The sequence below is a fragment of the Varroa destructor genome, unplaced genomic scaffold (genome assembly GCF_002443255.2).
Source record: "Varroa destructor unplaced genomic scaffold, Vdes_3.0 BEIS01000003.1, whole genome shotgun sequence".
NCBI lineage: Eukaryota > Metazoa > Arthropoda > Arachnida > Mesostigmata > Varroidae > Varroa > Varroa destructor.
In genome coordinates, this window is record NW_019211456.1 from 17,152,841 (window position 1) to 17,224,929 (window position 72,089).

General features: G+C 41.6%; 1 protein-coding gene across 7 annotated transcripts; it reads right to left on the reverse strand.

The window, feature by feature from the left end:
* Window positions 1-27,995: 27,995 nt before the first annotated feature.
* On the reverse strand, window positions 27,996-53,554 carry LOC147756596 (uncharacterized). Of its 7 annotated transcripts, none has more exons than XM_086982331.1 (9): window positions 52,906-53,554; window positions 48,308-48,424; window positions 40,819-41,181; window positions 37,464-37,646; window positions 32,703-32,820; window positions 32,095-32,309; window positions 31,794-31,915; window positions 30,577-31,064; window positions 27,996-30,396 (listed from the first exon to the last, which is right to left on the reverse strand). In XM_086982331.1, exons 3-5 carry the CDS (start codon window positions 40,910-40,912, stop codon window positions 32,771-32,773), a joined length of 327 nt encoding a protein of 108 aa, XP_086838457.1. In that variant the 5' UTR covers window positions 40,913-41,181; window positions 48,308-48,424; window positions 52,906-53,554; the 3' UTR covers window positions 27,996-30,396; window positions 30,577-31,064; window positions 31,794-31,915; window positions 32,095-32,309; window positions 32,703-32,770. The 7 variants fall into 7 exon arrangements, 5 of the variants coding, with proteins under 5 accessions (XP_086838457.1, XP_086838456.1, XP_086838455.1 ...); XM_086982330.1 differs by having other exon boundaries at window positions 30,577-31,337; XR_015322858.1 differs by having other exon boundaries at window positions 30,577-31,915; window positions 37,464-37,729.
* Window positions 53,555-72,089: the final 18,535 nt, after the last annotated feature.

The window sequence follows — 72,089 nt, forward strand, 5'->3', positions numbered from 1 at the left end:
TTTCCTAGGTCGAGTAGGGGGGCTGTGGTCAGTTCGATGTTTTTAGCGAAAGAGAAATATGCGTGTGTACGTGAACCCCTGAACAAGATATAACGCCAAGATTGCTTTCTCACAGCCAGCTAAAATATGTTGTCAAAAATTGGTATTAATTCACCTGCTCTATTCGGTATGTGCTCTCTCATATGATTAAATTTCTTCAAGTTTATTCAAATAATTTTTATTTATCAATAAACAATCCTATAATCACTAATTCCGACGTCATATTTGTATACTGTTACTACCAATCTAAAAGAGCAACTGAAATAAAATATATGGTGGATTGATCTTACACATTTGACCGACATTATCAGCTCTCTGGTATTCGTTTACTAGTTCATTGATTAATCGAGTACGATAGGTTACGCAATCCGAAAATATTCCTCCTAGATTTGCGTCGAACAGTCAGGTGGCCTAAAAGATTCGTGCTATTAGACTCCTCTACCTAAACGCAATACCCCCGCCTTGTCTCATAGTCACATAAACTGTTTCAGTTCATTTGGCATCGCCACGGCTTCCAAACCACTGCGAAACTAACGAAATAGCAAAATCAACTGTATGAAGAGGCCCGGTGGAGGGAAAAAAACAGATATTTTTCTAAATATTTACTCTAAAATTGCCGTTTGCTCATATCACTTCCTTCCAGGCGCATTATTGCAGTTTTGAGAATAAAAAAAATGCTAGACGGCCCTGTCCAGCAAGCCAATAGCGCCAGGCCAACTAGCGGGCCAGCTGAGGAATGCCGTTTTGCGTTGCGAGGGACAGCGCGATAGTAAGCGCGGCGAATACCGTTAACGCAGTACCACCGCCAGGACGGCAAAACGAACAGCATTGAGTATTCTTCCCAGGAGCTACGTATCACTAGCGGCAGCAGCATCAAGTTCGAGCCTTCTCTGTGGACCGGTCGAAGTGGACGAAATTGTATGAATGTCCTGCAGCCGCTGTTGGTGGTGCCGCTTGCTTCTTGTTGGGAGTTAAATCCAATATCCAATTTTTGTCGCTAGGTTGAGCAGATCTGACCATTGCGGTTACAGCGGCTGCGGTTGTACAGCCGGTATCACCGTTGCGATTCGAAAAGCCGAAGTTAGTTGAGTCGGCTCGAATCGAGTCGAAGCCAGCAAGGGCAGACGGAGGAGATTTTCCGCGTGGGCAATAGCATCACTGCCAGGCTGGGTGTCGTTCGTGGTGATGACGACACAGGCTTAGAACTGGCACTCCTTTCATATGATAATACGGCCTGATATCGGAGAAATATCAGATTTCCGCCTCGACTGGTGGCAGGAGGACCGCCATTGGCCGCCATAACGACGGCCTCCCTTCAGCGCTTTTCGGCCAAGCGGCAGTTTTGCTTGAACAAGGAAAATCTCCCTCTCTCTCATTTTACGTAGCACACTACGAAAAATGTCCACGAACTCCTACCGTCCCTTCACTTACTCGCACTCAGGATTTCACCCTAGTTTCGTTTATATTTTGACACCGAAACTTGTAACGCAATTGGTTCCGCTACTTTTATCATGTAACGTCTAGAGAATGGGATTAGAGGGATTGAAAGTGACGAGCGCTCTAGGTTAGACCATTATTCTCAAAAGTAACCACACTTTCCAAATAATTACCTGCCATGTGGCCATTAGGAACTAAAGTGCTGCATCCCGTAAAATAAAGCCAAGTACAGAGAGACTAATAATTATCGATTATGTGGGCATAGGCAAGTTATAAGGTAAACTCTGTACTTTATTGGTATTATAGATTCTAGACATGTTTAATCCTAGATATCCTACAAGATATGATGTAGACTATCTACTACTTAAAACTTAGACATTAATAAACAATGTCCTACAGCGACTGATCGTTTCCTCGCTGTTGAAGTGTCGAAATTAAGCTAAAATTTGACGTCAAAAATAACGGACCTGAATGTAGATCAAGCGCACTTGCAGGTCCTTAGGTGTCTGGTCCTTTCAAGTTTCACTTTGTCAACGACAGTCAGTCTAATGTTTATGTCATTTAGTGCTTCTTACGCCTTCTGCATTAGGTCAGAACAGATTGGCTGTCTTCATGGACATCGCTTCTTGCTTCCATCCATCCAACGCTAGTACAGCTCACGGTAGGTCATTGGTAAAAGAACAAATGTCTCTCTTTTTATTGTCTAATTACTCGTTGAGGCTCCTTGGCGTCACGGCCTTTAGTGTATCGTCGTCCACTTTCATCAACCACTGCCGAGTCTTAATGGAAGTACTTATAATTCAGAGGGGGCAGCTTCGCAAAAATCTAGTTAAAGAACTAAAACGCAAAGCTCCTTGAAAAATAGCTATGTGATGCTTTGAAGGGTATTTCTAAATTTACTGCGCTCAATATGAGTCACCCGTAATAATCCGACACATTTCAAAAGTACTCACAAACTAAACTACAGTTTAATTATAAAGATAAAGTTGCACTTATCTAAATGGAATACAATTTCAGTAAATGCAAATCCTAGTTCTGTATAGTCAGTCAACTGAGAACAGCATCAGGTAACATTTTAAATACATCATTAACGATGCTCTACGCTATTTTGGCGAAAGATCATCATATAAATACTCCATTTAATCTAGGTGCGTATATAACAACAAAAGTTTCAAAATCACAAACGACGTAGCAAATAATACAACTATCATCATTTCATATTATAACCAGATTCAAGGAGATGTGATCTGCTTGAAAGAGCTAATCTTTGCTCTAAGGATACCAGTATACACGATTAGCTTCTAAAATTGGACCTATCCTATAACTGACATTTACATGTAACAAAAGATATTTTACCTTGGCCTTTTACCGTTTCCATTACCCAACAGCCACTCCCGGCAATATGTAGTTGCAACGAGTCCTATGAAAACCCGCTGACGATATGTCCTCTTTCATCTCTCTGTCCTTCTCTTTTTGAGCAGAATAACCATGCGACGATGTTATTGTACGGCGATATCGCGTTCAGCCGTCATACTGGTAAAAATCACCCAATCGACAAAGTTGCTTGCGTCAGCTGACCCGTAAATCTATACTCAGACGTGCGCTTGCCCATCTGTTCTCCTGGTAAACGCGCTCCTTGTCTTACTGCGTGTCTGCTTAAATTTGCCACTTTATCTCTCTCTTTCCCTCTTTGTCACCGTTTCGCCCCTTGGGATGCTCGCCACGGGTAGCTCCAAATTGACTTCTCCTGGCTCAAAAGTAGTCGACGACAACTTGGCCGGCTGGCTATGGTAGCGTCAATGACAATCTTCAAAACTGTTATCTTCAGTGGTCAGTCATATACAAACAAAATAGTTGACCATAAGCTTTTTCTCTCTCAATAGTTTCACTCAGTACTTGTATCGTTGAAGTCTCACTTCAGCACGGCACACGCTAAGAAAAAAACCAGCGGACTTATATTTGAGGATGATAGTATACCAATAGTTTCAAAAGCTCAATAAGGTCAAAAGATGCAGAGAGGCATGTAGGCCACATAAAATCGTCTCAAATCTAGCCTATAATTTTTGTTAAAAAATTGAGGAATCATCAGAAGCAGCTTTTTTCGGTGAATTTTTGACTCATTCAGTTTAATACTTATTTTAACTTTGTCTTACGATAATTTTTGTCACTTTTCTTGGAAGCCATAGAGCAATTGAACAAAGTATAAACTGTCGATTTTATGACTTTATGTCGTAAAATGGTCGTCCAGCGCCAAGAGCGCGCGCTAATATTTTTTTGTGTTCAGAAGACGAACCTCTTGTCACCACCACGATGAGTTTATGATTTACTTCCAAAAGGTTCGCTCTACCACGAAAGATAGCGCATACCCCCCCCCCCCCCCCAACAAAAATAGTTAGCTAAACCGTGTCGCAACTTCAGCTCACGTTGATAGCAGTGCCATTATTTTGTATCAACACGAATAGGATTTAAGCCGTAGAAGGGGTAGAGCACAGCAGTCGCGCTACCTATTCGTTCGTCTATACCAAAACCACTGTCATCCCTTATCGGGTACTGAACCGTTACTATTTCGAGTGTATTGCACCACAGCTAGTTATGAAAATCATATTTGTCGTCATTGATATTCTCTCTTGTTTTTTCTTACCATTTTTATGCGTCGGGTTGATTCGTAACAATTTGATTTGGTGAGCGGTGCATGTGGGAAATCGCTCTGATCTCCTCATCGGGGATCAAGCTCAGTGAGTCATGACGGGAGAATTTCAATCGAATCAAATTGAGCCGCCCGTGCTGTGGCCGCCTGGCGTGCCGAGTACCATTGCTGTTGATAGTATTGTGGCCGCCTAAAGGAACGGGGAACTCAGAAGGAGGGGCTAAGGAAAAGAAGGAGAGGAGATCAAAGGGGGTCGACGGAGCGTATAATGTGCTTTCCGCTGACCGAGAGACCGAAAGCGACAGACAGACATCCGATGTTCCGTCTTCCTCTATTATGACCGAGTTGCACACCATGTCGCGCTCATCATTTCCTTACCTGCCTGTCGTTCCTTCATGGCTCACTTCACCGCATCACTCGGAGTATTTTCTAGTACGCACGCCCTCTTAACATCGTAGTACACGCGCATCGTCCCTGCTTCTTTCCTAGATGCGGTAGACAACAACAGGCTTGTTAGCGGAAGCCAACTGTGTAGGCTGTATTTCCAATCGTATAATAAGGAAACTGGACTTCTGCATGGAAAGAATTTTGCAGTTTTGTAATGACCACTGGAGTACTGCGAAGAAAAATAACTATAAACATCGCAACTTCTGCGTGTGCGCTACATTAGCTGTCGTCTATAAGCGATTACAGGCTGCAGCTGGTATAAAATATATTGAATAAAAGAAACTGTGTGAAGGGCTTTTGGGAAAAGAAGCGCATTTGCTTAAAAAATCAACGGTATATACTTATATTTTAACGGCTGTCGAAGCAAGCATACTAAGTCGCGCTGAATTTACCGTGGATGCTTTTACGCATTATAAAATCAATACATTGTATTTTGTCATCTGCTTGCTCTTTGTGGGTAAGCGCTGAACTTTTTTATAGAACCAGACAACAACTGACCTTGACTACACTTTCTATGCAGCTAATGATAGGATCTTCCACTGACTTTCGAAAACTCTAGGTGTGCAGAGCAGTTTTACCGTGGAGAAATTTTATCCGAAACTCAAAGCTAGAAGGACGTCTTATCCTCGCTCATTTGGGAGATAACTTTTTGATACCACGTGTGGAAAACGTCTTTAGGGTGCTGTAGTGTCGTTTAACATCGCTTCTAATGATTCCTGACCGACTGCACCACTTGAAACGTCGAGGTAAAACTTTCCACTAACACTGGAGTCGCCGCTTTGTGATTTCATGTCCTCCCTTCCCCCTACCCCCCAAGTTCACCGTACGAAGGAAGCGGTCCCTATCCATTTGGCCGTTACGGTTCCTTTATCTAACCTCCATAGAGATCCTTTGTAAATGCATGTTGTATTGCGTCCGACGCACCGACCTAACATGGCTAAACCGTAAGTGACCACGCAAGTTCGCAGCACTGACGACCAACAATTAGTCGAACATGGTAAGGTCATGCATTATGAAATTGCGACTGTCGAAAAGTGTAACTCGACCTTTCTAACTGCCGACATCTGGCTATTCCACATTGTTTGGACGATCAACCTACACAAAAACGAATTGAGGGAGTGACTACTGAGCACAAAATAAGAGGGCTACAATCCCGTTCATAGGCACACACGTCCCGTGCGTTTGCCTTACAAAGAGCTCTGCCAAAAGAATTATGTATGCTACAAGTGCACATATACCAGAGGCTGGACATGCGGCGACCACCCGTTGCTACATGCTGACGACACACAAGACGCCGGCGAAGTTTGTGTTTGTACACTGAACGGAACTACAACTATGATGGAAAGCTGAGGTGGTGCATAAAGCTACCTTATAAGGGTAATTACGTACATTATTGTTACATGCTGCATTAAAAACGTACATAACGGTACCTTTGCTAGGCTGCGCTGCTCTAAATGAAGACACTTAGTGGCAGTACAAATAGCTCCAAAAGAACCAGCGTGTTGTTCCAATTAGCGGTTCTGCCTACGCATACGTAACATATGGAGCATGATAGAAATCCTATTTTGCGGTATAGCTGCTTTAGTTGATGTTGTTTCGTGCATTCCCCTTAAACTAGTATTAAGATTTCTCTGGGTATCAAGTAATTTAAAATTGTTACCTTGCTCAGTACTGAACTATTTTATCATCGTTTCCTTTTCTAAAAGGTTAATTATTACTAATGGTGCAGTAGGGGGTTTGTAAATTAATTTTAATTTTTTTTGCTACATTCTCAACTCGAGGCAAGCCCTAAACAAGTGCCTCTTTTTCCTTAATTATTGAATACGTAAAGTGCTTTCTTTCAGATATGCAAAACATCCAAGCTACAACAAAGATATACTAAAATGACCAATGTGTAAACTGCGAATTCATTCCTGCAGGTAAAGTATCCGGTAGGCTTTTTTTTTTTTTTTTTTTTGTTAAAAAGACAACTTTATCCTTGCGATTTTGATGTGAACAAATAGTTAAAACTGTTTTTAGTTTGGCTAGGGAGTTAAAATGAGATATCCAAAGGTTCCAACGTTTACCAGCTAAGACAGTCATTCGAAGCTCTAACATACAGGGATCGAATGAAATTGATTGGTCCCTTCAGCGGGTGAAACCTTGGACTTCATGGCTATAATGTTTAGCACCGCTATGAACATGCTAAGCACTCTGCTTCTCCTTCTGCTTCTGATCAAAGTGGCAATCCATGGAGACGTGATTGCGCAAAACTGATCTCAATTTCCGCTTGACTTCGAAACCAATCTAACACAGCCATGGGTTCCGTCGTAGAGCTCTGCATTGCCCCTGACACCATACACACTCAAAACGTGTCTATAAAGTTGTGAATCTATTTTGATTCGGCCGATCTATCTCCTTTCGCCTTTCTGGCCCCTCAGTGCTCATCGCGCACCTTGAATCTCTCCGGAACGTCTAAGTTCATCTAGGCTTTAACAACCGTTTCTCCATCCGTGATCTGTTTCCCACGCCTGATTGGTAGTTCAAGCGGACTGTCGATTATCACTCCCTTCTTGTTTCTGGGCTCGGACGGGGTGGTCTTGCCTAGACTGGCACCTCCTTTGGCGGTGTTTAAGCGAATACAGCGGACTATAACGCCAATGCCTTACCAGGCTACCGATTTTCCAACCCTCGTCGCTTACTTCCGCGCTGACTGGCTCCAATGATTTGCTCTTTTGTTTTTTTGGGCTTGTCGGTGGTTGACTCCTATAGCGCCTTCAGTCAGAGATCCTATTTGTGATCCAGGACAAGCGCTCAGCACCAGGAAATGCCGTCGGCGGTAACTTTCTCCTTCTGACAAGGGAACAGTTATACAAGATCATTCTTCCTCGTCCTAGAGTCGAATAGGCGCATCTCGTTTTTCTCCTTGTATGAGTTTACAATTAGAAAAAGAGATTCGTTTGTGAACCCAATAGTAAGGACTGACAAAGGCTCAACTGAAATGAATTTAAATATTTCAAATAATAATGTATCAGGTGGCTTTTTGGTATAATCATATGGACATGTACATTACAGTCAGCTCGCCTACATCTATTTCTGCGTACGGCCTATAATAATTATAGAAGTACAAGAGTTTGATTGAAATAACTAAGTTTCAGCGATACCGTTAGTTATTGCCAAGTCATTTATCTGGAACTGGTTTGTCACAAGATTATGTTTCTACTATTGTTAGCTTATTCCGATCTCTTAGCAACTAGTGAAAATCTGTTTACGGCGTTCTAGTTATTGGAACGTCGTACGCTCACAACATACTTATCTCATGACGATCACTGTAACGGTGCCTTTGTAGAAAATTCGTTGATAATTTCATTGTCGGCAGCTAGCCCTAGTTTTTGTGGGCTTGATCTTCGCCAGATAAGGATACCTGAACGAACACGAGGTAATCTCTCGAAAGATTTTACAACGTACGCAACAAAACAAAACCACTGGCACAACAACATTCAAACTGTTTAGGTCTACTTTTTTTTCTGGCTAAAAACACAACATAGATCAGAACGTTCGCCCTTTGTACGAAGTTCAACTCTCAAGGTTCACCTGCTACGAATCCGTAGTAATTGCGTCGTTTGGCCTACGTGTTCCAATTGGCTTAAAATATAACGCAAATATATTGGACTCGAAGTCACTGCGGAGAGATTTCCTGTGGTAGCGACGGCCGTGAAGTGACGCAGAGTCAATAGCTTCAGATCTACTGCATTGTCAGTAACTGCTGTTAACGTAGCTTATGTTGAGCTGTCGCTATGTCCGTTCGGCCTGTGCCGTATATCGGTCGTAAGGATTTCGTTCGTTTTTTTCACCGAATTTTTATTATGTGTGTCAGCTGTCTATCGAACATTTTACGAGTTCTGTTTGCTTTTCTCGACGTTGGTTAGCGGTGTCAAGTTAGAATCGCTAAGAAACTTCGTACAGCAAGCAACATGGGGTTGCCCGCCTCTTCTACGTAGTGTTCCGTGTATTTCTATAATCACACAGTAATGAGTTCTAGATCGTATGTGGTGGATATGTACGTAGATGTTTTCTTATTAGATCTTCTCAGCGGGCGATTTCGAATCGCAGTTCGATTTCAAATGGTCTTCGCCGCCTTTGGCACCGAGGAGGAGGCAACATGTACCGAGGCTTTTTTTCAGTTGCAATTAGAAAAAACGACAATATTATATATACACACATATATAATAGTATGTAGTAGCCGCATAGTCCATGAAGCGGAAGACACATGTCGTCTTGTAGTAACGCGCGGTTTTCAGGAAGAGTGGATACCTGTTGTGACAGGACGTAAACTGAGAATGTGCTCCCCTTATTTTATAATGCGGTCTGCTATGCAGATGTTGTTTCTGGTTGCCTACAACGGATACGTATGGAGCCAAGGAAAGCGCCTACTCATTTGTACCCCATGGACGACCGGCCACTTTACAAACACGCCGTTTACAAACAAGATAAGCGTAGTCGTAATGTCGATCAAAGCAACAGTAAAACCATAAACAATGAAATGGATAAAACAAACAGTTCCAGCCAAGCTATTAAGTAGACATTATATACATTTCGTCGTGCGAGTTACTTTGGCAACAGATATGAGGATAATAGTTCTACTGTATAGGGAAAACGTTTCCGATAGAAAAAGCTCGCTTTGAGACGTAGCCACTGTAAGTCCGAGTGCGCTTTCTATTCTTAATAATTCGCTACCTGGTTAAAAATAGCAAACATGACCAATTCGAGCTTCTTGATACGACATGCACATAAATTGAACAAAAAAAAAGTTTGCCAGATAATAAAGAAACGGCAACGTCGTATATTCCTTTGACAGTATAGGCGACAAGCTGTGCGATGTTGAGTGACTTTTGCTCAATAGGATGGCACGGGTTAATCGTAGGACTGAAGAAAACAAGTCAATAGTCTGTACGAAATATTTAATTAACGAACTATATATATATTAAAAATGTTTGAAAGGCGCAAATAAAATGATAAACCCTTAACATTTTATACATCAAATAGTTGAACGTTTATCTCTTGGGAACAGTTCAGCTCTAATTAAGGAGTTCCATTCGCATCTACACAGTGCCGCAGCCTATTCTACCATAAATCAATCAAATCAGATCCTTTGCCTCGATCGGTATTTAGTAACTAACACTAAAATTATGAAGGCAGTGATGCAAGCATAACAAGCTACTATTTGATACTCGGTAGAAAGGATATGCCCCGTTGGCTAGCTCCAGGCGATTGCCGACGGGCCGGAGATTGGAGAAAAGGACGCGTCGTTCAAACTTCGCTTATACGAATTATGTGTTACTTAAGAATGTAGATCTGGCGGGTGATGTAAACGCATGGGGGTGCGATCATAAAAATAACATGGTACGTTTGAATTAATTCGATATCTAATAATGCGATACATATACAGGCGGAGCGACTGCGTTGAAGGTATGCGAAGAACAATAGAAGTTTAATTTGATTATCAACCACTCGAGTGTGAACAGCGAGGCTAGCTTCATGTAGAAGCAATGAGTTATACGTTTAAAGCCGTCAAAAGGCCTCGAAAACGTGGCACCATCATAAATGCAGTATGATTCATTTAATCGATAGGAAATACATAGTACAATAAGGATCTGCATAAGCAAATACAGTGTTCGTTTGGTCCCATCTGCTCACAAAGGTGCTGGACATGAGAATGTCCTTAGCCATTAACAGAATAGACGATGCCACGCTAGACCGTGCCGTAAAATTGTTTCAGGGGAGTCGTGAGTGTCAACTATGAATTTGGCCTTGGTTGGCCACCTTCGTCCTGCTAAAGACGCTAACTGTGGAATGGAAGCACTTTTTTTGTAAGATGGTGGTGCGTCGACAGATGATTCACATCCTTAAAGTAAATGCATGGAAGGGAAACTTCCCTCAGTCGATTCAGCCTCAGTTTGCTACCCGCTATATCTCTTTGGGTTCTGATTTGGCAAATTTTTCCTGGCAAAGTTTTTTTTTAGCTGGTTAACGCTTATTTTCTTTCAGACTGTTTCGATCTTCAGTGAATATCACGGTATCCGTAAACCCGGCTCCGACTGCCTCTAACCAACCAGGATACTTCCAAAAAGAACCGTGTTCGATTTCTGTAATTTCGTGTCTTTTCCCAAGAGGTCTGGTACACAGGAGCCTGGCAAGGATCGCTGATATAGTGAGCTTAAGCAACTTGAAGACTGTAAAGCAAGACGATTCGTGCACCAAATACCAGCCCCGATACGGCTACATCGATTTCAGCGTAGAATTATGCATATGCTAAACGAAGCTTCTTCCATATCTTCCCTGATTTTAAGATCAGAGCGGCGAGCTGTAGTGAGGGTCCTGTATGTGGGCTATATTTTGAGATAACAACTTGTCTAGCACTTAGATACAGAAAAACATCCAGGGTAGATGTTGATTCAAGCATAACGGAACTACCAAGATTATTGCTTCTTCCGCCCTTTTTATTTAAGTGCTTCCCTTTGCATATTGGACCTGGTATTCAAGATCGATCGAGTGAACGGAGTAAAAATCTATGTACGCTCTTTGTGTACTTTTATATAACAATGTTTCTTTAAGAACATATGTTATAAATAGAGTCCTATCCATTATTCTTTAGCTATAATAAGTCAATCTCTTTTGCTTCTATGCCACTGCCAAATACAACATCCGGCATCGGCTTACGGCTCAGGTTAACATACCAAGAAATGTCGCTTTGGCGAGGCGAACTCCTAACTTTAAACAGAATCGATTCCCATGTGTTTTCTCGTGGGCCCTCGAACGATCTTCAGTTTGTTTTTGTTTAGTATTCCAGAATCTAGGCTTCATGTAGAGATCTATAGTTATATTACTCTATTACCGGTAATTTCTGAAGCCTTAGTGAACAGCAATACGGTCACATAGTAGAGGATACATAATTATACTAAGAACACACAGGTCTTTCTGTCTACTCCGAAACAGTAACAATAATGCATCATCAGATCTTTTTTTGTTGTTGCATGTCTTCGTCTGCTGATTTCTCGCAGATCTGTCATTCTCTTTCCTTCTCATATAAATCTCAACAGACGCGGTAATGCCAGTCCAATAGAGGTCCGACTACGATCCTATGTCCTTTAATCGTCAGCAAAAATAAATCAATAGGCCAATCTACCGTTCGACGTGTGATATATGTGAAGCGATCTAAACCGCCGAATTGAACAGGACCTCAAGAACGTTTTAAGCGGACGTCCCTCCAATTTGCACTGTCATAGCAATACCTGCCGTACCAACAAGCCGTACTTGATCTGTTTGCCTGCCTGGTGATGGCCGACTTCTAAGGGAGGCACATTGTCACGTAGAGAAACTTGACATTGGTTAACGGTCGCTGCGCGAAACCTTGTCGGCTGACGAAGTAGCGACAACGTCCCATGGTAGTAACTTTGAGAGACCAACTCGTCCACAGCAATAGTTCTCTGCGAAGAATAGTTAAAGCGATGGAGACGGGGAAGGCTGAGACGACGGTTTCTATTCGCTGGGGGGACGCGAGTCGATTGAATTTAGAAGCAAGAGAAAATATGTTTGCGGTAGTCAAAAAATGGCCATAAATTCAAATTTAAAAACGACTGCGCAGAAGTCACCGCTCGCCGGCAGGCAGGCAGGCAGACAGTTGCATATCGGCTACGTTGGCGGAGAGTTTTTCATTCGGATCTCGCAGAGAGCCGCTCTAGTGACTGTTACGTATGGTGGCAGTAGTATATACCGACACCACTCAGCTTGCGGTCGCCTGCAGACTGATAGCTTTAAACTGATAAAAGCAAACGAAAGAGAAATTAACTTGATTGGAAATTTGCTAAGCGGAAAAACGTGCCTCCATCCTTAGCTATAACGGAACGGATCTGTGCAGTAGCTACCTTTTGAAATGTGCTGCTTTGTATGATAGAAGACCGTTATACTCATATACGTAAAATATAGTTAAGTGTACTCTGTCCGATATCCGAGGTTAACCAACGATTGAGAATTGCGGGTGTTATGAGAGAAATGGTTTTCTCATGCATTTTCCTATTTGTTAAACACCAAATTTTGGCACGATCTGATTATACCTCACTTGAGCATACTGGGGATCCCTCACAGGCTTAACCTCTTTAGCGTCTCATTTTCGAAATGTCTCATGATCGTGTATTGTATTCCAATTATTACCGCTGTCTATATTTAGTCACTCTTACGTGTTACCGACCACAAGCTACTTATGCGGCCTATAATGTTCATTTGTTCGTCTCAATAAAAAGTCATTTCAGCCAGAGTTTCAAGATGGGAAACGGAATCAATGTGTGAGACGCATTTACTTCGAATTAGAGCATGTGTTTTGTACCATACAAAATCAACTTAACAACCTGTAACAATCAACCGTCAATTCGTGAGGTAACAGCTTCGCTCAGACTTCTCTTTGCAGATTTACTATTGGGTGTACGTTGTTCGAAATAGGTAATACATACAGCATGTGATATCATTCTAGGAAAGACCTCATTATGAAAGCATTATGAACGGCTAGGGTTTGCTTGACGCAGACGAATTAGTCTTTGACGGCAGCGACGGGCGGGTAGATGCCCAAAAACCCATGACCACTTCTAGTTCGAATCTGAAATCGAAACGCTTTGTTTCACCGCCCTAACTGATTAAGCATCAATCAGACTTCTCTTGAACGTGCGAAACAGGCAGGACGACCAAAGGAACCCGCGAATATGTCTCAACTCTGCTGACGTCCAGCACCTTGTAAAATAATAATATGGCCAATCAGGCTTTTGCCAATAATAACACTATGCGATATTATTGGATTGATTGGAGTGATCTTATTGCCTTCAGCGGTGAACGAACATAGCTCGTTATCATCAAAGCAATTTGTTTATGTATGTTATAGAATAGATTGTTGAATTTGTTACGAAAACTCTAGGTTAGGTAGAGGAAAATCAGCGGAAGGTGGTCGATGTTTATTGCGGCTTTGAGGAGACGCTATTGTCCGAGCTGCCTGGATCCTATCTAAGGCCACGTTATTGTGAATAATAACAATTCTTGAGAACTTAGAAGTTAAACACACATTTATGTATCCATTCTAATTATTGTTGTTTCTGCCATTTTCCATTATAGAATAATTATGCGAACTCAAATATCTTAAGCGTAAAAGTTTGTCCATATTTTCCTCGGAAGAGCGAAAATTATACAAACGGAAACTCCACTATTTATAGCGCAGCTAAAAACAAGACTCATTGTAAAGTGATCCCTATAGTGAACAAAAATTATAAAGCTTGATCCTGAGTCAAGGATCAAACATTGTATACGCAGATAAACAATGGAATACGCCTGGTAAGCATTACGATACGCTGTATCACATTCATTCTAGTTGACAGATGTCGGTCTTATCGCTGGTCAAATGCTAAATGTAATGCTGGCCTATCTATGCGCATTACTGTATATTTTCGATTTTCCAATCCGTGTCGCGGTAATTGTGAGTTCTCTCATCGTTTCAAAATGGTTATAACAGCGATGCATCTATAGTAGAAATGTTTCCAGAGTTTAATATTGCCAGTTGTTACATCATAATAGGAATTACGACTGTTCAGGCTGAGTAAAATTTACGCCGCATACAAGTACTTTTTCCGGTTTATTCCGCTCAACGAACACAAAGTTTTCTTTTGTCTATCCCAAACCCGACTCTGGAGGAAAGCGCCGACGCTTTGCATACGTTATTGTACATGGCAAAGATAGCGAGGTGGCAAGAACGAGCCTGCGCATGATGATAGCATCAATCGTATAAAGAATGTACGACCATATTAGGCCCCAGCATAATTACACAACAATAGAAGAATATTGTCTAACTGACACAAGTTCGATGGGCATCCGTCACTGTTCGCAACAGGCTGTTTATCGATATCTTCCTGCCTGTGGTATCAAGCGACCGCGACGCGCTGGGTGGCTTCTCGTAGTCGACAATCGCACAATGAACGTTTGTGCATATAATGAGAAAATGGGGAGTGATCTTATTGCCTTCAGCGGTGAACCAACATAGCTCGTTAGACCGTTAACATTTTGAGACACATCTGGCCATCTATTTTTCGCGACCCAGCATTCGCAGCCGCCGCAGCTGCACATTATTAGATAGAGGCCATACTATCGGCTACGATTCCTATCACTGCATAATCTGATGTATCCCTGCGTTTCTATGTGCGTCTCCTGGCCTGTTCTGCGCCCACAATATTCGTATCTGTTATGCCCAAGTTGAGCGATTATTGTTGACTTTGATCATGTTTACGTAACGATTTTGCGTGAGAAGCCTACTTTGTCATTGTGGATGTTGCTCACTCGTTGCCATTCGCTTGCGTCTACTTCGGAATTTGAAATTTGCACGGAATATTTCAAGTCTCTTACCAGGGAGATTGAAGCTAACAAGAACAAGAAAAGAAGCCGAGGGAGAGAGAAAAGGAAGATACCCCTTTTTCTTATAGTCGTATATATTTAAAGAACGCATGAATACGCAGTGTTTGTGGAGCAGCAAGTCTCGATGAATACGGCCAACGAAGACTTCTTCGATCTGAACTGAGGTAGGCAGTAAAATTTCTCCATAACAATGCGTGAAACCTCGAAGCTGAAATGGTTCTAAATTTGCTTTCTGCTCACTCCTCTCAGTACGCAGAGTATCTCTCTTACGTCTCCTCTTTCTTTCTCACTCCCCCCGCCTATCCTTGCGTCTACCTCAATGTTCTAATGCATCTTTTATTCTCTCTAAATTTCTACCTATTGAGCTTATTCATCCGGTCATCGATCACGCCTCGATCAATACACGAGGCGTGAGTCGGAAAAGCATGGCTGCACCGGAGGTCCTGCATCGTGCTGCTGCCTTTGCTGCAACTAAGTAGTCAGATCACTCCACCATTATTGCTATGGTGAAGCAGATAAAGACCGCGACAGTCTGTCGAGCAGTCCTCTGATCTGTTAAACTCTTCGGCAACGTCCAGACTAAGCGGCTTTGCAGTGGCATTCATACGCACAAAATCTAATAACTTCTGACTGGCTTCAGTTCGAGAGCTGCGAAGGTTTTACACCTACGAGGAGCCCGAATAGGGCGCCCCATATTGGCATAAGTAGAGTAAAGCATGATGATGACGTTTCCCATCCTTCCAGGTATTTGGCTACCGTCTCCCCGCCTATGTGTTAAAAATTCAAAGCGAGTGTACGACAATCGCATGGGGCTGGCCGAAGTCTTTTTGTGAGCTCTATGCTCTTGGTCGTCAATGAGGACCACAACTATCCAAAGGAGATTGGCTCAATGAGGGGGTTGGCCAAGGCGTGAACTCTTAGCGCTTGTCTTAACGAGGGCCGTATATATGGACGGATAGAAGGATTTTTGGGAGGAGCAGCCGAAGTCGAGACTCAGATGGAAATTTCGCTCGATAGAAGTCCTATGAATAGATAAGTCACTGTGTAGAATTGCTCAAAGTCAATTCGAAGGAAGGACTTCAGAATGGGCGTTGATTTGTCGCTTTGACATTTGTCGCCCCGAAGAATGATTTTACTGAATGAACAATTGTCAACGCTACTTAAACTTCAAGGACAGCCGTGTCTGATCTATCTTATGTAAAGGCGTGTCTAGTTAAGGCCCTTTATACCGCAGCAGAGTAAGGTATACAATCGCAACATGCAGAAGTTCAGTCAGTAACATCAGTAGTAGCAGTAGCTTGTTGTTACAAAAAGGAGGTTTAACTCAACGCGTATGACAGAATGTTGAGGCGTTCCGAATGTGACTTATTCTATAAGTGTACATTGCTTTAACGATCCTGAACCGCGTACATAAACGTAATAAAAGGACCGCCGTCAATGCATAACATTCCAAGCGATGCTTTCCACAGCTGATCCACATCCCCTTACTTTGATAAATTATGCCATTAGCTACTTATCCAACTTACCCGTTACCGTACGAGCGTAACTTCTAAATCAAACGCACTGAATAGAATAACGTATAAGATATAGACTAAAAACAGCGCTTTAGTCGAATAAAAGTGAACGCGATGCGTGTTTCCCGCATTTCTCTCCGGTGTTTCTACAGTCTACCGCATAATCTGGAAAATACATTTGCAGCTAGTATAACTTCACAGCATATCTGGTGGTCACCTAGGATCTAATTTTTTCCTTGTAGAAAATGCTGATCACTTATGTACAACCTTAATCCAGGGCGTTGGTCTCATACATTTTTGTAGCTCTACAAGATAGTAATAATAAGAGCCATGTTGAAGGTGATAGTATAAGCGCCAATGTTTATAATATCAAATAGATAACCTTTCATCTGAAATCAGGCAGGGTATTTCAAACAGCTGTACACTAATTCGCAAACATTTTGTACAAAAGCCGTCTTCTAGAAATAGCAATTTATCCGAAAACTCCCTATAGTCTCTGCGTGTGCGTACGAATGAATCAAGCAAGAAGCATTTAGTTAATCCTTATTTTGTTCGTTGATCGACGATGAGATTATAAGACTGTCACAAATTCACTGAAAAGTGTAATTTAGGCAAAATCTTAACTAGGGTTCATTTCTATGCGAAAATTGACTTTCTGCCGCTGTCCCAACTTGTAGGATACTAAAACTGCCATCTGTCTTCTCTATGAAAGCTCAAGCAGAGATTACGTTTGGCTATCGTTGGTGGTATCGTTTTGACAGGGTGAGTATGAAGAAAAGCTACCGCATCACCGCTAACATATGAAATAACCTAAGGTCAGTGTGCTGTGTGTCGGAAGACCTGAAATCGATTGCATCCGCCACTTGAATATATGAGTGTACAAGGAGTCGGTTCCCAGCTGGATTCCGACATCACCCCAGCTTCTTGCAGCGCTAGCCAATCTTTGCCCGACGAGCAGCTAAGTGAAATAAGCCTTGAAAACCACAAGTGTCTCTCGGCTTTGACACACCTGATGTCTGCAACTCGACTGTAATCGCTCTCTAATAGTATGACGCCGGCGTCATCAAGCCATGAACTGTAGAACAAAATTTCAATTCTACATTGTGAATTGTCGCCATCCATTCAATTGGCTATGCATTACCTTCAAATCCATCGCCATTAGACCGTTTCCGACCAAGTAGGTTTTTTTTGATTGGATATTTTAAAAGGGTAGGCTAAGAGTCGGCACTCGACGTAGTGCCTTCTTCATCGCATCACCTGATCGCACTTTTTCGGGCAATGCTCCACGAATTTACAAAGCAGACTAACTATTACGAAAGTAGATCAGTCGAAGAGGACATTGCTGCTTCAGTGATCTAGACGGAATGTCCGAGGACCTAACGATGATTCCTGATTGGTCTACACTTTTCAGAGACGAACTTCTAACATATAGCCGCATTGTACTGCGTAGTGAAAGACGACTCTAAATCAGATAGATCATTATGCCTCTACTCGAGCATCAGTTGTCCTGTTCCTTCGGCTGATTTAACGTAAACGTATTTTCTCATCTTTCCATATAGATACATTAAAAATAGTTGCCGTAGTAGAGATTCAACCATGGGAACAGCAACGACACGTTTTAAATCACTATATAAATTACCAATAACTTTATTGATGGTAGAAACACTTGTTATTTTTCTAAACAGCAGATTTTTTTGGAAGTTTTCTTTGGAAGAAGAAATCTTCACCCCGATGTAAGCATGACCTAGTTGGGAAGAGTTATGAATCTGTCTACAGAGGCTATAGCCAAAAGTCACCTGTCACACAGGCTGGTAGGGGAAACTTTGCCTAGTACAATGAGGTTTACAGCAGGCATTAATTAACGACAAATAGTTTTATGTAAACTACATCAGTACGCAATTTCAAGGATCGATTTGATAATGTACAGTCGCTCTGAAAATATCCGACGGAGGTACCAATGTGGAAACCGCATTGCATAAGGAGCATCTGAATACCTAGTTTGCGAAATTGTCACTTAATGAAGAAGGAACATAAGCAAGGACGTGTAAACGGCTAAGAAGACTATGGCAAATTTTAAAACTACATATTGAAGAGAGAGAAAACCTGTCTTAGCGCAACGGTGACAATGCAGAAAAATGTGACAGGGGTAGCCCAACACCTGCCAAAGGTGAAGTTGGAAGAAACGGCATCTTGAGCCATTGACGTAAATGCGAGCGTTGCAATGTCATTCGTCAGCCATACGGTGGCAGTCGGTGAGCTCGTCGTCAGAAACACCGTTCAAAAATGTGCTGCCATTCGCTGCGTATGGAGAGGTGACAGTAAAGCCATTGACTGCTTATCCGGGATCGTTCATTGGCGAAACCAGTAACAAAGGAGAGCTTACAAATGAGAGAAGTTAGTTAGGGAATTAGTGATCGTTGGATTCTTCTCGCTGCAGACCAGTATCTAGTGGCTGCTACGGACAAGCTTACCAATGTAAAAAAAACAAATAAAAATATCTTACCGTTGAGTGTGCCAACACGTTAGTACACAAAGCGCATGTCATTGACCGCGATTTTCTAATGCAATTAGTTCGTTCGCGGAGCAGCAGCTTTCCGCAAAAACTAACGGATTTAATATCCTGTGACTGAACATTTCAGAGTGGACTGAAGGTCAGTGAGGACTTATGTGAAGCATTCCTTTCATGCGAAGCTTAAACAAATATTAGCACCCACGCATTTAAGTAAGAGGGATAAGAGTGAGGAGAACGGTACTCGCTATTACTGCCTCTAAGACTGACAATCTGCTGCCATTGTTGTAATTCATCCAATCAGGTCTAAAGTAATGTCCGAATTTGGCTATGTGTGTGATTTATTTATCGGTTTGGGCTTCAAATTTGCAACATTTGCATTCTCAGCAGTTTTGTGTTGTTCGACCGAAGATCGAAAAGATTTGGAGCTATGTTTTGGTCACATTTATCTTCGTCGCTGGAAATCATGCAGCTGAAACAACACCAACGAAAGGAGGAGACTGAATAAAAGTTGATATCAATAGTTTCCAGTTTGTGATCCGTGTTTGAATTATAAACTACGCTTTCGACGACCGTACGAAATAGATTCGGCGATTTATAAGCCGTACTGCATTATCATTTGGTTGGGCCGCCTCGAAAACGCTCTGAACTGCTACGAGTTCAGCGTCAAACTATTGTTTGCGTGCAGAAAAACAATGGTCAGATTTGGGACAACCCTTCAACCCGACGAACTAGATGATGTGATGGAATCTAAAAGAGGTGTTCTACTATAGGCTTCAATACAGCTTCTCATTGATGGAGGCTGTAAATTTTAACTAAGTCTTAGTATTAAGAACGTAAGGGCTCGTAATAGGTGAAGCCAGCAACGGGAAATCATTGTTTGATTGAATAACAAATGGCGCTGCAATAATTTGGCGACCGTCAAATACTGACAGATTTTAACAATAAATTTTTCTGCGCTCAAATTGTATCCGAGACGATACTTCATTGGATTTCAACTGATCGGATCCATGGATCTCTTTCACGAATACTTTTTCTGATTTTGTGGTGCGTTTCTCTTTGCAAACGGTAGGGAAGATGATAGGAAGCCAAAAAGATAACATAATTAAAACAAGTTAACTTCTTCGAAACATGGGCAGCATTTGAGCAGTATAGTAAGTTGAAAAATTAAATTGTCGCTGTCGCTTACACGCAAGCCGTGTACGAATCATTGCCAAAGGAAATTCAATCTATAGAGTGAGATATTTTAACAGTTTTATACATATGTCAATTGAATCATTATATGTATGTACGTATTGCACAGCCTCTTTGACGGTTTGTTACGAACTCTCCCCAGACGTTCAAATAGAGGCTTTGCCTCTGGTAACAACGAAGCGCCCCAAGACATGTCAGGTATTAGGTATGTAAAGAGGCTATATTTAAATAAAGCGAACAAAATTAAGGTGACTTTCGTTAGAACTCTAATGGTGAATTCACGTTTTCTTTCTGTATCTGGATAGCACAATTTTCAAGCTCTTTAGCCACTCTGCAATTCGAGCCTTATGCCCGGTATCGCCTAATGCGCAGACGGCTGGCTGACTCCTATGCCCGGGTTCAAGTCTGGGTCACAACGTATCCCTAAAGTATAATGAAACTAATACTAATTAATCCCCAGCATGAACCGGCTTTGGGATCCGCACCAGCGTTTTCGTGGAAAAAACTCTAACCAAACCCATGTTAGCGATGCTCAAAACCCGCATTTCCACGCAAATCAATCAGTTTATATCATCCTTACTCACATAATACTGGCTAGCTAGAATAATCAGAAAATTAATTACGTATATACGTATATTAGCATGAAATAGCATGCCTAGTCGCCAATAATGACGATACCCATAACATTGGCATCTGGACGATGAGCAGTAACGGTCAATACGGCCATGTCGTTTTGGCACGGATGGAATACTGTGGTAGTATGATAAGAATCTTCTTTGTCTTTCTTTTGTGGCGTTGCCCCTTGGGAAGTGCCTCCCAAGATGCTTTGACGAGGAGAATACACGGCTTTTTTTCGTTAAGTGGGGGACGTGGAACTAACGAGACTACCGCAGCGCAGCAGGTCGCAAGAAGGCAGCTAGGAAGAGATCGGCAGCCTAGAGCACTAGGAGGTTTGTGCGGAGGGCCTTCTGTCACGAGCAGGCCCATAGGGTACCCTAACAGAGAGAGGACATACAGTCTCCTGCGCGGACGAAGTAAGATGAAGCTCAGCAAACTTAGCCATGTCATACTTGAGAGTGCCCGCCGATTCAGCGGCGACAACGACAACCCCAGCATCCACAGTAAGACATTGCTGGCCGGCGGCTCCCAGCTTGCGGGGTGGTGAAAATAGCCTGAAGCCATAGCGTGACATTATCCTCTGCGCCAGGCTGCGCTATTGGGAGGTCTACATGCTTCTTTCGTGTTCTATAGATCGTGCCTGGCCGTAATGCTATAAAAGAAAATGAATGGTGTTACTCAGCGCGTTCCGACACTTTTTCTCGCTCTATTGCCTTCCTTCAGTGGTCCTTCCTTCGTTAGAGTAGCTAACAAATATAATAACTTTATCTACATAACTATTTAATAGTGTGTAGTGTTTGTTTTCTGGCTGGGCACAAGGCCCTAGTGAACGGACCCATGCCGTCGTATAGACCAGTTAAATGATTGACTTGCTGCCAACAGAGAGATAAAAAGCGCTGACAATTGTTGACGATATGCGAGATTGTGTCCATCGTTAAATTTTTCCTCTCTCGGGAAGAGATGATACGCCTGTTTGTTTGCCTTGGCTGATAGAAGGATAATGCCAGATATCGATTAGGTGCAATACATGACTATAAGGCTCCTCTAGCATCAGTTGGTAGTTCAGTTACATATTAACGTGTTGGTTTATAAGCAGGAGGGAAGCGAAGTGACCGCTGAGGGTAGGTGAAGTCCACTTAATTGTAATAGCATAGTGTCCTAAGGGATAAATATGTAAAGGGAAGTAGGTAGAGGCAATATTCTAAATAGTTTTCGTTGATACTTGCCGGTTGCATTGGATTAAATCCCTGTTTTGTTAAGCAGAGATAAATGCTAATTTTAAGTGTGGTCGCGTATGGAAATAAGGGCACATTTATCGCATATGGCTCTTTTCGTATTCGCTGCAACATCGATATGTCGAGAGGAAGTAGTTAACAGGTAAGCTTGAAAGCCAATATCAACAACGCTATCGCTAGATAGATAAATATGTTTTCTCTCCAGTTCTCGCCAATTATAGCCAATGCCAGTAGCAAATAAAAAAATATGCACATTGAAAACGAAGGCTATCGTACGTTCATGGAGGTCACCTGGCGTTCGATAAAAGCAACATAAGATTCTATAGCAGATATGTATGGCATATAGGCATGCTCCAAGGCAAGCATTCCTAGATTCAAGGCTTATTAGTCAATGTGCGTCATGTTGTACGATACTCTGAACACATAAATTTTGGGCAAATCAAACCAGATGGTGGTGGTAAGTTTCGAAGAGAGCTTCAGCTTTAAGGTAGTGCGAACTTATATTAATGAAAGCTACTAGAAAATGCCAAAAACACTAAATTAGCACAGCTACCAATCAATATTCCAAAGCAGATCATCTGAAATACTTCAAACCTTTTTTTTTTATTGACAACTGTATACTTGTTGCAGTTCTAATCTTCCCCATAAGCATCAATCCCAGCTTTTGAAATTGTGCCATAGAATGATGATTCCGTTAACGTCATTCTTTCGGCTTCAGATTATTCAGTCAGCCAAACACGCAATTTCGAGTAACAATAAGTGTTTTATTATTTATTCAGTTATTCAAATGCGGTTTTTTGTTTTCTTTTTGCTGTTGATTGGAGTTTTCCTTTTAGTTTGCTAACCTATTGTGAATACTTGCATAAACGGGAAGTATACGGACCAGTTCCATATCTTTTTCAGCCGGTGTTTTTCCTTTCGACCTAATATTTTTGTAAGCTGAAGTACAATTTAATCAATGCTCAACAGTTACAGTTTTTAAGGCTAACTTCATCGCCACAAAAACAATCGTTAACTTCATCACTAATCAAGTGGTTTTATGGGTGAGTCGTCGAAGAACGTAACTCCAGATACGAAAAATCTGAAGTTTTTTGTAGTCCATAGGATCGCACATACTCCGCACTGCCTCCTATTCAACTGTGAATACTTTTTATCCTTGTCCCGAAGCTACACTCCTCGATTTCTCTATTTATAGCATACATAATCCGTACGTATACAAGAACAAGCAAATGCCCTAATCTAATTATAGATCAATTACTGTGGTGTGGGGAATTACCTCCGAAAGTTACTTCGAAAGTACATCTCGTGGATCTTCGCCTCGTCTGCCAGAAAGGTAAATATAAACACTGCCATTACATTATCTTCAGGGGTTAAATAGAGTGACTACAGCATATTCAATTATAATAATGAATATAGTCAATAACGTATAATACGTAATAATTATTACACAAATTAGTGAATATAAAAACAAGGCAACTACTGAGTGCTGACCGATGCATCTTAAAAGAACACGAGTTCAAGGACTTACTTTTTATTATGAATCTATTGTGTTTGACGAAGTCGCTACCCTTACATATACAAAAATGAGTGCTCTGTGGAACGCTATATTTATAGGGAAGGTCATGCACTAGGGGCGCTCTTGTTAGGCCCAGTATAACCTTTTAACTATATTAGCTATATTTGAATACTGGTGTCACTTCGGTATTGATATTGGACGATCCGTAGTCCCAAGAAGTTACTGCAATATTCCCTTAAGCAACACATTGGCGTCTCTTGACGAAAAAGATCCTTGCCGTGTGGTTTTCTTTTTCATACCATATGTTGATGCATGGACGCTGCTAATAGACATGGGCAGCCCCTTTGCGTGTTGGTGACTCTTCTCTCCAGTAAAAGCAAACATCCCCTACGTTGTTAGGGCTAACGGGACTTGGGGGTGTTAAATGTATGTACACGGTTATGTATCGGTGAGCCGTCCTCATGTGTCAGTCTATCCAGTGTTAGACGTAAAAACGCTCATGTCTTGGTCACTGCCCGCGTTAATAGTACCGACATCTGTTGGGAGAGATGCTTCTCGTGGGAAGCAACGAGGTCACAGGGCAACCAAGTGGAAGAATTTCTTTTTTTTTGCGTGTCTTCTAACTTGGACGGTTGCCCTCAGTTGTGTAAAGCAGTAACTTGTGTTTCCATGGCAACAGCATCCTGCTGCGTGTACCTACAGGAAGATGGTCGACGCCGACAGCCAGGCTTGACTCAAATATCCTTCGCCCGCTATCGGCCAACGTGTGCTGTGGAAAGCGCCCGGTGAAAAGAACCCCGAGTACGAAAGCCATGGTCGCGTGCCGACTATGAGAGGACATCAGTTCTTCTGCCTCAGAGAAAGTAACAAATGGAAGCCGCTTAAAAGTTGCGCGTTAATAAATTTACACTCGAGATGCAAAGGGAGAGATGCATTTATTAGCCGTTTGTGGGTATGCCTCGCTGGCAGCAGCAGCAGCAGCAGCTACCGGTGTCGGCGGCGGGATCTCCCCATTGCCTCCGCACCGGCGTAGTTGCCCCCTTGTCCAAGATTAGGGCGTTTTTCGCCGTCCGTTGTCGCTGTACGGTTAGCCAAGCAAGCTTGCTTTCTTCACACAGCTTGTTCATCGATCCGGCGCGGGCTGTCATGCCAGATTCAAAGAGGGGTTCGGACTAGACAAGGATTCGTCTCTATAGACTTATAGCTTTAGCGATAAAGTTCAGAAAAAGTTGGACAGCGACATATTTAGCAAGCTGGTCAGGTGAACCGACTAGAGCAAACGAAAAATGAAAGCAAACTAGAAGCATAGTGCAGGTGGGCTATAGTATATGCGTATCGAGACGCAAGACCTTGGAATTGTTGAATAGGACCAGTATTGACTAGGCCGAGTCAATGCATAGATTTTAAACAAACACTGTATTCCTTCGGTGAAAGAAACTGTGGTCAGTGGATTTACGTAATCGAGGGACGTTTATAAAGTAAAACAGTCTCTGACTATTTATTTTTCACGTAAGTGAAAAGACACGCGCTTTGGATTGTCGCATTATTTTTTAAGTGTTACTAGACCTTAATTATATCGCAAAATTCACTACAGGTACGGCATGGACAGGCGTTTCTTTGTCAGAACTAAATCTGTAATGCCAGCGAACAATATGTTATTGTGACATGGACCATATATTTGGAAAATAATTTTATATAGATATAGTTTTTGTCAAGTATAACTTTTAATTTAATTACTACACTTGATTACAACGTGGACAGCTGGATTACAAGAAAGTTTCGACATTTTTTTAAATATACCTTGGACACAAAAATAGAGAACGCTGAAAGTTCATCAATGCTTTTATATTTTTCAACTTAGATGATCGATATAGGTGGCAGCCAGCGTATTTATCCGTTCAGCAAAGTGGTCAAGTTACGACCTGCGGTAACTTACGAGTGTTGTTTTGGCCTGCGCATTTAATATACACTAATTCATACATTATAATATACGTACTGCCTAAATTATTGCAGACCCTCCACATAATTCGATAAAGCTAGTGAATCTCAGCTTACTTCGTTATGGTTTAGCTCTTATACAGTTTTCTGGGGAAGACAACCTATACAAAGTGGAGTATCTCATAAATATATATATTTGCGTACGCATCCCTACGTATAGTCGCATACATCCGATCTCCGTGAATAACCATGTCTTGTCCATCAAACGTATCTGATGGCGCGGATCGAGCACCCGCGAAAACCGGCGGTGCTAAATTACGGATAATGTGTTCAAAGTTTCCTCTCGCGGCGTCTAGCAGAAGGGGTCATAAGCAGAGCAACTTCGACAATCAGTTCAAAGTAAACGCAGACGCTTTTAGGGACGGAGATCCTGTGCGCAATTCATAACAGCCACCATCATAAGAGTATTAGCGCTAGCATAAGGTGGAATTCGACATACAGGATTTCTTGTTTTCTCTGTCTGTCGCTCTTCGTCTTAGCTCATAGTTGTTTCCATGTCGAAAATCGCCGACTCAGAGGTTCACAGGTAACAATGACCACTTTTTGATCAGAGCAGCGAATCTCTATGAGTGGAAGAGGGCCCAATAAGGGAAATAACGTAGATACGATCTTGCAAGAGAACAACACAGCCTGTGCTGTGTCGTCTCGGAGACGACGCGCTAGAAGAAAACTCAAATGCTGTTCTCCTGCACGAGGCAGTCGACCAGACTAGCCGAAAGGCAAAACGCGCTGTGCTATAGATTCAATAATGCCTAGAGCGAGTGCGCATCCGACCATACGGCGACGCATCCAATAGTCACGGTTCATCTTTATCAGCACGATCTGCCCAGGTGCCCAGTCTACAACATATAATAGGCCATAGAATGATAACAGCTATGGCGGCGCTAATACAATAACGACCGTTCGCCAAGGCGCTGTTCAGTTATCTGCTAAATACTCGACGCAAGCATAAATGCACAGTAATACCATCCTAGGTCACATCGAGATCTGCTTGATCTTTTCTAGCGATTGTGTCTACTGCATAAAGCTCTATACGCTACCGGTGTACTTGGGCGTGCTTTTGTATGAGCAGCTTTTATAGCCGTTGAGTTTTGTGAGAAGCGATGGGTCGCTGCTGGTGTTTTTGAAAACGACTACTCCAATTTTTGACAGTTGTGACCTGTAAACTTAAGCTTCTATGAAACTGTTAAGCAAATATTCCACTAAAGAAATGGGTCAACACTAAACAAATCACATCACTGGTAGCAAATTGACACGGTTGAATTTGCTGCATGCTCTTGTAACTCTCGTTACACACTTTATTTATAAACTAGTAATGTAAACAAATCTATAAAATTGTTTGCATTTTCGTTGCTCTAGATCTGATCGCCATTATTCGGGGGAAAAAAATTTCGGTCGGTTGCTCCTTTCAGCGATGGCAAGCGACGGTGTGAGGGTTGTCTGGAACGTTAGATATCCTTTACATAATGCTTTCTAGTACGGCTATTGGGTTTTCTAGAACTCTTGTCTCTGTTTCAGTTCATGCATTGTCCAAAGACCTCGCTCCGCTGATAGCTTGATGACCGGTGATTAACGAATGTGACGTGCATTTGTATGAAACAAGATAATGTAGATGGCATTTCTTACCTACTGAACGGCCAGCGTTTGTTTCATGCGAACGCAGAACGAACTGGAAAATCTTCGGGACATTGAACCCCTTGTGTCTGACGTGCTTAATCATTCATTAGTCGTGAGCAGAGTACCGATTTGGAGTACAGCTCGAGCTCCGCTCGTTCGAATTCAATAAGCGCTAACCTGAATTCGACGTAGGAAAACACTTCGTTCTTTGACGAGACGAAGTTCCTTCGGAACCTTTTCTGCTTGGAAGTTGAGAACGCTTTAACAAACGTCTCGTGGGCGACCTGCGATGGCCTTTACAAAAGCTATTCATGCAAACGATTACTTGATAAACATACTCTTAGAACTGTTAAGTCTGAAATAAGTTCGTGTGCTTATAAAATTAATCTACTTCATCGGGTTTAGACCTCACGGGCGATTGTCTTATCCCAGAATCATACAAAGCGTTCTGCGTAACCCGACTGTCTGTTGTACCATCTTTTGAGTAAATCGAGTAGCCTTGAGTCTTGCGCACTTCACTATTTAGTATATGTATTTTGTTAAATTTATATTAAACGTTTGACAAGGCAAGCTTAGGCATAAAGCATACGAAGTATATGCCAAACTTTAATCATCTTGAAGGACCAGAAAATGTACTTTTTTTTTTTTATTTGTAGAACAATCTTAGTACTTTTATAGCAGTAATCCAATGATCCATAAACCCGACTCTTACTCTTGACAAGCTAACAGTATATCATTGAAACAAATTCTTTTCGGTAACTAGAGTATGCTGTGAACAGGGCGCAAGAAAAATTCGCAAAAATGAAAAATGTATATGAAGCAACTTATTTATTTAATTGGCATACATTGTTACATTAGTTATAACACATTAGTATTTATTTATAACACTTATATATTTAGTCTATATAGTAATATGGTGCACATATTGACAAAGGTACTGCCTTTTTGAGCTATGTTGTGACTCTAGTTTTTAATCGGCGAAAAATCAAAACTTACTGTAAAACTCTGCCAATTTTTCTTTTCTCATTTGCCTTGCTGACCTGCGTTTACTCCGTGTGTCAAAATGCTTGCAATTATCAGCCTTCAATTAGGCCGTATTCATGACACTTCTTGACAAAAGACTGTAATCAAGCTTCTATGAAACTTGTTAGAAAGAAATCGGACATTGATACTTTTATATTATCTCGTAGTTGCAAATACCACAACAATGAACCAACAGACACAAACGCTGAACAATGAACCAAAAGACCATTTCAGGTTTTTTTTTATCCTTCTTTTAAAAGGCACAACCTTTTCCAGGAAGCATGGAGTTTAAACGACGTCGTATTTTTTTTAGTTGAAATAATCTTTGTTCAACTTCATGATATGTTTTGCGCCTATGCTCTTTGTATGCAGATCTATATACGTTTTTATACAATGTAAATCAAACGTTTTTTCACTAAATGAATTCATTAGGCAAAAGTTTTTGATGTATAGGAAATCCGTGATCGGTATTATCGTTACTTATCCCTATGGGGAGGCGATCTTGCCCACAAAGCCTTCATCGCGATTATTTCAATCGCTGTATGTTGTCGTGAACTTCGAAGCCGACTGTTGTGAAAGAGGGCAAATGAGTTTTGCCTTGTGCGTTCAGTAACTGTTTTTATGTGTGTCACAGTGAATGGCAAGACATTTCCCTTACATAGATATACAAGCCGTGTATGGTGAAGGTTATAATTCTGGCTTTCGACATAATTTCTATTGTAATTCCGCCATTATCGCTCGTATTGGAACAAATTCAGCGCTAATAGTTTTTGATTGATGTGCTTATAGTCCGACCACCCATCTGCTACCTGAAGCCGTTCCCCCAGATGCCAAGTCAGGTAAAAGGCAAACGACCATATTTGCTAACCTTTGCCATGCAAATTCGCTTTCTTTTGCCAGAAAACGCTTTTGCTTTTTAAACCACTTAATACTTTTTTATAAAGAGCCAGGAGTCAACTTGGTGTAGCGATAGAAAATTATCTAGTATCAGATTAGGTAGTATTTGAGGCAGGTAGTATTTGAGGACACTGGTTAACTTCCTTGATCGATGGCTCTCAAGCCCGACCACGCAATACGCCAGCCTCGGGCTGTTCGTGGAATCAGCTTCTCATGGCTAGTTTCTCTTAGTTAATCACTACTAAATGAGTGAGGGTGAAAAAGACGACACGACTTTAGAGCAGTCGTTTGTATCTGATCGCAAATCAGATCTTGCCATTCGCGAGCAAGCGAATTCCGGTCCCTTCTAATTTCTAGTGGCCGGAGGAAAATAGATTCTCGGACATGGCACCTGTCGGAAATAACTGGGTCTGCCTAGGTGTCGCTAAGTCTGCGTAAGTATAGGCCTTGAAGGCCAGTCGGCATTCTTCCCTATCAAGAAGTACTATCTACGCTTTTTAGCGATTAAACTTACTAGCAATTGATCCTCAAGCATGGAAGTATTGTCACTATTTACGAAATAAAGAACAAAAGTTTATCTTTAAACGTTGATAACGCATTATAAAATCTCTACATCGGCCATTGTTGTGGTCTGCAATTGTACCAGTCTTATTCAATCGAGGCGCCAACATTATAATCGTACAAAATCTCAGCATCTAGAATCGTATAGCATTCATGTTTGTACAGTTTCTCTGCTCGCATGACTTCGTTTCCACGAGCCTTACCTTTTCCGTTTCATAACCACTAGTGGTCACTGATACTCCAAATAACCCCGATTCAGCCACGCGAGCACCACATCTTATGATGTACATTGTACCTTCTAGTAAGGGGAAAATGTACAAAGACCTTACTTGCAAGGCTACTAATTAATTCTTGTCTCACATAAAATCTTTCATTTATAAGGACTCGATTAAAATGCCACATACATGCATGCCGATTTCCTTTGACACATACTACCCAGAGTTATAATAACCAGCAATCCTTTAATTTATAGTCGTGTTTAAACTGACGCCCACATGAGAAGACTGCCGTTTTTCCCTAAGTGGATGACGACTTTACAGTAACATCTCATTTGTTTATTATCGGACTGCGGCAACAGCAGTCAAACGCGCAGTTGATTGATTGATCCTCGCTATCTCTTTGTGCGTACGTCGCCCGACAGAAGATTACTTAGTAAAGTTGAGTCGGATTATTTTATTTATGCTACGATCAGACGCAGACAGTATAGACGAGCCCACACTCATCTGAAATCGAGAGACCCAAACACTTCATCATTTAAGGTTATCGCCTAGCTGCATCGGTAAGCGGCGCAACAGGAGAAAGTCAACTTTTTTCACATCTGTATTCTTAAGTCTATTTGCGTGAAGTACAAATGTTACCCTAGCGTTTCGTTTTTTGGTAGCCGCAAATGAAAGCAAACTTACTGAGAAAACTACTGAAAACGACCGAAATCACCACCCCATCGTAGTGGGCTCCGAGATGAGTTGATGCTTACTGATAAGTAACCGAACGAACGTTCAGCGCTGTCGTTGGCTGATAAGCGTCAACCACCGGGTCGGCGGCGGTGACGTTGTTGCGGCTGCTGATATAATTCGACGATGATAAAAGCCTAAGATAAGGGCCTTCTTTCGCAGTTCGTCTCCTAACAAGTTTGTTCATTGTGAATTCGACTCTGTCGTTTGACTTTTTTTTAATGTAGTTTACTCCATCATCTTCGTCTGCTTAGCTTGCCGTATTTAGAGCTGTTTTGTTATTTCAAACGATTTTTAAATAGGAATTGGACAGGAACATAGGCATATAGATGGTGCACGAGGGGTATGTAATGTGAGTTTTCAGCCGATGTGAAAGGAAGCGTTAGGCAGTAACTGCTAATAGCATCCTTGGCCTATCGAGCACTGGCTAAAGACCAACCCTAGAAGTAAACCGATACGGGGTTATGTGAGACAATGTCTCTAGAGCTTGTTATTAGCAGACATTAGCTTAGTCCGAAATGGCAGTCAAAATAAAAAGAGAACAAGCTGCTCAACGATTATATGGGTTTGTTGAGGTGGACGCACAGAGCTCACTTCTGCTCTAAAACCCGTGTAGAGCAGAAGTGAGCTCTGTGCGTTTTTATGCTGTTTTAATTATGTGAGAGGTTGATTGACTATTGCACATGGGTCTTCCTCCTTCTCACTACCTCTTCCTGTAAAAAAAACTCATCAAATAGACATTGCGGACAATGGCATTAGCGACACATAGTATTAGATGAGCCAATTGTAAATAAAGTCTTATAAAAACAGAAAGAAAGAACGGAGAATGATCAATAAAATTGCCACGAACGACCAAAAGATAACGAAAATAGTGAAGGATCGTTCAACCAATGTGGATCAAGATAGCAGCGACCTCCGAAAAGCATGGTTTCGTGACAGGTTTTTTTTAACACAAACAGTCAATGAACAACAAGCGATATAAGGGTATATGTATTTTGTAATCCGAAAGCCCAGTGTTAGTTGGGCAAGTAGTGAACTAAAGAAGCTTAATTTTGTCGCCTGCTTAGGAATATGTTGTACCGTAGGATAGGCCTTCCAGGGAAGCTCTAGTCAACAGTGTCTCGGGTTTTGGGTTTAAAGCTACGTGAGCATTACACCAGATGACTGACCTCTGACCCGACATAAACGTGTCCTTTGTGCCCTCAGATCAGAGGGACTCCATTGAGGCTCTATACTGAATCGGCTCACCTCGTGCTGTCAGCTTCCATCCAAAGCGACGCCTAACGTCAAACTGAAAACCATTTATTTAAGCTCTGTTAACTGCTTCGAATAAAAAGCATTTCTATCGAAATCGGATCAGATGTATTTGGCAGTTGCCTCGTTTCGATATTGGTCTGAATTACTGTGGCCCCTGGGGAATAATGCACAGATCGAAAAGCAATTTATGTGTATTGATTTGTGAACGCTTACCCCAGACGACGTCGGGTTAAATGATTTATTAAAAAAACTTGTCATGTATGAAGTGCCCCTTGTCCATAAGGTACACACTGCCTCCACTTGGTAGTCTATTCCTGTTTTGCTTGATAAATGTTTTCCTATAGTGATGTATAATGATTGTTTTTTAAATAAAGTATCTGATCGCTGCTTTTTCAGTCACGTTCCCTTGATCACTTAGGCGAGTTCGGCTAAAATAGAAGCAGATAATAAACAGAGATAATATTTGATAGACAAGATGAAAACGCTAAATCTTCTGATTATTTCTGGTAGTAGTTTATGTCTATTTTGATCTTTTTAGTATCTTTTCAAATATTTCTTAAAATATAGTCTTGAGTAGTGCACACTAACAAATCTATTTTTGTCCAACGATACAGATTAACCTATCATGAACTTAAAAAACAAGTAGGACGACTAAACATAAATATCTTACCATAGCGTTTACTAAGTTACTAACTAGCAAATGGCAAGGTGTGGTGAGCATTGAATTTCTTTACTGGTCAAACACCACACCAAAATTCTGAAACTATGAAAAAAAACAAATTACAAGAGAACAATGGCTTTTTTTTTTCGACAATATTTACCTTTACATATTACTAGGCACAAACCACGTCATCACCAAAGGATTTTTTACGTTGGAGCGCTGCTCGCTTTAAGCGTTCCCAGAACACCACAACTGGTCATCATCTTTATTGCTGGCATCTATTTTGTACGTAAAGAAACACAGACAAGATAAGATAAATACAGTCTATATGGCTTTCCCGGCCGCTGAACTCGGTTAAAAAATCTCCCTTCGATTCCTCACTTGCGAAACGCATAACAGCATAGAGAGACTGTTAAACCTCTAAATAAACAGCGGACATCTACAGTCTATTGCTCTGTACCATCTTAGGGAAGTGATATACGGAACAAAGCGTGGTTATAATTGCTTCGAAAATAGCTCTATACGCACACGTACACTCATTCGGCTGGCCGATAGCCAGCCTCTATGTCTGCAGACCCTACTGAGAGGTGGCCATATACTACGACTGTCAAAGCGATGTGGATGAACGCTAACCGAAGTCTCTACGCAGATAGGGAGATGCGTATATGATGAAATCGTACCATTAAGGCTCGCCTAGACGGAGGGATAAAAAGGAGTTTGCGTATAAATAGAATGACTGGGTTGGACATGGTGGCGTCGTCCCTTTGCCGTTGTCTGATCCGCTGCTGTCCAGGCGTCAAAATGGCATTCTGGCAGCGTTAGGTAGGTAGAAAGCGTTGCCCGATAAACTGCATCTGAACTGCTATGGCTGTCGCGGGCGGCAGACTGGCCTGCGTGTCGAACGAGCCTAGTTAAAATCAGCCGAGACGCCAGCTGATCTGTCGTTTAGATAGCATAATGATCCCCTTCAACCCAGATCTATGCTATAGCCCTGATCTGAACGTGGTTGGCTACCTTGACGCTCTATTTGCTTCGTGAGAGTTGAGGGCGCAGCAGTCAATGATCGCTGCAAGAGATAGGAGCGGTAAAGCCATTCCAGAGGGATATTCGTGCACACGACTGTTGACCGAAACTGCTGTCAGCAGCAAGAGCAGGAAGAAGAAAAAGAAGAGTTAAAGAAAAAGAAAGCTGAGGGTAGAAATGACCAGTAACTTGTTCGATTAAAGAAAACTGTAGCGGTTTGAGTCACGGCCTTAGCCAGCGGAAGCGACAGTGACGACAGCCATCGGTCGAAGTTGAAGCGCCATCTGGCCATATCATATTGTTCTCAAATGTAACTGCGTGTTGGTAATGGCTACCTTTTAAAATATACGTACTCTAAAACGTATTCAAATGTATAACGTGCGTAGCTGTTGTCAATAGAAGTCGCCTCATTAAACGATTTCGCAGAAAAATTTCAAGATGAGTTACTTTGGAAGACGGTTCTACTGGAATTTTATTTCGATAGCGGAGCTGAACCAAGTCATATGACAAGTCCAATCAACGCTCCTGGAGCGCAAACTGCAATAGATAACAACACAAAATAGTATACGAAGTCCCTCCAAAAGGTCACAAACACGTCTACCAATCTCCCTAAGGTTATCTGTTACCGACACCACTATCAGCCTCATCATTGACACGACCATCTGATGTTCACGACCGGGGAACCCGCGTCACAAGAGACATCATGTACTTAGAAATTTCGTTCACGTGATTGGTGCGGTGTCGATGCTTGACAGTATGTCGACTTTGCTCAGCCCGCTAGTTCTTAATTTGAATCGAGGTCGGGCGAACATTCGCCGAGCACTAAAACACAGGCCTCAGTAGGACAGGAGGACGACCAGGAGAGGGACAGGGAAACACAGGGCACTAGAGCTATCTCTCCGAGGTTGCGGCTCAATCTTAAGTAGGAAGACACTTCGCCTATGAGTCGAGAACACGCGAAAGTTTCTCGCCGCGGCACACGACGCTTCCACGATCCGATAGAAGAAGAGCGAGAGTAGACAGAAAGATTGCCACGAGATGACAGAGCACTTAGCCCGATAGAGACGACCGACTCATCGAGCAAACTCATGCTTACTATTCATTTCTGTAAAGCGCCGTGAGAACGAACCCCCGGATCCCGATCTACAAAGGGTTGCCTCGCAAAAATATGCGCTGAGACGCTGCGATGCAAAGTGAAGCAACGGCAAACGCCTCGAGTAGTATTAATCCTACGAGGTTAAAACATGACCATTCTGAAGAAATAATGTATGCATTTGCTAGTGCTGCCCTATCAGGAAGCTATCCTAAGGAGAATCTAAGAAATGATGAGAGATTCCACTATATAGACTTCATACACACATTATATTATTTCCAGAACAGTAGAATCTCATGTATTATGTTTTGGGGGCAATACGCATTGTAAAGTCTCTTACTATATAAGCACAAATTTATTACCACACCCCTGCCTAAAAATACATATGGTTTATACTCAAGTTTTGGCTGTGGCGTCTACTATAAGTGTCGTTAAGTAACGAAAACAGTTCTTAGAAGATATTTGGGTAAGATATGCACAATATAGGTCACAATATGCCATGAATCCGAAGTTGAGCTTTTCGACCCTGAAACGTTTGCTTTTCTAATGAACTACATCGTTCTGCTTACCGACTTTTAAACAACTTTCTGTACATGAGAAGCATTCTCTAGCCGTTTTTTGATAGGAATAGATTTATTTTTCAGCAACCAAACTTTTAGAAACTGATCCTACTGACGAGGACACGTGAGGATTTCCAGTCTCCTTTAGAATATCGTTTAACTTTTTTTAGAGAAAAGATTGGCTTTGAATGAATATTGCGCGGTGATAAAGTTAATTTTTTACGACGTGTGTGCTGTGACCGAAAGGCATGGTGTAGTCTAACGACTTCACAGTGAAGCCAACCGTTAGTCCCCATCAGCTCTTAAGGACATAAAGTCATGTTCTCGTCTCAATGAGACAGATAGGGTCTACCTGCTGGTAGTGTCAAATGGATATGCCGCTCGGAACCTATGCTCTTCGAATAATCTACAAAGTTATAAAAAAGGTTTGATATGATAGCCTGCATGAAGTTACTTCGGGATAGAACTAGCTTAGGGTTGAAACAGCACAATGTGCAAATAAACAGAAAACAACAATAATTTACATCAATGAATAACTTTCTGGTCACAGTTAAGATATCACCTTTTATTCGTTGGAGTCAGCACTTTTTCATTTGCACTAAATCATTCTAATAAGGAAAAAGACTACTTGAATATTGACTTAAGGCAGCGCATCTGGGATAGTCCTGGGAGGCGACAGGTTCTAGGAGAGACAAGGTGGCTGGCGCCGCCTGTTCGTAACGAACAAAAAAACTACGATCAACAAACCACCATAAGCGTTGTTAACTTATCGCTTGCCTATCCACAATCGGTTGCCATTCAGCTCAAAAAACAGTGGCTGTCCGTTGTGCAGCAATTCAATCAAATTTGGTCTACCGCATTTTTGCGCTATTTCTTAAGCCTCTCTACTTGTTTTTTTCGCTTTTAATTTTTCTATTCCTTCTTTTTGTTGAAGACTTTTATCCTTGTCATCGGCTGTATGTGGCTGTCATATCTACATGTAATCCTCCATGGTCTGTGATCTGTTGATCGTCTTCTTTGGGCGTGACTTGTTGGCGCGGAGGATTTGCACCGATGGCAGCGCTGATCCTAAGGACGCACACACACGAGGGAACACGCAGCGAGACAGAGATATATCTATGGGAACGTACAGCCTTGGCTAAAAATAAAGAACAAATCCGTCGTGCGGACAAGCATATGTGTACGAAAATGCGTAGCCATTAATAGCAGAAGCAGCAGCAACCGTTGCAGCTGTTCCACGCCTTACAGATATCGGGCAGGCGGATTATAACATTATATATACTTTCATAGCAGCACACGACATGAGCTACTCAAGCATACGACAAGTCATGCTGACTCGAGCCGCGAGGGACGAGATCGAAAATCAACGTCAAGCCAAAAGGGACAAACAGAAAAGGGAAAGGAGGGTGCAAGACGGTGAAACGCCTGAACGGCCCCCATTGATCAGAACGTGCCTTTGCCTCATAAACGCCACCGATACTGCTGCTGCCGCTTTTGTTCCCGTCATCGCTGTGAACGCGGATCCATTGTTGTTGATCTTGACGAAACGCGCGCCGCGCCGCTTCCGTGGGGGTTGATCAGTCGATAACTGCCTTGTGGATGGTCTTGATGTCGGCGCTGGTGGTGATGTTTTCAAGGTGTGAAGTTGGGCGAGGCCCAAATGCTCGGGGAGCAGCGGTCCATGGGGCCACTGACGGCGTATAAGCAATTCAGCCAAGTGTTTATGGGATGAGCGCTGAACCGAGAGAGGAAAAATTAAAGGCGAGAGCGGCAACTGCGGTCCGAGCGGTTTGGCCGGACGCTGTTTAGATGCTCACGGCGGAACCGGCCGATTCGAACCTTTGGCTTTCGTTCCTTCTAACGGCGGTGGTCCTATAGCCAGCTCTTGCACCAAATCTTCTCACTCTACTACAGATGCACAGATGTTTTCGTCAATTTGAGGAGCGAAGAGGAGTAAGAATTAAATGGCTGCTTTAATTGTATCGACCACTGCACAGACCGCGATACTGCTATAAACAAGATTTGCAGTTCAATTACATTTATGTGTAAAGTATGGCTCATATATATATATATATATATATATATATATATATATATATATGGGCACTTCGTTTAGTTCCTGCTGAAGCTAGTAGCAAATCGTGGAATCACACATTGTGTTCTTTATTTAGAAGCGTGTTTTTATTGTATCTCTACATATTCCACTCTAGAAACTGTACTTATAGAATATAAAAGACATACTTACACTGATTAGACTTGGGGCTCCAAACAGCAAATTGCAGCGAAGCATTTCCGAGCAGCAGGAATCCCGAAGCAAGACGGACTTCACCGCACATGTACATGCGATGCATGTACTGCGTATGCACGCTTGTCTTAAACTGGGGTTGGGGCCATAATCTTCGCAGTCTTGTTCTATTTAGTGTTCCAGCTAGAACCGATTAAGGACAACGAATATGAGCTTGAGAGTAACCGATTTAACTTTAATATCCGTAACTGTTGGCAGGTGGTCAACTAAAATTAAGACACGCAACGTGACAAAATTAGTTATGCGTTATACAGCAAACAGCTTGATAATTGAATTTATGCTTTAGGGCAAGTCGATAGGGCGCCAAAAAGTACGATCGTCAATTGAAATGTTTTATTCCCAAGCAAATTCTCAAATGATTTTTTGGAATTTTTTCATTATAAGAACATCACAACCTGAAACAAGATATAATATAATCTTTATTTATTTAGTAGCAAAATGAACTCTGTCAATATTCAATAATTTACCTAAATTATTCATAGAAGTGTAGAAGTAATGGGGCATTTTTTTTTTTAACATTTTCTATGATTCTATAAAGATGTTTATGGTCTTTGTCGTTGATCACCTTATGGGCAGGTTATCTTTATCTAACTATATGACCAATGTGCCCGCTAAACAGATAAGCTACTAAGTACGACAAGCACAAAGCTACAATATGTCGACCTGTGTTGCATTCTTTGTGTCTGCTTATATCTGTATCTAATCGCCCATTGACCTATGGAAAGTCTTTGCTTAGAGGAATCATCATTCATAAGAATCTATATATATTACCTATGACCAGCATTTCTGTGGTTCTGCCACCAGGCGCGTCCTAGTCTGACTCGATTATGTGGCCTTTATTTAAGCAATTTTTGGATGTCGCACCTTTGTTTGGATGGCATATATTCTCCGAGATGCGACCACGCAGAAAAAGTACTCTATTAAAGGTGGTAGTAAAGAACACAGCTGCGACAGGAGATTATGAGGGTAAAATTTGTTTTTGTTTCTTAGAAAAGATTGATAGATAAAATGAAAGACATCGAATTGCTCAGATTAATTTTTCTCAAATAACAATGTAGCGAGCATTTTATCTAATTCGTTACACAGTTTACTAATCTAATGTACTAGCGTATTTTAAAGGTTTAAACGTCTCTAAGCACCGTCACAAGTCATCAAGGTTTTGTATATTGACATGTTGTAGTGTCTATGGGACAGCCTATTAAGTCGACCGAAACAAACTTTGAGTTCTGCTAAATAGCCAACTTGTTAGCCTTGCTTTAGAGTTCGCCGCTTTCTTCCTTCCACTTTCTTCCATTCCACACGCCGGTAAACGAACCATTTTGTATATTGAACAGCGCATCGGAATAGACTCGTTGAACGTCTTGTAGGAAGGTATAAATGCATAGGTACTTTTGACATACATAAAATAGGATGATGATCACAGATTGGGGAAGGCTTTCGCGCAATAGCCGTGCCTTCTTCGATTACTGCTAGCAGCAGACAAAAGCTATTTTTTTTTTTTAAATAGGACCGAAAGATCCTTGATAGGGTTTAAATTTGAAGGGATTTAAATGGCTCAAAGGGCCATCTTCGATATATTTAGGTTTTCGATACAAACCTTAACGGCTGTGTAGGGGAAGAAAATATTAGTTGTTGACTAGGTCGTCTAGATAAGCTCCAACGGTTGGCCTTTCTGAGTTTCTTTGCGTTTCTTTATACCGTCTAAGATCTTTTTTGGCCGTTTTGTACCCTCGTATCTTTGGCTTACTATCAGGCCCGCTAAAATTGAATTCCGCTGGAATTCTTTGTATGTAGCGTAGCTAAGCGACACTTTAAGGATATTACGTCTATCAATACCGATTGACGTACTGCTATTCTTAAAAGAATATTTGCAGATTAAAAAATGAATATTTTGAAAATGAGTAGTGATTGGTTTGGAACTTCAATAAGAGTAGTGAATCGCGGTTAATGGTAGTTATATTGAATAGGTATAACTGCCAGAAGTGGCCTTTTCTAGCCCATGAAAAAATGTTGTTCACGTATCTATTTCTGTAGATAGAAGAATCTTGAAAACGAGGCATTAATCTCAATTTGGACGCATCACCCTGTATTCTATGTATATCCACTTGGACCGGATAAAGCAGCTTCATTGATAGAATCTGAACTCGATGCGGTCAATAATTTTTACTACACGTAATAAAATCGTTTGCCCATACAACTCAATAGAGACGAGCATGATGACCATTATTTCAATGATGATTGCAAAAAGTTATGTACTTCAATTGAGATTTCACGCCGAATCACGCATTAGATGATGGCGCACGTCTCCCCTACGGGCTCCCCCTTTAAATAACAGTAGAATAATTTAGTTTTCCGCACACCTTATCTATTCCCTTAGTTTAATCTTGCATCCTACCCCTGCTGACCGCTTAAGCTTCGACATCTTCCCCAGTAGCTGTATTGCTCTAGTAGCCCCAAGGATGAATCACTATGTTCAAATCTGTGAGATTTTACCGTGTCCCGTAGTTAGAAAGGCGTGATGAAGAAAATCACTTTGAGTGTAAGTAGAAACAAGAAGCCGTCACGTGGGCAAAAATTATCATAAAAATTTAAAGGTTCATCAAGTCACTTAAACCATCAGGTTACTTACGTGCAAGGGGATATTTCTAAGAAGAAGTTCTACAGAAGAGCCAACACGTTTATCGAGCTTTGCAGCGATAATGAATCGACGAGTATGTGTAAATATATACAGCATCTGATTTCGATTCGAACTTATCAAATTTACTTACAATTGTGATCATTGGCTTCAGTAAAATACAATTTTTTCTTTTCGGAATTTTCAATGAACATTCGACGTGAAACGAAAGCTCGACACGAGACGATCGTACGGAAGATCACTGCGCTGGTATCAGTCCCATCGATTGAATCCATCGAGTTGCGTGGAGGCCTTTATATATTGAGCTTCGCTTCTACTGAAGAGTGAAAACGAGCATCACTGAGCTACCCACGATACCGTTCGGTTGGCTATTGATCCCTTATATCACCGTTTCGTTAACGGTGTTCTTTAAACATAACCACTTAGTCGTGAAGGAAGAGATGAACCTAATTCTCGCTAGTTAAGGGTGCCTCAACACCTTCGGATTGTTATCGAATTTATGTATATCTTATTGGCAGCGTACAAAATATTATACAGTAATGTAAGGTAAGCAAACGCATTTCTCAGCAGTGTATCGGTATTGGTATCAAGGCACCTAAGGTAAGTGGCTATTGGCTACCGCCGTCCGCGATTTTTTCTGGGCCTTTGTTTTTGACTTACTTGGGGAATGATGAAGAAAAACGAAAAAGATGACCAGTATGTATCTGAGCATATTCTTGGTCGATGAACCGCCACGTGTATACAATTTACGCATTCCATGATGCTTGTTTGGCCCGCAGCAGAAGTTAGTGGACGCCAGTATCGCATTATATCGGTTGTCGCCTCCAGCAAAGGTTAGGCTTCTTCATTGGTCCTTGACTCTGCAATCTGTCTTCTCATATGCTTTGGACGCAGGCTCGAACACGAACGTACGTGAATTACAGCAAAGACAACGATGACGCGCAGATACGTGTAAGTCTAATCAATCGCATGGCAGCACAGATATTATTAGCTCCACAGGGAGACGGTACCAGCCACAAGCAACTTCGGTAGGCGTCCGGGTACATGACGCATAAACGAATAGCAATTTTCAATTAGAGTCTGACTGCCGCCCTCACATTATAGCAAAACCTTACACAGAGAAAGAAAGCTTCATTTCTTTCTCTTAAGAGAGAGAAGAGGGAAACAGCCCAATCAGCCTAAGGACCAAAATGGCTGGTACGAAGCATACGGACCATATTCACTAATTCTCTATATATCAGGCCTCTCACACATTGCTTTTTGTTTCTTAACTAGCCATCAATATATGAAAAGACACAGCCATTAAAGTTAGCTAGATATCTTGTCTTGGTGCATAACACTCTGGTTCGTATGAGGAGCGCATTCAGGAGGCAAGAGTGCTCAGCCGATAGGGGTGTTACCCATCAGAAAAATTCATCTACGCGTTAAGCGCTTTGAGTTTCATTAATCCAAAATATCTGTTGTGACATAGTGGCTGTTAATTATAAACATAGCTTTTAACATCATAGACGAAGCATAAAGTGGAATGACGTTTTTTTTTTTTATCACTAAGATAAGATCTGTAAAAGTCTGTCTCGTTACCATTTATTATGTTCTACATATAAATTTAAACTATAGAGAACAACAGGGAGTCGTAAATGGGTAGTGTCGAGCATGCCTGCACATACCAGCCAAGAATGGATTCGAAACTCTGTCACAGGCATACCAAACTCAGTGGTATGAGATCACCTGTGAAGAATTTGTGTGCAGACTATTGCGCTGAACGTCTTTACGGCATACGGTGCATAAAGAACCGGTCTCAATAGGAAAACTACTGAGAGGTATCGAACAGCATAAAACATAGTAAAATGAACACAATTAAGTCTAGATGAAAAAGAGAGCATGTCACTAACAGCGTTCCGTAAGGTCTTTATCGGGCTTTGTAAATATTCCATTATTTTCTACCCAGAAGAACAGACTTACCGAAGAACACAATGGTTGGGAAACTGATTCATTAGATCTCGTGACAAAAAAGCAAGCTCTATATGAAACTTTACAACAGCACACCACCAATTACCCATCAAATGCTAGCTTGCTATTGAGTAGATCTGGCCAACACTACGATCCGCACGGTTCCCCTGCTTCGAGCAACCACCGGTGATTTCAGACGGAGTTTTGGCAACGCCACATATGAGTTCCTGTATAGCTGGCACTGCAGTAATGTTGCGTTTTCCTAGAATCGACATGTCAACTATCTAGTACATTGTTCATTCTCTGCGGGAAACCTTTTAAGGATCATCGTCCAGCAGCTTCTTTGGATTTCGTGCGGAGTTTGGGGACTTTACTGGTTGATCACCTATGACCTGAAGTTGAAGGTGATGGGGGTTGCATCTATAGTATGTTTCGTATGGGTGCGCAGAAGTGCATTAAGGTTTGTACAAGAGATAACGAGCTGACTAAACAGCGGTGGATTGAGGACACCGCTTAATATATGATTCACTATTCTTCATGACACGCCTGAGGCTTGAGGATTACATACATGCTCTGCAACAATGATAAACGGGCCTAGCTCATAACGTTCATCCACTCATTAGCAACAACAAAATGAGATAATTCGGAAACTGCTTTTGTGAAATGTTTGTATTTTCAATATCATCATTTAAGATTGTAGAAAAGATGTTTTCTTTGACACAACAAGATTTTTTTACTGTATGTACTGAAACAAGCCATAATGGCGGCGTGTCCCAATTGAAACAGGAGATGTTAAGGGGAATCCTTAAACATATCTCTTAATACCAATGAATCGGTAAAAGTTCACGGTACCGTCGTGTTAGTCGTGTTAGAAGGACCTACGTATGCATTGATCCGCCACAGGTCCTTAAAGTGGGACTCCGTATGACGAAGGTCTGGTACCGTAACAGTACATTTGAACACTTAGACCTGACTTTATCCATAAGAGAGCTTCTCTTCTATGGGGTGCTCACCACCGTAATCAAACAGTGTCACCTAAATGATCCGAAATGTATTCGAGATCGATGATTGAGAGTCATTGATCTCAACACTTTCTTACTACAACGCAAGTCGGATATTTGCGCTACAAACTTCGCCCAGTTTCTCTCCACCTTTGTGTAGCACCTGTGTCGGCCCCAAAGATCATATCTCTGAACACTCCATTCGATTATAACAGGACACATAATCGTCTTACTGCTACCTTTTTCGTAATAGTCTTTGTATCATCTTGCCCATATTTGGCCTTACCATCACAGTAAAGCTGCTGGTTAATTTCTTATACTTTGCTAAACACGTTACTTTCACACCATTTCCGTCTAGGAAACTTTGCTTTGACGTATACGTCAAGTTGACAACAAGATTAAAAAAGAAAAATAATTCAAATAGAGTCTGGTATCGAGGATACGAAACTGACCACAGTGTCAACAACTTTAAATTGGAAGGGAACATAAAAGATAGAATATTAGTTGAAAAGAGGAGAGTATTGGCCATAATTATTACGATAGCCAAGAGTCCATATGATAAACTGGTTCTGTCTGATCTACTTTTTCTTTTAAGGCAGTCCATCACTTGAATGCAGTAAAATATATTGTACTTACAAATTTACAACTCAATTGCACTGGGTTATTTGTGAGCTTCCCCAGTAGCACGATGTATGCCACATTTGACTTTCAACAATATACGGCACCAAGTTTTCGTTGATGAAAAGATTAGTTAGTCGTCTACACAGATCTTATCGTATTCTTTTCTCGGCCATTGTTGACACGTTCTGCCATGCTATTCCTGCTGGAAGACTTTATCATCATGAATAGGTGAATACATCTCCGATAGCGGTACATAGTGTTCAAGTGCACGCCTAGTCTTTTTAACGCCGAAGCCTGGGATCATGTTGTTGGTTGTTATTGATAGCGAGCCTCAGTTGTTGACCGCGCATTTATTTACAGCTATAGATTTGTCAGCGTTGCTTCGAGCTGAATCCAGCTCCATAATAATGACTTGTTGTTGTTGTTGTTGCTGCCGCTGCAGCAGTAGCCGCTGTTAGTGCTACTGATGATGACCTGGGTCACATTCGCGTGTACAACCCTCATTGGACTTCGCGTCGTCTTGTGGTCATCGATGCAAAACTTCAACAGGTTCCTCGCATCATATCGCTAACGGCATGAGCGCTTACTGATACCATTCTTCTGCTGTTATTGCTGTAGTAGTCGTTTGAAGCTGCGCTAACGGCCGAACCATGTCGGGAATAGGGCGGACTTTCTTTTGCCTGTTGATCCGACATGTTATTCGACAATCCAATCTTCTTGCGGTCACCACTTGTACGACTGACATTATCGATAAGGTTAGAACAACTTGTAACGATAACGTTAAGGCGTCCATATCACGGTGAAGGATGGCACGCCCAAACGTCATCGACCAAGACATCGCTAAAATGCTAGCAACTCCGAAGCACAGGTTTTCTACTGCACATTCAGAACGAATCAATGTAAAAGGATGCACAATGACTGATGTGCATACTCTTACATTTGCTGCCGCTGCCGCTGTGCTGCTGCTACAATCGGTTCTGCGTAAATTTCTATGGCCGAACGGGCTGAAAGCATCCCATTGAACGTGATCTGTCTTCGTCGTTCCTGTGACCATCGCCGCGATCATTCTCAGTACCGTAGTGAGTTGCCACTACCTCTTTGTAAGCGCCACGTATTCGTCTATTCCCTGTTCCCTGCGTAACACGTCCAGAGGTCATGCTCGCTATGAAAAGGTCTTTTTCCTTGACAAATTTGCGCTCAGCGTATCATCAGGCAACGCTGGCGGACTGGCCTTTTTTTGCAAGAGTCGATTTTCAGTAGTTGAAAACGGTAGCTAGTGGCACACCACAAACCGGCAATGAAACGTAAGTGCGAACAATTGAGGGAGCAAACTACATAGATAAATAGATTATGGTGAATTCCTAGTACCATCAATCTCTGTATTTTGCATTTTAATCTCCTGCATTATATTCTCCATTAGCATCGCCAACATCACCAGCAAAGCAGATCGGGAGCCGAGCACAGCTACTGAGGCGTTTTTGTTAACTTTAACTTGATCTTAGCCGGTGGACACGTTAATTTTGTGTAGGTGGTGGCACGTTGTGATGGCCATGTCAACAGAGTTATCTCACTTTAGCAGCAACAATTTTTGTCTACCTCTAATAATGTATCTATTTAATGGAGACCATTCGACGGTTGCTCACTGCGGTCTGAGTCTAAGGATTTTCCTCCAGCAAGCATCTGTAGGCCACTTCGACGTGTTGCTTGCTTGTATGTATGAAATTATACATTACTATAGGAACTAAGCGAAACGGCCGCTGACTTACTTGCTAAACATTAAAAAATACAGGGCGAAGAGTGCTAGATTCTATAGATAAGCACATTGAGCCTCAGACACCCTGTCTAAACTAGCGACACCCTGCAAAGAACGTCATTTCATTGAAAAAGCTTCATTATTCTGTATAATGTAGAATTTTGTGAAGAAATCATCACGCACTTTCACCTACAACGCTAAACCTACTGTTTTTTGCCAGGCCTATAACTTCTAGACACAGATACCTCTAGTAGCTTCGTCACAAATGAATTAGTTGGCTTAAGGGTAGGATATATTTCGACATCTCTGAAACTGCGATCAAAAACATCTTTTTTTTTATAGGAAAAAGAACGAATGACCAAATTTGTCGAGCATCACTTGATATCTAAACTCGTGATCTTATACAAGTTAGCTTAAGTAGTGATAAATTAACAGTGCATATTATGAAAGTAATGCGTAAGTATCTTCCGCTTAGGTTTTCAAGCGTTCAATAGAGAAGCTGAAGTTATAGCTAACCCGAATAGATATATCATGCAACACTATTTGCCCATTAATTTATTTACGGGCCCATATACCTGTCCGCACTGTTTCATGTCAAAACACCGTAGGTCCCAGCCGCCTTAGTGTTAACATTTTCCTAGATTATCCTGTGTTAATTTAGCTACTTTTCGTATCGTATATTCTGGTTTGTCACGTTGGAACAGTTATGGTTTCCAGATGTTTCTTGCTTTAGCGACTTTTGGCGAGAACGGCGCATACGATACAGCAAGTAGCAAACGGACGAGCGCCAGGCAACCAACAACGGAGTAACTCCCAATCTCGTAGAGAGACAGAAGCCGTTGGGCAGGAGAATGAATCTTGAGTATCATGGACTCAGTTCTGCTTAGGTACCTTAATCCTTCGACGTTGCCTGTTCCACAGTTCAGCACACCGACACACAGGTACTTGTCAAAAACGCATTAAGCGAATCGGTAGAGATGAAAAGCTCCCTGCGTTTTCAGACTTTCGAGCGCAAGTTTCAAGTTTTCGTGTCGAATTTCCGTGCAAACATGCTTGTATAACAGAGGTCTGCTAATGGGTGGAACTACCTGTTTCCTAAGACGCATATGCTGAGCTTGGCCCCCGTGTAACATTGCCACACATCGCTAATAGCTAATGATCTACGCCTCTAACTCTTCGGCTGACCAAGTCTTCCGAGACGCTTTCCCAGAACATTTGGAGTGCATTAGGCAGCAATAGAAGAAAGAGCAGAAGGCTACCGCGAATTGATCTGTTGATTCATAGGCAGCGTGAGCTTATGTGAACGCGGACTGCGACTGCCGTGGAGTACCACATAGATCGCAGCGCCTGCGACCAAACGCTCGTATCAGAAGGACAAAGCAGGATACATGGGTAAATGGAGTGAATTAGTTGAACTAGGTACTATTCAAGAGGCTAACTTAAAGTTTAAGCTCTTTGTTAAAATAATCTAAATGAGTTCAATTGATACACTATCAAAAGAGTAAGAAATTTCACACATGACCCAAGTGCTTGATCACAGAGAAAACGATTTGTGCTCTTCAGACAGGAATTTAATGTACACAGCCTACAATACGATAAGCTAATAGACACTGTTAATTCTTATTTAGTTATTATTTTACATTTTTTTGGATAATATTGATAGTACTATTATATCATTAATCAATTATGTCGGTAACCTTTGGAGGCCTCAAATGCTTGGCACTAATGAGACGCAGCGTTATCTATCAATGAATGGCATTCTACTGCTGGCTCGCAATGCGATGAATCAATATAATTTAGCTAGAAAATATCTTAAAATATCTGGTCTACTGGTTTGTACGTCCGTGTGGAGAGAGTATCAAAATTCCCGCCCTATTGACTTCTGCTGTCGTCATCATGAACCCACCTGTATACGAGGAGCAGTATTATTGATAAATATCAATGATTAGCAGAAGAAGGTTATAACTAGCTCGGCGGTTAGATACTTTTAGGAGAAGGTGATCCGTAATTTTTATCACTATTTCGAACTGCAGCCCGCGGCAGGTCGTGTCCGTTCCGCCGTTCCTTTCATCGTATGATATAGAGCATTCATCCGGCTCGGTTGACGTTTTCGCATGCCTCATTTCTACCATATTCTGTCGATTTTTAAAGGCAGAAAGCCCGCGAAAAGTCATACCGATTTTGCGATACTTCGGGTTTCTATGACCGCGTGTGACAGCCAGGGCCTTTGTCTGTATCACGATTGTTGCCGATGATCTCACAAAGATTTCTTTTTTGCTTCGTATTCCATAGATTCGTTAAATTCGTCAAACAAGCAAACGATTCATTTTTTTCACGTACACTTATAATCGCTATTATTGTTATCTGATTTTGACGATGACCTCGAACGATCCGCGTGACTGACTAAAACCGGTCGCTGATCTCTGTAAACTACTTATGTACAGGTTGACGTAAGTATCGGTCGGGCATTTGGCTAGAACTGTCGGCTACCAGATCGACAAACGATGAGAGGGGAATATCTTCGAAAGTCCCAAAAAGGACGAAAAAAAAAATGTACCGAAATCAATAATGAAGGCACAGATGAGTTGAACAGCTAACTAAGTCGCTTAAATGGCATCGTACGTGGCATATATGTACACCGATAATCATTAGTTATATTTAGAAATAACTAAGCAGTTACCGCGGTGCACGATTATATGTGCCGAAGTTACGTACAAAAAGTAAGAATATACGAATTTAAGCTGAACGCTGACAACTGAAAAAAACACTATACTTCGTTATTCGCATATTCAGTAACTACTATTTGTTGTTACTTATAACTTACATGTTAAGTACGGACGAGTCTCACGTCAACGGTGACTTCTAGCTTTGTTCAACATAAAGCTTAGCCAGACAGGCATAGTTGACCGAGTACGTTAAACAGGATTCCAACCGTTCAATACTGAAAGTCGCTTAAGTCGTGCGAAACAAGAAAGAACGTTAAACAGTTTGCACGATAGAATTTGAATTTCTATAGGATATCGTATCCGAGGGCGCACATGTTTCCCCGACGTGCAAAGTTCCGTCGGAACAGGGTGACGAAAGCATTCCTTCAGCTAGCATCAAAGAGCGACATCGCCAATTTCTAAAATATCAATTGCGAGCTAGCGTCATTTTTCTCATGTAATGGATCTGTATGAGGTCGTCAACGAAACTTGTAAAATTCGTAAATGAGTCAGTCGATGTCGCAACGACGTGCTCGTTACATTTTCATTGAAATAGCTCATATATTCGTAGGTAGTACGCTACTGTACAGAAAGAAGCCTTTTTTAAGCGGCACTGCTAATTCCTCTCGTAGAAATTCATAGAACACAAATGTTCAGATTCAACTTGGGCAACTTTAGCTAAAAACTATTAACTATTATATTTATTCGATGAGACCATGTCGATTGACGAAAAAAAAACTTCAAAAACTAAAAAAAGGCAGGGGTGGCCGCTCGAGACCAACGGTTTCAAATGAATTAAATAAACTACCTTCATCCTATTCACACTTCTTATTGATATAAAATCCGGCCAGGTAAATTTTAGAAATCAACTTAGCGAGAACTTTAGAGGATTTATGAAATTCTAAATTTCACTGATTTCTATAAGAAGTAAAATATCAATACCTTTTCGCTTGCGCTAACTCAGCCCATAGCCGTTGATAATAAATGTTCGATGTCGGACACATTCTCTCTCTCTAGCTACACAAGAATACGTCATTCATAGTTTGAAACTCTTCACTATCACCCCCGACATTCCCATCTATGAAGGTGATGTTGGAATAGAGACAATGACGCGAGCTATAGAATAAAGGTCGGTAGCTTCGCGTAGGTTAGGTCGATCTGATTCGTCTGATCGAAGTAGGTGGTCCTCAGATTAATCCAAACGGCAACAAGCTGATTTACACGTAGAGCCTTCCCTTACTAGCTATCGCAGTTGTAGCGCTCGCACATCTGAGGTGTGTGCGAATATTGTCCTTTAGAACACCTAGCCTCTCAAGTAACTGCGACTCCAAAGTCAAACTTACCATAGCATCTATGCTTTGTCCTTAACTCGAGGTAAATTCCTATAGAAAATTTTACGAAAAGGCTTATGACCTTCAATCTGCAGTATGGTATGTTAGAGAGGCTTCGAAAAGTAGCGGAATAGACTGTTCACCGAATTTCTGGGTGTCAGGAAATGTGGCTTCTTGTGAAACAACCTTTCTGGTTTGCGGAGGCTTCCTAGTCTATCAGGCGAACTCGATGCCGTTTGTGGCAGTCGGATGAAAAATCTGCAGGCTTTAATAGCAAAATTAGAGAGCGCGTTCACTTAACAGTATCATCGTTTGCCCGTACTGGCTATTCATTGGTCGGTGTTATAAGCAAAAGCCATTATAGCATACTACAGAGTCACACCAGATGAGCGACAGAAGTTCAATATGATTATTCTGACCTGACTATCCCTAATTAAATATTATATGGCCCTGTTCCATTTAGCGAAGCACGAACCTTAGATGTTTTTCAAGTGTTTTTCTAATAGGACATGAACGCTTCACTTTTAAATGTTATATTCCCCTTCGTCAACTTACTAAGTTGAAATTGCCCCACTTAGAAAATATGTGACCGCGTTATCATCCTGTCATCTCTTCAAGAACTTAGAAGAAGAGTAAAACTAATGTACTTGAGAGCGTGCGTCAACAACGAATTTTATTTTTATAACTCTAACGCCAGGTCGTTAATGCACATTCGACTCGCAATAAAACAGTTCCCACATATTACTATAGCTGTACGCGGTGGTATTAAAACAACATGGCCAGTCATTAGTACATCAAAATAAAATACTTACAAATACAAAAAAAATCTATTAGCTTGTACAGTAAGTTAATTTTACTTGTCAGGATATCTCCACGTACAGGTCTTTTACCTGTATAGGTATATATGTTGTGAAAATATTTTGCATTCCTACAAGTAGCTAAGATACATTGAAGCCAGTTGCTTATCGCTCATTTCAGTATCTAGTACGGCAGCCTGTGGAGCAATCGTTCGTTAGGCATGAAAACGTAACATATTTAAAAAATAATCTCGGTATCCAGTCATTGTATATTGTGCATTCCTAATTCGATGCGAACACACTGCCCATCGCCAGCTTACTAGTTAGCCATCCATTGTCCGGACCACAAATGGTCAAAATATACGCTAGAGTTGTTATGTATCGCAGAGGCGATGAGCAATCGGTAGCGCTTGCGACTTGAAGCCAGACTCTTCCTACGGATAATGCCGTTTCTTCGTTTCGTCGCCCAGGACGATAGCTTTCGTTAAATGATACCCGTACGGCTGTTATATAGGAAAAAGAAGTTGGGGGAGAACTCGTAAGAAAAATCACTCAGTCCATCGATCGTGTGTTTCTGTCTTTTCGCATCCGTTCAACAGATACCGAGTATAGCCTGATAGGTTTCGATGACGCTGCTACCCGCGACGCAGCCCATGACTACCCCACAGCCGACGGCTGTTAGTCCTGGCTGCCGCCACCAAAAGCACTGCCGCGTCGAACCGTTCATCCGTCCGAAAAAAAGCCGAGCGCATCTAATCGCGTTACAGTAGAGCCTAGCTTGAGGTGTTGGACCTTCAGAGGTGGTCCAGCATCTCGTCAACTCCCGTAGGAGAGGGTACACCGAACAGTCGCTTAGAGTACAACTAGACGGACACACGCGAAGCAGCCTTTAGGAAAACGCTTCAACTGGGACAAAGTCGAAGGCGATTTGGCCTGAAAGATGAACGCGACTGGAGACAACTGAGAGAGAATGGTAACCCGACTGGCGGCGGTACCATTCCTTCGTCTCATTCGAGCATTTTTCGCTGGGTATTCTGAGACATGATTGCAGAGAAAGGACAAGGCCTCAACTTTGATAGCAATGACGACGGCAGCGGTGATTGTAGTTTTGCACAAATTAGTTACGGAAACGGTACCCCTCTACTCCTTCGTTTAGTTGAGCCAAAAAGGCTCAAAGAAAGTGGCGACGCTGTTGGCCCAAAGGGCATCTGGGATGAAGATTCATTCAAATATCACATGCGTAACTGTCAATAGATGTTTCTGGACGGTCCGGGTATTATTGAAATTTTTTGATAGAATTTTGTCAGATATAAATACGAACAGAAAAAATGCTGTGGAAGGAAATTGCCTAAATCTACCGGAAAATGACAACAAAAGGAAATCGCCATGTTGAGTTGACAACTACCGACTTGTGCAGTGTGGAATTTGCGTAAAGTTTATGTTAAACTTTTTCTGTAATGAAGTTTTTGAGGATCGAATACGTCAAAAGGGAGTGAGTCTCCAACTAATTCTACTCGACAGCCTCACTTCATAAAAATCTTTATTTTAGTAATGAATAGGATTTCCAGAATAGACAAGCTAACCTTTAAAACAGTATCAAATCGACACATACTATGCGTAATGCACTGGGTATCTTCAATTTTTCTCAAATCTTCCTGGTTTAATTTTAAAGCTTCAGTAACAAAGAAAGGCCGTCGATAAGTTGAGGCGCACCTTTTAAAGCGGTAACCCCCAATGTATTTGAGACCAAACTCATTATGAGCTCGATTAGATTTGTTGATTTAACTTTTCTATAACCCTCCTACGCCTTGGCGAACAACTGTAACTCTTAGCTAAATACCCAAATATCGTTGTAACAGATACGTGGTTACTCATTATAGCTAGGTTTATATCAGATTTCGACTGGAAAACGGCGGGTTTAGGAGAGGGACCAGACGCCCACTCAAAGGGTAGATGGTGTGAAAGGATGGCTGAATGGAGCAGCGGGTAGATGCTTAATGCACTCTATGGCGTCTATAAGTACGTATGTCTTTGACGGCGGCGACGAGGTACTCGCATGGCGGTGAAATGAGCGTAAAGGAATTCGACTAGTGATGATCACTCGAAAAGCCTCGGAGGGGAAACTGTGGACTGTGACTCACCGCGTCTGTCTCACTGGTAACCAGAAGGAGCGCCCATTGCCAAGCCAATATGCTCAGCCTTCAGGCAGATATCAAAAAGGCTCATACCGTTGAACGTTTCTAATGAACATTTTGGCCTCGTGCAACTCATTCACTACGAACTTCAGAGTGAGTGCATTATTCATGGAATTAGAATTTTTTTTCGCATTATTATTTATAGTTCATTGTTTAATGATGTTGCTATGGCGAATTTATCTAGCATAGGAACCTTAGCACACACTGACCACAAGTCGCAGCTCAACATCGATAAATCTACTAAGTTAATGCCATTATCAGTGTAGATGTGAAACGGCGCAAAGGTTCTTCACGCGATTTTGCCACTTCGACTGGTAACCTCGAAGCGGTACGTTATTTATAAGAGCCTGTGGGCGATGAGCTCATGGCGGTGCCGAGGTGGGTGTTCACTCACCGTAAACTCGAAAAGCAAAAGAGTTAGCCTGGGTTTGTGAACATTTTCGCATACTGGCTGATACACAAAACAGCGCTTCCACTCCGTGATTGAATACAATCGCAAGGAAGTCCTGGTTTCGAACTGGGGCTTCTCGTTTCTTATTCTAAACCTCAGTGAGTAACGACACTCCCCGATGAGTCCGAAAGAGAATGGGAAAGATCGGATTAATTAATTGCACTCCAGACATGTCATGCTTTTCGTATAGATGTAATCGTCATTGTAATAAACGTTCAGATAGACATTTTCCACAAGGTACTTTGAGTATCGGCACACGCGCGAATCTAAACCTCTGCTGAAACCTGCTAAGCTCTCGCTTGTTGCCTATTATTAGACAGTATTGAGACTTATTTTGAGCTCTAGTAAATTAACTCGCGAACTCAATTTACGTATCACCAACCGACATCGAGATACGCTGCGCACCATTATGTAGTCACCGTTATAACGATTGTTTGCGTCTACCTGTGAGCTGCACGTTTTCAAACTCACGGCTATCATTGAACGCTACTTCCGTGAACAGCAGAGGAGCTCATGAGTGCATCTTAGAAAAGTATCCAAGCGAAATATCCAGCGTGCGATATCCGCTACCTTAACGTTTGTCGCCTGCATCGTCGCTATTATTGCTATGTTCGCTGGCCAATTTGCCGGCCACGCTCGTGTTTCTCTCGCATGAGCCTTTCATACAATAGCGGTAACCGTGTCTCCTTTCTGATACGGCTACGCAAGCGGATAACACTCTGGTTCTGACCGCCACTCAGTGCGCCACCAGACAATAGCGACAAATTAGAATAGAGGTAAGAAAACTGTCTTGTGTCGAAACGAGTATAGTTCATAGCTGTTAGCTCGATCGGCATTGTATCGTCGGCTTGGCTTTTGCATAATGCAGATCCGTCAAAATGGCTATCGTAGCTATTGTATGGATAGTAAACAGCCAGCTATTGTGTATGTATTAGGTAAACGTCATTAGACATTAGAGGATCTATTTAGCTCAATTCATTAGCTACCTAGTCAGCTCGTAACGCTAATATGAACACCATTGCTACGACCCAAACGCCACTCGAAGTCAGCCACCACTATACAGGAGGCAAATGATCGTCTCGAGGTAGCAGACTAAGCTCGGGATGAAGTGTCATAACAGGAACGACATGGCCATTTACCTTCTATACATAGAATGCTATTGATGATTGAAAAACGGCTTGTACAAGGAAATAATTCTATTGATCAGTACAATTTCCGTTCGCAGGTTTGTTAGAGTGGCATAAGGTGGAACGTCGGGTCGTCATCCTCATCACCGTTACTATAGCCATCGCTTCTCTAATAGCCGAACCCAATACGTTGGATCTGGGTTTATTGCTAAAAATTATATAAGCATTGCATCTGACACTGTTCGAACGTACCAAAAATGGCGCTGGTTATTATCTTTTGTCGGTCGTGTGGGCAAAAAATCATTACAGTCTGCTGAACTCCACGATCAGGGGGTGTACACTATACCAGAATGAGAAAATCACCGTTACCCACAGATGTTTGAGACATGTACGAACTCATAGATTTCATTTTCTAATGAAGTGATCGTGTGACGTATTTTCGTTCGTTTCGCAGCGTTTCGATTTAATCTACAAATCGATGTGACTCTATCTGTGAGTATGCCGAAAGTATAGGTTGTGTACTGCACTTTTATGACAGTACTGCTTTACCAACCAGATTGGGGTCCTAGCAATGGATCCTCATGTTCACCTGTAGTTCTTGCGTGTCATTAGTCTCCCCGTTATTTGTATCGAGTTAACCGTTCTTTATGTCGTATTCCGCAACAACAACGACAACAGCAATAATACAGGGTATCTTTAATTCGAAATTGTGTCACGCCGAATTTCATACGTCCTTGGCAAACGAAATAGGTTCCTTTGCCGTATCACAAAAGCGTCAATGCTAGCTCTACTAATTTACCGTAAAAAGCTCTACCAGATTGAGTAGAATGTCTACTTGCGTATCGAGGTGTTTCAACGAGCTTTAGCTAAGATAAGAGACTAGTCTATTGGGATCTGTCACTAAGACGTATCCAACCTAAATCATGTTCTCATGTTTGTTTTGCATAAATATATACGCTCTTCACGTTAAGGTGCTGATAGAGCGATTCTCATCCGAAGCTGCTCTCGAAGCGGGGTCGACCCACTGGCTCAGTCCAAACTACGTTCGTACAAATTGTCATAGCAGCAAAGCCGTTCAGAAAAGAAACTGTTTTTGTTATGGTTAGACACACAATTTTCACACAACTTCCCCATTTAGAAGAGGGAACAAATGATTCCTCAGCGAAGTGGGCACATATTCTGATAATCTCATAGGGCCTCCCGTTAGTTGATTGCTCACAGGACAGTTCATACATGATTTAAACCGTTACATGCGATGATGATGATGAAATGATTCACACCCTACGGTGGTCGTGACGCCACATGCTCCGAGCGTAAACTTTTAATAACATAAATAAGCTTAGATGTTTTTGGTCGTTTCACTTTGTGGAAAATCGAGGAAAGAAACACTTATCAGATTTAATCTCTAGAGTGCCGACGTAAGCCAATAAAGCTTTTTCCGTCCTTTAATCACTCCTCTGAGTCTCTTGTGGAGTACGCCTTTGAAGTATAACAATAGTTTTCAATCATAACCCTTTTTAGTTTTAATGGTCTTATTGAGCCTGTGAGAACGCGGCGTTACATCACATTCGGTATTGGATACAGCGAGAACAAGTAGCAAGTATTTGAAGTGCGTATGTACTAATTAAGCACTTATCTGGCCTTCTCCCAGGCGAACGTTTAACAAGTTTCCCAGCTACATTCTCCTTTTTAGGCCTTATGTAATCTTATACTTCGTCCTCTACATTATAAAATTACAATACTTAGTAATATAGTATTTCGATAAATCTGTTTGACGGTCAGCTTCAGCACAGGATCACACATCAATCAATTATCGACTACCGTCGAAGGACTACGGATGCGAAACAGTTAAAAATAGACTGTACCATAACTATGCGAATTTGTTTTAACGAGCTAGGCACATCATTCACGTCGATATACAGTCCTTTAATTTACCTTCGTTTGCTTTGAAACGTGATACAATCCATTTGCTACTAGTCCAACGAATGACCTATTCTGTCCTTAACTCGCTTTTCTTTCTGGTTTTTTGTGCCTTTAACTGACTCGTCGTCTTCCCGATAGATCGTCTAGCTTTTACCATCCTTCTTTTCCGCTGATGCTCCGTTTCATTGCAGTTGGGTTGAAAGCAACTGAGGCGAAACGCCTTTAGTGTATACTCCCCAGCGGAAACAGACGATATGTCTCAAACTCCCTCTTGCGTACCAGTCCGGTCAGTTCCTCACGCTTCTTGAATGATGCTTTCTCACTCAGACTCTCCATTCGTCGGCATTGAAGCTAGTTACTTAGCTTCGTAGATATCATCATCTATGAGTTTGACCTTATGGTTCTCACATATAGATGCGCACACGCCTGTACTTATTCAACGAGAATTGCTATCACTGGTTGCAACTCGTTTCAAATTTTCCTCAGAACCTACAGAGGGCGGCAGAATCCTCAGTTTTGATGACTACTGGGTGGTCCAACAGCTCGAGGGATAGATCTCCCATCTGCCGGACTCAAAGAAGAATACATTTCCGGGATTCGAATATCTTTTTCCCAAGTCGAATTGAGACGAAATCATGTCCAGTACTATACACCAGTTGATGAAAGTGATTGCACTGCCAGCGGGGCTTAGTGTCCAGGAGGAAATTCACTGATGAGGAGCCGTCCTGCGAAAGTAACGCTACCCGTTAGTTCCTATCTAATGGAGGGTCCACTCGATAAAAATCACGACCCGTTTAGCTTTCAAAATTGAAATGTAAATACTCCCGTTTTTAAATGAAAAATCGTATTCTTTTCGCCAACTTTTTCAATTGGTTTACTTTACAAATCGATTATAAATACATAAGTTATTTACTACTTAATTACTCAATCCTATAAGTGCGCATTGTGCAAAATAGTTCTTGCAAATATATTTACCTCAAAAAATCTAATGGCTATATTAGCGAAACGAAAATATGGAAATAAAATTATCACTGTTGCTTGGATTGGAGATATAAAATTATTGCGGTTAGTATGCGTATCCAGGAAGCGAGACAAAACCGCGTTACTTTAGGGGCCGCATCTTAGATAGGCATCCCTCTTACAAGTTTTTTTTTTTTTTTTTTTCTTTAATTAAATGACGTCCTGCGCATTCGTATGATTCATTTACTCGTCAAGCCAGCTTATAACACGATTCTAGTATAGCGGCAGGAATTACTAATCAACGATTCGTTTGGTTCTCCTTCCCTAGTCTACGGCTCATAGAGTGCGTATTGTTTTGAACAAAACCAAAACACTCTAAAATCAAGTGCGACGTTGCTTCACCGCATCGGTCGAATTCTCAGAGCTACTGGCTAGAGAAACAAAGAACAGATGTGCGGGTTACCACGGACGAGCGCCGTGAACGGAAACGGTAGTATATTAATTGCAGCATCTCTGATCTGAGGAGTTCCCGCTCCTGCAGTACAAACATCCTTAGACACAGCTTCCTATAACTCGATGTACAACTTGGTAGATTTTCTATAGAGACATATATGTGTACTAGTGAACGTAATCAGACCGGACGTTGGCGGCGCCCACCCCACCTTTTAATGATATCGCCAGATCTCTGACGTACACATATTGGCGCTGTCTGTAGGATATTTCGGAGTCTGGAGCAGGATATTTCGCGTGCACTGAGCTAATGCATTAACTGTGTCTGTCTGCCCCTAGCGATGGACCAGACGAGGATTGAGTAAATATGCGCTAGAAGCAAAACAGTTTCATATTCTTTGCGGCCTGGGTGATTTCTCACACATTCCAAGATGTTCTCAAGGCTCCACGTACGAACAAAGTCCATCGTCAACCGTGTGAATCAGTAAGGAGATAAATAGTGGGCACGTGTCAGCGCCGAAATAGCAGCTGCCGCAGTATATTCTTCGTTGCGTGAATCTACATGTAAATGGCTACTGGAGCCGAGTTGCATAAGAAGAGCATTATAAAAACAAAAAAGGAAGCTCCAGAATGACCACTTGTGTTAATATCGCTCACACAATCTGAATTGTTTGTGATAGTGGGATCGATGTATATTAACTTTTTTATAAACGAACATTATTTAACAATTTAGCTATTGTTATAAACAGAAATACGGCAGGTTTATGTGTGGCTGACATCAAGCGAAGAGTTTTGTTATTTGAAATCAAGTTGTTTATGTTATATGTATTTAGTCGTCGTCATATAAACCAGATTTTCTGGAAAATTTAAAATAGATTTTCGCAATGATTGCACATGTTCCTTAATTACAATTAAGGAACTTAATTACAGGATTAGTTACACGATCTCGTATTATGAGGAATCTTTACAACGTATGGAAAATTGTCGTCACCAAATCGATGCCGTCCGCATACGACCCTATCATTGATATGAACTCGCCCGTAGCTGACTTATTTTTTCACAGTTGACTTGTATCTATTCATACTAAGCCGTTACATTAACGCGCTTGTTTATTACTCGTCCATAAATTTGCGCAGTTGGCACGCGACACTTCGCTCACCGGTTCATAATTTAACATGAATGTCACCTTTGCACCAGTCATTTCTGTCCTTTATCCCTCTTGTCTCGGTAGCCTAAGCGCCGCACCAAACCTCTTCTAGGTAATTTCTCGCACCTCGGGTGTGTCAACCTGAAGTTCATCTCTTCACTTCAGATAACTCCAATTCGAACTACGTTACATGTTAATGCACTATCGGTAGTTTCTCTAGCGATCAATGGCAGCTTCTCCTGTCCATGTCAGGCACTTCTGAGCTTAATCCGTCCAGTTCGTACCTTTCGTTAGAAGTGGGTTGACGAGCAAACATGTACCACCCTCCAAGTGCGTTTGGGACAGTCTCACAAATATGAGTGCGCGCTAGCATACACATTTGGGTCTAGATCGCAATTGTTCTGTCTTTCCCTTCCTGTACTATAAAAAAAAAGGAGCTGCTGCATGGTCAGCACCGGTACTCACAGCCCGGTTAACTGCCGTACATAGCATCCAAAAGCGTAGATGCTTGATTTTGGGGCACGCACTCAGGAGGAGTCCATATAGACACCGCACATTGCTCTATACGGTAAGCAACTTACGTCGCAGGACTTTCACTCAGCAGAGGTAGGGTTTAACAGTGTCGATCATCCTATGTAAGGCAGTATCCTCCTCAATTATCTGATACATTTGTTGCATCTTATATAGAGGCACATGAGCATATTACAAATATGCAATCTTTCACAAAATTTTCAACAACTGATTGAACAGTTCTAATCACATTATTCAACATGTTAAATATATTAAACATGTTAACTCGAACGCGTGGCTAGCTTTTCCCCGCCAATGTACATTTCGTAGAGATCCTCGTTGTTTAAGCTGTTGTCAGTAGCCTGGCATTGCTTTTGGTGTTGGGGAAATCTGAAATCTTTACAATGTGGTTCATTTATATTATACAATTCACCTAAGTAAACCTTGAAAAACAAAAATTGTTTACTCTTAGTGCTGAACTTGTACCTTAGCCACCCTCTAATATAAGTATTGTTGTACGTCTGTCTTTATGAGATAGTGACTATAACTGCCAGGATATTAGTATGTGTCTGTTCTTCTACACTTTTTTTTCTTCTATTGGTCAGATCTTTTGCTCACCCTACGCCCGCCCTTTGCATAAGCCCGTCTGTTCCCCACCATCAGGAGCACTGCGTTCTCATCTTCAAGTCACAGGGGAATCGAAATGAAATCAACGGCAGCTCCCACTCCGCCCCAATCGCCCCGATATTAGGCACTACTAAGCAGTATTGGAGCCTTCCGTCGGCATTGCTTTTTCCGTCTCCAAGTTCCTGCTATCTCCAAGACTCACTATGCCCTCCTTCTGTTTCATTTCTACAATGGCACACAAACTCACTCTTTTTCTATTCATCTGTATATCTCTTACCGTGCCCAAGACGAGCGTAGCGCTATTCTACAGGGAGTTCAGGTTTGAGGAGGCACTCAAGAACATTTGTCATGACTTAATTGCACCGACGGCAGCGCAGGGCTAACAGTAGCGGCGTCGTCAACTACGGCGGCAACAGCAGCACATAAAAAAGTCATACGTCGAACAGTACAGCATTCGACTTATGAATATTTATATTCCATTTCACCCGGTTTCGCTTGAGCACGTTCCTGGTCTCCCCCCTTGCCCAGTCAAAGTCGGGTCGAAATCGTCCTCCTTCGTCCACTCTACATATATCTCGAGGATATCCCACTTTTTCCTAATCTCCCTAGAGACAGGTAACGTTCATAGTGATGGTAAACGATGGCAAAATGGGGAGATAGTGGTGGCAAGTACTAAGCAGTAACGAATTTGCGAAGATGGCACACCGACACGACGATGATGATCTCTGGTGATTTGTATCTTGTCATTTTTGGATGACTGTTGCTGAGAGCTGTTAAATACAGATGGTTAATTGTTTAGGCAGAATGAATGACTTTATTGATACATCTGCTTCTGCTTAATGTAAACTTTTTTTTTTTCTAACTAAATATTAGGGCCACGTAGCCATAACTAATTTGGGGCGTAATTGGGATACCTGCTATTACAACGCTGACTAGAAATTACACGAACGAAAAAACGCTATATATATATATATATATATATATATATCTGTGTGTGTGTGTGTGAGTGACGCTGTATATACACACACACACGCGCATTGATTTAAGCAATTGTTACCATTCGGCCTGCGGGTAACGTCTGCCCTTGTTAGGCAATTGCAGTTTGCTTTTCCCACCGGTTTTCACGATTCGATTCGAATGATTTTCTTCGATTATTTAATTATTCTGAATTAGATATTGTTATAACAACAGTCTTAATTAATTGAATCAATTATCCCATTTTTCCGCTATAATTAGGCCGTTGATATGCCACCATTGACTCACTGAGTCTGGGGTTATCTGCTTGTTTCAAGACGAAATTACCTTTGCCCTTTAGAAATATCGTGCAAATAATGAAATAATGAATAAACTAATGAATAATTAATAATGAATAAAGTAATGAAATATAATAAAATAATGAATAAAAATGAAGCTGCTCAGCCATACAACTTAAGAATATGAATATATGTATTTTTCCAGAAATTTCTCACCTTAAAAATATCAGTTTTGTTTTGTTTTGTGAATAAAAACAAGGGACGCTCTTTTTATTCACAAATTAATTTTATACCCATTGTCAAGAGTTCAAAACATTAAACCAGTTTGTATATTATATAAATTCTTAGCCATTATTGAGCTGTTATTAGGCCTAGAGAGATAAGGGATTAGAAAAATGGTTGGTATTTTTGGCATATTAGACCCTTTTCGACATAGCGTTTTCTCGGCATATCCTGAACACGCAAAAACCACTATAATCGATTGGCCTTTCTATACATGGATCAAATCATATTAAAAAAACGTCAGCTGGAACCAGTGTCTAGCAGCATTTACCAGGACAGAAAGAAGTATATATATATATATATATATATGCACTAGTAGAGATCGTAGCGTTCTGCGCTCACAGTTTTTCCTGCTTAGGAGCAAGTTACTTCCAGCTGGCTGTTGCAATAGCAGTACTAGCTATGAGCATTAGAAGGAAACTTGACAAACCTGCCCAAATCCCGTCCATTTGCTACCACAACATACAAGGAAATCCTCTTTGCTTTCTAACAGCACAAGAACCGTTTTACACATCATCTTCACCAGAACCTTCGCCGAAAGGCTTGAATAGAAACGAGTAATGAAGTACTTCCAGGAGCACCGAGTTCTGGTTGCATGCCAACCGGGACCCGCCCTCTGAATAAACAGGCTATAACCGCATCCTTTAACTCATTCCGCAGGCTCTGCGTGTTCTAACGGGCCTATGTCCTGGAATTGGGCGGGGAATGGTGCCTAACGGCGCGAGAGAGCAACATCACATTGAATACTCGTCGATGTCCTGCACTCAGATGGCATTGCACAAACAGAAGGCTTTCTGATTGCGAATCTAATGTCATCCAACGCCTGCGAAAGCTGTCGGAACGCACTGCGCTTTCGAGCAGCATCAATGATGTAATGAGATCATAAGCTCGGGAAGTACGCTAATGGACGTTTTACGCGTGAATGCCAACAAGTCGTTGGCCAGCAAGTTTGGCTAGGTTTTCTAATTCCTCCTAGCTTTTTAAATAAACTTCCTTTTTTCTGTCTCTTCTTTTCTAATCTATTTTATCCAGTCTCAATGAGGCGCCATTCTCAACGTCTTCAGATAATGAAAAAAAAAAAAAAAAAACTATTATCGATAGACAGAGGTGAACAGTTGCATAGTTAAACCTAAACCGTTACAGCAACCGGCACTTTTGTGGGCTAATTTTTTAAAAAATTACTTTCTTTTTTAACCCATGCCATTTGCAAGCACGTAATGGCAAAGGCGCCATAGGACAATTTCGTGCTCGGTTTCTGGTTATCTAACAGATCTGCGTGAACACGTCATATATCTGTCCTGAAGATTTTATTTTCGCATTGACCGATTAGGTTGCTCACCAAAGCAATGTAAAGTGCTATATGAAGACACACAATTGAACGCAAATTAAAAAACAATATTTGTATAGTATCCTAGATGAATCTTTTTCAAGTGTTAACAACTCACTGGGATCATATTTTTGAAGTGTGTTTTGTCCGGTTGTGAAGGTCTACGGTAACGAACTCATATTCGAAATGTATTTAAATTACTTGCACTGACTGTCAACGGCGCCAGAACTGGAAGATTCGATACAAACACGTTTGCGTAGGTTGTATATAATCATAGAAAATAGATTAATTGTTTTCGTTATTGACGCGTCTATACGGATTCGTCATGATTTCATTGGTCATCTGCAACTAAATATCTACTTATCCGTTCAAAGCAATCACTAACGGCCGGGATATGGCGTGCATAGAAGGTTGAAACGAAAAAGCCGGTCTTCACAGTCAAAAAGCTTTTCAAAAAATCGACAGTCTATATGGCCTATATATCTGTGTATACTCCAACTCGTTTAGGGATATAGAATAAATACGTGTGCGTAAATGCTGTTGTCGTGTGTAAATGCCAACCATTTCGAAAACGGTTTTAACGATCGTTGTGTTTCTTTACGTGTACGTATTCTTTTCTGAAATACGTACGCAGACTCTAGCGTAAATTGAGCTAAATTGCCGATGAACCTTTTACGCAGTTGTCCTAACAATTTTTGGGAGTTCGTAGAAAAAAAAAGAGAACAAAATGTAAAGGCTGTTAAGTTTTTCGAGCACAGCATTAGCTTTCAAAACAAAGAATTGACATTTGTTGCGATAGAGTCCAACCTGGTCTCTTTCCCGGTTAACAATTAACTTTCTAGAAACTAGCCATGTTCCTATATTGTTGGTTTAACTTGTCGATTAACTTAACTTGAAGATATAATTTGAAAAATCGGTCAAGTTTCGACGAGGCAACAATAGCACAGTAACTGCTTAATTTTATTGGAAACACGGGACAGTTGATGCGGAGGAATATGCCATCTGTCCGACGCTAAGAATAAAAGCTATTAAAAGAACAAAAACCATGTAGTCGAGCTTTTACGACACAGATAATATAGGAGAGTCACGCAACCTACAAACAGTGCAATGGATTTAGCCGAACAGGGTAATGGGCGTTTAGAATATCTGCGTAGATGAAATAGAGACAGATAAGTGTTTGTATCTGAATATTCATGGGTTAAAGTTAGCGCATAATGTACATGCGTGGCGCTGTGGTCAAATGATGAGAGGCCCTGGGCCCCCATACACATGTGTTTTGATTTCTAGTCATTGCACGAGCACTTAGATTATGGCAGTTACTCTCACAGAGTGGGCATTTATTGCTATGAGTATGCGACTAAAACACTTCTGATATAGTGGTATGATGTTCGTACCATGTCCTAAGGCTCGCGAACGCTACCACATGGCTGTTTGCCGCCGCCGCCGCCGCCTACCAGTGACCAGTTTACCAACGTATGATGTACAACGCCATGCTGGATTCCAGGAGGCCAGTGAATAGCGCGACTAGTCCTCAACAAGCGCAATATTTATAATCATGATTACTGCTGTACTAACGATGTTTCATCGTAGGTGGCTTCTTTCGCTCTCCCTCCCAACATCGTATACACCCATAATAGGCGCATCAACGCAAGGACACGCACGAATATATAACAAGGCACGCATACAGGCGTCCACGATACCGTACATATGTACAGATAAATAGGTATTGATGTATATAAATAGGGAGAGTTTCAAACAGCGGGAACAGTGGTGCCACAGTGCAGTACAGAGGCGAGTTATGCATCTAGCTGGCGCCTGTACTGTACCGTATCGTAGCAGTAATGGTGTACAACATTTGCCGTTCGCGCTCTCTACTTAGCGTTTTTAGCTGCTGGGCAGGCCGAGTTCGTGGTAAACGATATTGGTAACGAACAATAAGCCGCCACCGCGCGACGGTTGCAAGGCTACTCTCTTGGGACACGGAAAAGTGGCGGGTTGGGTTTGAGGCCTAGGTGAAAATGGGAAGCATGAGACCGGTGCTGTTTGGTTGGTCGTCGCGCGGTCCGCGTCATCAACAGCAGTGAGCTCTTCTATTGCTGCTGCTGTGCGAACAGGAATGACCTCGGATCCCTTTTAGCGACCCCAAACGCACCCCTTGCTAACAAAAGGATCCGACAACAGCACCTCCCATTTTCAGGCCAACGTAATGTCTGGATAGCCGCTGTCCTTACAGCCTGCTGCAATCTTCATCGACCCAGCCATGGCCACAGCGGTGTTGTCGTTTAATTTGTGCTAGGCTAGCCAAAGAAACGAAATTATATTGCGACTATTAAGTGGATATTTGGATCATATCTGTCTACTCGTAAGTATATTATGGATAGATCTGCAAGGAGAAAAAATTTCGGAGATCACGCGCAGTTAAATCGAGCTCACCTGGCTAAGCCTCTCGTACTGACGGTGCTAAAACTTCGGTTATTCCATTCGATAATATTACCAGATTTTTCTATTATACTTTCTACCATCCGTTTTAGTATAGACGGTCTTCTTTATATAAACATTTGAATGATGCCTCAGGAAAGCCGAAGTAAGCCAATTTTGATCCATCTAAAGATATATTCACTTCTACTGAATGTGCCGGTTTTTAATGCAGACATGCGACATGGCGTACCAGTATTGAAAAACTCCCGTCCGAAAAGGAGTAGGCCCACTTACAGCCGCTTTCCAGTAAAATACATTTTCGGATGCTGTCAGCAATTTAGCTGAGAACTTCGGTCAAAACTACAATGTGAACACTTTAAAATTCGTCTTAAAAGATGATTTTCATAGAAATGGGCATGAATCTACATCAGTGGACAACTTCCCTGGGAAAATGGCATAAGTGAGTTTCAATGCAACTAGTCCAGAAACTAAAATGTCGATATCTGAGAAACTCAGCCCAAAATAATAATGTTAACCTTAAAAAAGTATTTGCGGAGTTATAAGCGGAGCTACGGAGGCGGTATGACGCCGGCGTCAACTCTTTGAAGCTCTCACGAAAAGGTCCTTGTTCCTGACCGATCACCGACATCGGCGCCATGTGAAGACGTCGAGGGCTGGGTTTTCACAGCTCGACTCTACGCCACCATTATCGCGGCCACGCTATCATCGACATCTGACGAAACCCTCCTCATGTCGCGACCGTTCGGCCTTTAGGCGGCACTTTTTTGGGTGTGCCCATTTCGCATACTAGAGGTAGACGGCGCTTAAGCCAACTTTGATGCCTTAATATTTTAGATAGCCAATCTACGAAGGTACTAACTAGCGCGTACTTTCAGCTCTTCATGTTGTCGACCCATTATTCCGCTGAAGTGCTCGTGCTGCCGCCTTACCCCTGGTGTCTTTTTGGTAGTTCGCTAGTGACGGGATTTCACACTTGACAGAACTCAATTGGACGAGATGTTAATCTCGTTCTGCAGGAAATATCTGCCGTATTAAAGTGCCAATGATTACTGAGGCGTAAGGCGCGAAGTCGGTACATAAGAATTGGTAGCATGCTTCGCTGCTTGAATAGTCAGGTCACCGATGTCGAGAAGGAGGAAGCTTGTTGAAGCAGCCTTGTTGACGCCTTGCTCAATACAGCCAATCCAGTCCAATAGGCGGATTCATTGGCGAAGCAACCATATCCGTCGGCACTTTGGTGGCGACTATCGCGCGTATTGGGATTATCTCTTAAGGTGAAGGGCTTACTGTGGAGTGAGTAGCATCCAGAAGCAAGCAGAGCGTCTGTTACTTTCAGTGGGTTGACTTTCCTGAGTATGAAAAACCTTCTCATCGTAAACAGCTGCCTCAACAGTACATAAGTGACCGCCAAGTACGCCAGCAAGACAAACGATCGATAGGTTTTTTAGTGAAACGACCTGTTTTGCTCTCTACGTTGGACTACGTGCGCTTTTATCGCTTATGCATTTCAAGAGCTCACAAAAATATAACTTTACCAAGTATGTTTCAAACGAGAAGTGACCTAAAAGCACCTTTCTAAAATATAATCGATTTCAGCTGGTCAAGCATTATTTGTCGAAATGTAAACAGAACAAAGAGGTTGGTCCGGAAACTCTGTGGAGATCACATATAAACGAGTTAGCGCGTTTAGTTGCATCACTCCATTATGCCAGCCCTTGTATTAAGACGCGCCACGACGAGAAGAAGCTAACAACCCAAGCCTAACCTAACCTAACCTAACCCAAGCAAAAAATTGTATCGCTCAGACTCTGCGAAGTACCGAGTGAGTCAAGTATAAATCTAGAATAGCCGTACCCTATAACGTCACCTAAAACGACCCTATGCACCTTTCAGTTAACATGTTTGTGTACCATCGCTTTTTAAGGGCTAAGTTTTTTTCAGCTGGTATTGGCAGCGGGAACAAGAAAATCGATCAAAATAATGGCCTAGTTGCTTTTCGTTTTCCAAGTACATTAACCACAGTCGACTTTTCCATAACTGGAGTAAAATTGAATTCTATAGAGGCACTAGTTTGTTTTAACAAACATTTCTTGCACCAGGAGAAACTGACTGTTTTTAATTATTGACTCTGTCTTAAGCTCATCATTGCTCACATACTTCACTTGGTGGACGTCGACGCAGCAGGTGCTACAAAATGCATAGAAGCATGATTAAATCATTTTCAGCGCTTCGCGAACTTCGATTCGTCACCGAGCGTTTGCTTCACAGATTCCAAGGCTACTACGCTATAATTTCTGCCGCTGCACTACCTGCCTTATAAGACGAAGATCAATATTAAGTACAATATTAAGATCAGTATGTTTAAAGTGATTAGCAAGTGATGAAATAACTCTTCGGAAAACAGGTGGAAGCGAACTGGAAACTAAAGCTGCAAGAAGACGTTCTCTTAGTTGTGTGTGTCCTTTCAGTTTTCTATATTGCTTCTCCAAGAGTATTAAAATTATATCATCTACACCCTCGCTTGGGAGTTAGTATGTAAAAATTGCACAGTGGTAGAAAAGTTTTTTCGACGCTTGATTTGCCCTGGGCGGCAGGTGATTCTCCTCGCCCTCTATTTTCCCTTGAATGCACTTTTTAAAGAGGGTTGGGAGGTAAAGTGCATAGAGCTGTCCTAGACGCCTTCCTCAGCTGCTGTACTTATACTCGGGCAAGAACTAGCTATACGTTCCCATTGCACGCTTGCCAGGATACCTTTAGCTGGTGCTCGTTGCAGGCATCCAAGCAAGTTTCTCCTAAACTCGTTTTTTCTTTTGAAGCTTTTTTCGGAAAGAAGAAGCCCATGTCAGGGGTGGGGCAGGGCAGGATGCATATACTTCTGGGGCACCTAAAGTAAAGCACGTTGAGGATTCAATTGCTGAGAAGGTAAAATCCACTCCAGGTATGTTAAGGCTACATTTACATTCACAGTATTACCAAAGTGTCGAAATATATCAGTAGCAGACAGACGGAAGAAAAGGTGCTGCAGAAGTTGAGTACGAAGAAATCACTACACAAGAAAAGCATGATATTAGAGCAAAAAAATGGAAATGAGCTCCGTGAGAGTATTAAGAGCCGCCGCCTTTTCTAAAAGTTTTTCCTTGGAGTCTTATCGCTCTGTGGACAAAGTTACGACGTAATCCGTGGTCGGTTTAACCTTATAGCGGCTTATTTTAAAGGGCACAAAATAGACAACCGGAGAAATAAAAAAATTTGCACATGTGCACCTGAGCATTCAGCCACCAGGTGTTACGGCAAAGATGCGTAAATCTTTTTATAGGAAGGTGCTTGCTTGTTCAGGTGTTCAAAATACAAGCGTGCAATAGCTTGAGCAATTTTGCACAACATAAAAACTATTGCTACGTAGCGGGCCGTGGAGTTAGCGTCAAAGTTCATATAAGACAATACGTTAATTTTACTAACATCATAGTGCTGGTTTAGCTTTTTCCTTCAGTAGTCCCTTATTAATACTAAAACTAACTTACTTTACAGTTTTTCTTTATTGTGTCCTCTACTGATGCGTTCATCGTTTCGGTTCAGGCCGTGGTGAAATATGAAGTCACAAATAATTCCTAACTTCAAGAGATCTCCTTTATAAAGTTGTAGCAAAGGGTTTCTACCAGATTTAAGGGTGATTTTTGCTCTGACTTTTTGCTTGTAATGAATAGAAAACATGAAATAACTGACCTTCCTATATATTTCTGTGGAATTACAACTCAGAATAATTAAATTCCCTGCCCATGCCTCTCCTACAACTTCAACTAAATGAGTCTTACAGCAGCGATAGCCAGCGAAACTTCAAAACCCGACCTCAGTCAATGTCGTTGAACTCAGATCGGGGAGATGCGTTGCCGCAGAACAACATCCAACAACACAGTAGACGACTATAATGAGGCAGGCCTCATCCCAGGACACGACAGGTGACCCACATCCGACAAACAGATATCCCTGCAGTGCTATAATATACCGTGTTTACTGTGATCTGCGGGTACAGAGCGCAACTGTAGATAGACAGAGATGGGATTCACTTCGAAATATTTACATGTTTTCTTACAAAAAAAAGAAAAAAGAGAAAAAAATAATAAATCTCTCTCTTAAACGAGACTTTGCGGTGACTCTGGCCAGTAGCTATTTCTCTCGTTTCAAAATCAGTCGCCAATAGAGAAGTGACCGCGCACCATCGTGACCAATATACGATTGAGCTCCGTACGCCTAATTCTACCGCGACTACCATCGAAACGGCAACAACAGCAACAGGCCTTTCGGAGAGCAGGCAACTTTGCTGTGTATATATATGTATATATAATTGGAAAATAAAGCGAACGTTCTGTTTATTTCACAAACCATTTCTATTGGCTCGTACAAAATCGTACATGATTGGGTGCTCACTATGTATTTGTTGTCAACTACTTAACTTTAAAATTGGAGACATTATATTTTTTTGTTAAACATGTTTTATTGTTGACAATACAATATTGTTTTTTCTATTCTGTTGTATCTAATTGTTTAACACTCTATGGAGGGTGTAACCTGAAATTGAAAGCTGAAAAGCTGGCTTGCCTACACTAAAAATAAGCTATACAATTAGCTCACAGGCAATAATTGGAAGAGACTCAAAAGAGTAAATAGGAAATAAGCTACTCTATGACATGTAAAATCAATATTGGCTTAAAGTTCTCGTGAGGCTTTACCTATAGTGACCACTTCGATGTCGTCCATTATGCAAGAGTCATATATGCAAAATGGATGACAAAAGTTCAAAATATCGATCTGATGCCAGAACGAGGTATAATTCAGTTTTGAAGTTCAAGCATTGGAGCTTGATAACATACATTCTGTAGACGTTACTACGAGCAGGGCATTATGATATTTTAAATATTTCATTGAAAGCATATGTTCTAAGGACTAATCTCTCCTTAGAATAGGAAGAAGCATAAAAAGCACGCAATGTAGCGTGAACGATAGAAATAAATTCTTGTAATAAGATGACGCGGCGTACCCCGATTGTGCTGATTGATTGATTTCCTTCTTTAAAGATTTTTTCATTACCCCAGTGATTCCTCACATGAATAATACTTCAGATCGACATGACCCTATTTTGCACGAAACACTTTTTTCAGATTGTAGGAATAATTGGTGCCACATTGTCTATGCTGTTACTGGATTATTTCCTATGGCAATCATTTTTTACTTTATTACTTTGGTGTTAATTGGCCCCCTTCGAGGTCACAATTTAGAAAAAATGATCAACGAGAAGCATTTCATCATTATAAAGTGAACGCATGGCACGTCTAAAAGGATCAGCTATTACATAAGATTTTCGAAGAAAGCTAGACAACATTTCAACAATAAAATAAACTTCGAACTAAGCAAAAACAAAAAGCGCGCACCGAAATATTCTGCGCTTGTTCGCTTCAAGCTTCAAAGAAAAGCTAGATTTTAATCGTACGTACCAAAGAGAACCGCCAAGATTATATATCTATGTATTAGATTAGGTTAAGGATGTAAATGTTGAGCACTTTTATAAAGAAAAAGACCTCAGGATTAGAAGACAATGCAAAGGATATATATGTATTTAATATTGTATATAAGTGTTTGGTGGATACTGGCTATCGGCCAAACACGATTGGTCTCGATCGGTCTGGACCATGCAGAAAACAACTGTCCTTTGCAAGACGTCCTACGCTCATCCATTACCTTTAGTCCTGTCTTTAACAGAGTTTGCAATTGTTGTGAAGCGCTGCTTTCAGGTAAGCGAATAAAGCCTTCAGCTACCTATGCTCAGCGTGTGATGTAGCGATAGCCGTATGGGCAAAAACGCCCCAGGATCATAACAATTATCATTAGCAGTAGTAACAGGGTATAAATTCCTAGTAGTCTAGTGTGCTTTCTTGCCGTCGTTGCATTTGTTATATATATATGCATATATATATATCATGCCCATATCGAACTGAACCTAAACATCCCTTTAAGAATAACAGATTGTAAGTCAGCCGAAAGAACGCCTGCTAGCTATGTGTTCTTCCTAGCCGTAATGGCGAGAAGCGACTCGAGTCATAATCACATAAAATAACTATTATATCTGAAATATTGGGCCACCTTTAAGGAACTTATAAGTGTTGTACTTATCAGTTCCTTAAAGGTTCTATTCAGTTTGCACATCTACACATGGCTCATTGGTCAATCTGTTTTTACATAATGTTGACTGCTTACGCGTTCCAGTCTTCCGCTCGAAAAGATCTGAAGTTATAACACACTACAGGAAGGCCGTAAGCCGGGGCGCAAGCGGGGCCCAAAGCGCCCTACGATTTTTGCCGACGCGGGCAATCGTGCAGTAAAATCGCCAGTAACAATAACATCCTGTTAAAAGTAAGGATGGTAATTATAGAGTATGAACTCTGCTGTTGGTGTTTAGACATTTATTTGTCCAGGCGTCTGCGTACAAGCGTACGGTAGCTACGTGGCAACATTCGTTTTGCTTATAGCTCCACCGAACCCTCAAGTTATGCATAAAAGAAGTTTGCGAACTAACGCGCACACTACTGCGAGGAGCACGAACGTAACTTTACTCAAATGTAACGGCTCTTATAATAAAATAGTATAATCTATCTGGGTTTTCGACGAATATAACCACGATTTCCATCTGTTATTATACTCCTGTCTCACAGTAGACTTTGTTTCTATTTCGTGCAGGAGCGCGCTTTTAACGAAGTCATCAAACGCTTTAGGCTCCTACACACTATTCGTCTACACTGAAACATTCGTAGAATAACAATGATATCATTTGTTAGCGGGCAGCATCGATTCCTGTGTCACGATCAAAGCACGTTCATTTAATTTGAAGGTACCTATCGACTATGATCATGTCTCGTTTGGAAACAGAGTTCGGTTTGAGCTTCGTTTAAATTGTACGGTTTCATGGATCCTTTGGAAGGGGAGATTGTTACAGACGGCTGCTGGGGTAATTTCGACTCAGATTATTACTAACTTGATTGGGATGTTATCGTTAACAGGCCTGCTATTCACAGTGGCGTCCATAAAAACAT

Coding starts and splice junctions, on each gene's coding strand:
- LOC147756596 (XM_086982329.1), bottom strand. CDS start 40,912: ATGCGTAAATTGTATACACGTGGCGGTTCATCGACCAAGAATATGCTC. Junction 37,647..40,818: donor TTTTCTTCATCATTCCCCAA/GTAAGTCAAAAA, acceptor AATCGGTTCTAG/CTGGAACACTAAATAGAACA. Junction 32,821..37,463: donor GAGCCCCAAGTCTAATCAGT/GTAAGTATGTCT, acceptor CGTACAAAATAG/ATGCCAGCAATAAAGATGAT.